Source organism: Lepidochelys olivacea (genome assembly GCF_965140295.1).
Source record: "Lepidochelys olivacea isolate rLepOli2 genome assembly, chromosome: 6".
Classification (NCBI taxonomy): domain Eukaryota; kingdom Metazoa; phylum Chordata; order Testudines; family Cheloniidae; genus Lepidochelys; species Lepidochelys olivacea.
Window position 1 is genome coordinate 12266366 of NC_140416.1, and position 60948 is coordinate 12327313.

At 46.0% G+C, this 60948-nt stretch overlaps 1 protein-coding gene and 1 long non-coding RNA gene across 3 annotated transcripts; one reads left to right on the forward strand and one right to left on the reverse strand.

Moving 5' to 3' along the window:
• Nucleotides 1-25341: 25341 nt before the first annotated feature.
• On the reverse strand, nt 25342-47414 carry LOC311521628 (acyl-CoA (8-3)-desaturase-like). The gene is made up of 12 exons (XM_084630012.1): nt 47138-47414; nt 38507-38617; nt 37723-37920; nt 36530-36631; nt 36189-36317; nt 32669-32729; nt 31890-31966; nt 30363-30460; nt 29913-30009; nt 29263-29342; nt 28499-28624; nt 25342-27774 (listed from the first exon to the last, which is right to left on the reverse strand). Exons 1-12 carry the CDS (start codon nt 47333-47335, stop codon nt 27723-27725), a joined length of 1329 nt encoding a protein of 442 aa, XP_084486138.1. The 5' UTR covers nt 47336-47414; the 3' UTR covers nt 25342-27722.
• On the forward strand, nt 38502-45103 carry LOC311521631. Of its 2 annotated transcripts, XR_014711936.1 has the most exons (3): nt 38502-38641; nt 43975-44040; nt 44964-45103. It is a non-coding gene; the product is annotated as an uncharacterized lncRNA (long non-coding RNA). The 2 variants fall into 2 exon arrangements; XR_014711937.1 differs by lacking the exon at nt 38502-38641 and having other exon boundaries at nt 41833-44040.
• Nucleotides 47415-60948: the final 13534 nt, after the last annotated feature.

The following is a 60948-nucleotide window of genomic DNA, read 5'->3' on the forward strand; positions in this document are numbered from 1 at the left end:
AGAAGAAAGAGGTGGTAGGATACTTTTTTAGGTTCTCGTGTGGTTCCAGGACTTTCTGACTTTCTTAATTTCCTTTGGTTGTTTAGGAGAGAGACTCTCCTCCATGGCAGGGGTTTGGTTCCATTTCTTAATCCCAGGGACTTTGTTCCTCATCAGCATATGTAATTGAAGGGGTAGGGGTATATCCCTGTACAGGCTCAGTTCCTTCTCTTGGGAAGAAGGGGAATCAGATGGAAGGCGATTTAAGCACATGAGACAGGACCCTCTAGCTTTTCCTCATAGAAACGAATTGGCCCTCCCGGAGTTAAAGGAAAACTTTGGACTTAATCCAGAGAATGTCTGGACGAATATGACACTCTGGCTTGTTGAGCCCTGGTATTAGAGAGGATTTACAGAGGTGTTTTCAGAGGCGTCTTGGCTGGTGTAGAGATATGCAGATCCCCTATATGACATCCAGACTCTGAACCCTGATAGCCTGAGGGGCCACAGTTTAGAGTAACTAATAGCAAAGGTTCCCTTCTGTGGATTCTGAGATGGTCTCCTCACAGATGGAGCATCTTCTGGCCACAGGTATACTCTATATAGTCTGCTCTGCTGTGCTGGGGAGAGGGAAACAAAGAGAAAAACCTCTAGAGCACAGCCCCATTAAAACTTGTACAGTGAAAGAGGGAAACATGAGTTTTGTTCACTGCTACCTTAAAATTAGCTTGGAAAGCAAGGATGGAAATACATAAAGTGAGAGTACAGAACTGCTGCTTTGTTCGCACATGCAAAAAGATAATCAGGCCTGTGGGCAGAAGGAATATGGCCAAGCCCTAGAGCCTCAGAACAAGTCTGAACTGCCTCGAGAATTTGCTTGGAGACAGGTCAAATACACAATCATCCAGGTGGAGGGAAGAGATCAGGATCCAGAAGGGGAGAAGCTATCAGAGCCCAGACTCATTAGGTTCAAAGTGCATTTATTCATAGGCCCCCCTCTGGGTGTCATTACTCCACACTTTGCTGTAACTGAAACAACTGGAATAAGAAGCCATGCTCTGTCTTAAAGCCCTAAACCTTTTATATACTGCTGTCCTATCCTCTGATTACATAACTACTGTATAAGGGTTCATAAGTATAGGTGTCTGGTGTTTTCCCATTAAGCAATAACATGCAACAGGCAGGGTGTTGTGCTAGGATATTGCTGAGCTTTGGGTAAGTTATTTAGGAATGACGTTAAAGGATGAATGTGAAAACCACCTGAAATGTGTCAATATCTCAACATTACACACATGCCCAGAAGATCTCAAACTGCCATTATATTGACATTGAGCCAATTTATTATTGATTTTGATGAAAATTGGGAAAACTGGAAAAGTGTGATTTCCACTAAAATCCAACTACATAATCCAAAGTTAATTGCATCGCAACCCAATTTAAGTCTCAGGAAATTTCCCATGAGAATAAATGTTAGTCCTTTGCCATATATTTTCCTAAGAAAAAAAATCTCAGGTTAATTTAAGTACTACTAATGGAAAGGCGTTGGCATTTATTTCATATATATATTGCGCTACACCTACCCTTCATAGAAACCAAGTATTCTCTGTGGTGCCAGCCTCATTTATTCATGGTTCCCATAGACTCTTACCCTCTAGGGACGTGTTGGGGAATTTTACCTCAATTCATGTTTGGTTATGCTTACTGTAAGGTTCTGTAAGGTTTCATATGATTTATTGAATGTTTTTCTATGTTTGTAGTTGATGTAAGGTTATGGGGATTCAAATCAAAGATGGAATCTGAACATTCAAATTGGCATTTGCCATGAAGGACAGCAGTGACTCCATATTGATACACCATCTTCATGGACAGTTTTGCATGAAAAGTAACTGACTGTGAGGTGACCACTTCTAACTGGCTCTACCACAGAACTGTCATGCCACCAAGGTTATAAATAGACTGCGCAAAACGGACTGTCTTGCTGTCCGTTCAGGAGACAGCCAAGTGCCATATTGTTTGCGTGGGCAACGGACCAAGATTCATCGGATCCAGAGGGCAACAACATCATCTTAACTGCACCTTACCTGTGGTATCCTGGTTCTTGATCCACCCTCCATCTGTGGGTCTGGGTTCCAGAACCGTAGATCCAGGAACTTCCTTGGACTGAGCCTGGCCTTGGACAATTGAAGGTCCTGGGTCCAACGATCTCAAGCTTCAATCAAGGCACTCACCATCATCAACCTGTCCAGAAGTCATAAGACTGCAGTACAGTATTTGGGGGATTTATGTTTTACGTTAGGCTGTTACCAAGGGAGGGGTTGTTTGGGGTCATGAGCTTCAGGCTCAATCAGGGAAGCAATCACATCTGCATGTTTATGTTTTTCCCCTGTTATCTCATTCTTTGTTCCCTAATAAACCTGTAGTTTGTTTTCGAAGAATATCTTTCTCTCTTGCTTTTCTGTTTCACTGCACCACACTGGTGCGAGATGGGACTGACATTACTGCTCCACAGGTGATAGACCCTGAGTCTCAGACAAGAACCTGGGCCCTGTAAACCAGGAGTAGATTCTTCTGTTTACAGACGGGGGAGTGAAAAGAAGCAGGAACACAGCTACATTATATTCTTTACATCAGGGGTTCCCACGCTTTATTTGTTGTGCCTCTCTTGGAGATTCATATGCCCCCACCACCATGGGAGATAGGGGAGGGATAGGCCAGCCAGCTAAACTGGCAATGCTGAGGAGAGCAGGAGGCAGGTGGAGGCAGGTTTCTGGAAGGGTGCAGAGGTGGTTGGAGCCTGAGGCAGGTGGGGAGGCAGGGGTGCCTCCCATTCACCGTAACCACCTTTCTCCCCCACACACACCCCTGTCAGTAGCAGGTTACCAGGAGCCCAGCTTGTTATTTGCTGCCGAGCCCAGCAAGCCCCTTTGCAGCTGCCTAGGAGGCTCAGCCTGCTCTGTGCTGCTTGTTTCCCACAGCATGAGGCTATGGTGACCCCTCCAGGTCCTGCCAAATCCAGTGCCTTGGCAGTGCAAATGTGCAGGCTCCTCAGGGCTGCCTACCTGACCTGGACTGGAGTGAAGCCCCCTTCCTGAGCTCAGGCCAAATTTCCAGTTGGGTATGGCAGCAGTCTCCTAATGGCACCATCAGGTAGGGCCTGCAGCAGCCTGCAAGATGTGGCTGACTTGGAAGCACTTCTGCTCTGTGCTGCTCACTGACCCCCTGATAAGTTGGTTGTGCCCCCCCTCCCAGGGGTGCGCACCCCACATTTTGAAAACCGCTGTTTTCAATAGTCATCCACAATACATTGCTTTCTTACTTGTAATGTATTTCTCTGAACTTTTTTTCTTTTGTAGCTTGTGTGAGCAGGCCAAAGAAGAAGCCTATTAATCTGTCAGAGTGGATTAGGGACATTCCTGAACATTTCTATTCCATTCTCACACCCCCACACTGCTTGCGGTTCCATTTGAGTAACTCCGTTTACAGCATAAGTTCATGCATTGAGCAAACCATGTTCAGTAATAATTCCCAATCCCGGTGCATGTCCCAGTACTGACACTTCAGGATTTTGTGACTATTTCTATACTCCCCTTCCTCACTTTGCTGATCAGCCAACTGTGGTCAGCCCTTGTATTTGGCTGACACATTTAAGAGTTTCTGTTCGGGCAAACTGCAACATCACATCATGATGTTTCAGTTGTTAGCACATCTTGACACGATATGATGACATTGCAGCTGGCTGCCAGCTTGTCATGGTGCAAATTCATGATATAGGTCACACTTGTAAGACAGAGGACTGTATCATAGAAAGCTGTGACTCTGAAAAGGACTTTGAGGTCACAGTAGATAACCAGTTGAATGTAAGCTTCCAGGGTGATGTGTGAATCGTCACACATGCTACTGCAGGCTTTCTTGGTAATCACATAGCAAAAAAACAAGTTGAATCCGCCCTGGAGTCTGGCTGTGGGTGCTTTGTCCAAAGCCATATTCTGACTGGTCAGTTGGGCCTCTTGGGTGAAGTGTCTTGGTGCCACATAGGTGTGATGCTCTGTACCTTGGGGGAACACCCAGCACCCTCATGTTTATCCTTGTAAAATGATGGTGTGGTATCCAGTGCAAACCTTCGGAAGGCTCATGATGCACTGAGCATTGTTGTTGTAGTGATGTCATAATAATTGTTGTTACAGTAATCTATGTCAAGAAATTAAAATAGAAAATGTCATGCAGATTGGATTTGATTTGAGGAATTTAGAGGAGGTATCTAAATCAGGATTATAATGGAGAGCTCATTACAGCCTTAACTATGGAAAGACTATTGTCTCTGCATAAAAGGTAGATTAAAAATTGAATTTAATTAAATTAAAAATAACTCACCTGTGTGGTTAGGTTGTTGATATCTGTGAGCAAACTGTTGTGAACTGGACATAGGCTGCCAAGATCTATCTGGTTTCTCAGCCTGAGAACATACAGTTTCCTGGAAACCATATTCTATATTTCCTGTCTGCAATTAATGGATTTTAGGATAATCAACATATTAAACTTTCTACCATCAAATAATTGCTACAGCTGGTCAAAAATCAAAAAGAAAAGTGTGTGAAAATTTAAACCATTTTCATTCCATTCATTTTAGAAACAGGCCAATTTTTAAAAAATATTTTGCAGAATTTTTATCAAAACATTTGTTTATTTTAGAAATAGGTAACTTTCAAAAATGATATGTTATGATTTTTTAAATAGAGGGTTTTTTTTAAATTGCTTTTGTAAAATAGGGCACTATGTTACTAACCTATCTAAATCAGAAATGCAAAAAACAAAACAAGACAAATGAACACTTGGAAAAAAAAGCAAAACCTGGGCCACCATCAGCCCCTCACTCCTCAATCACGCCAATCCTCCTGGACCATTCATTACTCCCAGTCCACTTCGGCTATCTCATTTACATGGGCCATGATGATGACCTATCAAAAAAAGACGGATGACAACCAGTTATGAAGATCAATGATGACTGAATATGGAGAACACCAATGACAACGATGACCAAATATAAAGATGACTTAACATGAAGTCTGGGGTAAAATTTTCAAAAGCATCTGAGGCTACATCTTTACTACATACCAGTTTTGGCAGCGTGTTGTGTAGGTGTAGTGTACCTACATGCTGCAGTGAAAAGCACGTCGTGCCTACACTGTGGCGTGTAGCTAAACGTCAATGAAAGGATCTGGCAGAGGTGAGGCAGCAGGAAAGGCATCAGCAACTGGCAAGCAGAGAGCTGCATATGGTAAGTACATATACACACCCTTCAGTCATGTCTTTATTCTGTTAAGTCAAGTCTTGCCATCTACACATTTCACTAGGAGGGCAGTGAAGCACTGGAATGGGTTACCTAGGGAGGTGGTGGAATCCATCCTTAGAGATTTTTAAGGCTCGGCTTGACAAAACCTTGGCTGGGATGATTTAGTGTGTGTTGGTCCTGCTTTGAGCAGGGGATTGGACTAATGACCTCCTGAGGTCTCTTCCAACCCTAATATTCTATGATTCTATGATTCTACACTGCTATTTATACCCGTGCTAGGAGGGTTACACGGGTATGTGCAATACATGCCACTGAAAGAAGCAATGCAGATTCACCTTAAGTAATTTAGGAGCCTGCATTCCAGATTTTGAAAGACATTTAGGTGCCTAAAGATGGAGATAGGCACCCTCTGAAATTTCCAAAAGTACCCATTGTGATGTCCCCCTCTGGTGTTATCCAGACCAGTGATCTGCTAGGTTGCTCCAATCCTTGACTCTGGAAACCAGCCTTACCCTGCTCTGCTGTGAGAACGTCCACTCCTGGGCTGTTCATGCAAAGCCTCTGATATGTAAGCTACTCCTTGGATTGTGAAACTGAATGACACTAGCCAATATCTCTGGTCCCAGGCACAACCCTAGTAACCTCCGTCTTGCAGTGTCCAGTTATGCCCGCTGGACGCTGCAAGCTTATATGAGTTCAGCAATTTAACGAAGAAATTGATATGTACCAGGCTTGGTATCCCAAGGGGAGTCTCTGACACACTTAAAACTAAACACACTGCTTCAGGTAGAATGAACAAACAAATTTATTAACTACAAAAGATAGATTTTAAGTGATTATAAATCAAAGCACAAGAAGTCAGATTTGGTCAAATGAAATAAAAGCAAAACACATTCTAAACTGATATTTATACTTTCAGTGCCCTTACAAACTTAGATGTTTCTCACCACAGTCTGGCTGGTTGCCCTTCAGCCAGGCTCTCCCCTTTGATCAGCGCTTCAGTCGCTTGGTGGTGATGTCTGTAGATGGAGGTGGAAGAGAGAGAGCGTGGCAAATGTCTCTCCCTTTTATCATGTTCTTTCTTCACTCTTGGCTTTGCCCCCCCCCCCACTTCAGAGTCATGTGAACATTACCTCAACGTAGTCCCAAACTGACCAAGGGAAGGGGGGTGACTCACTTGAGAGTCCAACTGATCCTTTGTTGTTGCCTAGGCCAGCACCCTTTGTTGCTGTGAGGCTGGTCTGGGTTTCTCTCATACATGCCTTGATGAGGTGTGAACTGCTCCTCTGCTCTTGGAGAGTTTTGCCTGGGCGTGTTTTAAGACATGAGGACACATTTTCAGCCTTATAACTATATACATGAAATTACAACCTATAACATTACTATAGCAACAATGTTCAGTGCGTCATGAGCCTTCCGAAGACACCCAACATGACAAACTTTGCATTGGATACCACACAATCATATTATAAGGATGAACATGGGGGTACACGGTGTTCCCCTGAGGTACAGAGCGTCACAATGGTATGCAGAGAGTAATTTGGGTATATCTTTTCTCTTATGAGAAGAGACCAGGGTAACATTTAATTAAATTGAAAGGTGAGGAATTTAAAGTTGATAAAAGGAAAACTTTCCACCCCCACCCCCAACATAATAAATGTGTGGAACTCATAGCCACTACACACCACTAAGGCTAAGAGCTTAGTAGACTTTGAAAGAAGAGTTGACATTTATATGGTTAACTAAAAGGTCACAGTTACATTAGGCAATATGACAGGTTTCAGAGTAACAGCCGTGTTAGTCTGTATTCGCAAAAAGAAAAGGAGGACTTGTGGCACCTTAGAGACTAACCAATTTATTAGAGCATAAGCTTTCGTGAGCTACAGCTCACTTCCTCAGATGCATATCGTGGAAACTGCAGCAGGCTTTATATATACACAGAGAATATGAAACAATACCTATTCCCACCCCACTGTCCTGCTGGTAATAGCTTATCTAAAGTGATTTCCAGCACAAATCCAGGTTTTCTCACCCTCCACCCCCCCACACAAATTCACTCTCCTGCTGGTGATAGCCCATCCAAAGTGACAACTCTTTACACAATGTGCATGACAATCAAGCTGGGCTATTTCCTGCATGAATCCAGGTTCTCACATTCCCCCCACCCCCATACACACACAAACTCACTCTCCTGCTGGTAATAGCTCATCCAAACTGACCACTCTTCAAGTTAAAATCCAAGTTAAACCAGAACATCTGGGGGGGGGGGTAGGAAAAAACAAGAGGAAACAGGCTACCTTGCATAATGACTTAGCCACTCCAAGTCTCTCTTTAAGCCTAAATTAATAGTATCCAATTTGCAAATGAATTCCAATTCAGCAGTTTCTCGCTGGAGTCTGGATTTGAAGTTTTTTTGTTTTAAGATAGCGACCTTCATGTCTGTGATCGCGTGACCAGAGAGATTGAAGTGTTCTCCGACTGGTTTATGAATGTTATAATTCTTGACATCTGATTTGTGTCCATTTATTCTTTTACGTAGAGACTGTCCAGTTTGACCAATGTACATGGCAGAGGGGCATTGCTGGCACATGATGGCATATATCACATTGGTGGATGTGCAGGTGAACGAGCCTCTGATAGTGTGGCTGATGTTATTAGGCCCTGTGATGGTGTCCCCTGAATAGATATGTGGGCACAGTTGGCAACGGGCTTTGTTGCAAGGATAAGTTCCTGGGTTAGTGGTTCTGTTGTGTGGTATGTGGTTGTTGGTGAGTATTTGCTTCAGGTTGCGGGGCTGTCTGTAGGCAAGGACTGGCCTGTCTCCCAAGATTTGTGAGAGTGTTGGGTCATCCTTTAGGATAGGTTGTAGATCCTTAATAATGCGTTGGAGGGGTTTTAGTTGGGGGCTGAAGGTGACGGCTAGTGGCGTTCTGTTATTTTCTTTGTTAGGCCTGTCCTGTAGTAGGTAACTTCTGGGAACTCTTCTGGCTCTATCAATCTGTTTCTTTACTTCTGCAGGTGGGTATTGTAGTTGTAAGAAAGCTTGACAGAGATCTTGTAGGTGTTTGTCTCTGTCTGAGGGGTTGGAGCAAATGCGGTTGTATCGCAGAGCTTGGCTATAGACGATGGATCGTGTGGTGTGGTCAGGGTGAAAGCTGGAGGCATGCAGGTAGGAATAGCGGTCAGTAGGTTTCCGGTATAGGGTGGTGTTTATGTGACCATTGTTTATTAGCACTGTAGTGTCCAGGAAGTGGATCTCTTGTGTGGACTGGACCAGGCTGAGGTTGGTGGTGGGATGGAAATTGTTGAAATCATGGTGGAATTCCTCAAGGGCTTCTTTTCCATGGGTCCAGATGATGAAGATGTCATCAATATAGCGCAAGTAGAGTAGGGGCTTTAGGGGACGAGAGCTGAGGAAGCGTTGTTCTAAATCAGCCATAAAAATGTTGGCATACTGTGGGGCCATGCGGGTACCCATAGCAGTGCCGCTGATCTGAAGGTATACATTGTCCCCAAATGTGAAGTAGTTATGGGTAAGAACAAAGTCACAAAGTTCAGCCACCAGGTTAGCCGTGACATTATCGGGGATAGTGTTCTTGACGGCTTGTAGTCCATCTTTGTGTGGAATGTTGGTGTAGAGGGCTTCTACATCCATAGTGGCCAGGATGGTGTTATCAGGAAGATCACCGATGGATTGTAGTTTCCTCAGGAAGTCAGTGGTGTCTCGCCTACAAGATCTCTGTCAAGCTTTCTTACAACTACAATACCCACCTGCAGAAGTAAAGAAACAGATTGATAGAGCCAGAAGAGTTCCCAGAAGTTACCTACTACAGGACAGGCCTAACAAAGAAAATAACAGAACGCCACTAGCCGTCACCTTCAGCCCCCAACTAAAACCCCTCCAACGCATTATTAAGGATCTACAACCTATCCTAAAGGATGACCCAACACTCTCACAAATCTTGGGAGACAGGCCAGTCCTTGCCTACAGACAGCCCCGCAACCTGAAGCAAATACTCACCAACAACCACATACCACACAACAGAACCACTAACCCAGGAACTTATCCTTGCAACAAAGCCCGTTGCCAACTGTGCCCACATATCTATTCAGGGGACACCATCACAGGGCCTAATAACATCAGCCACACTATCAGAGGCTCGTTCACCTGCACATCCACCAATGTGATATATGCCATCATGTGCCAGCAATGCCCCTCTGCCATGTACATTGGTCAAACTGGACAGTCTCTACGTAAAAGAATAAATGGACACAAATCAGATGTCAAGAATTATAACATTCATAAACCAGTCGGAGAACACTTCAGTCTCTCTGGTCACGCGATCACAGACATGAAGGTCGCTATCTTAAAACAAAAAAACTTCAAATCCAGACTCCAGCGAGAAACTGCTGAATTGGAATTCATTTGCAAATTGGATACTATTAATTTAGGCTTAAAGAGAGACTTGGAGTGGCTAAGTCATTATGCAAGGTAGCCTGTTTCCTCTTGTTTTTTCCTACCCCCCCCCCAGATGTTCTGGTTTAACTTGGATTTTAACTTGAAGAGTGGTCAGTTTGGATGAGCTATTACCAGCTGGAGAGTGAGTTTGTGTGTGTATGGGGGTGGGGGGGATGTGAGAACCTGGATTTATGCAGGAAATAGCCCAGCTTGATTGTCATGCACATTGTGTAAAGAGTTGTCACTTTGGATGGGCTATCACCAGCAGGAGAGTGAATTTGTGTGGGGGGGTGGAGGGTGAGAAAACCTGGATTTGTGCTGGAAATCACTTTAGATAAGCTATTACCAGCAGGACAGTGGGGTGGGAATAGGTATTGTTTCATATTCTCTGTGTATATATAAAGCCTGCTGCAGTTTCCACGATATGCATCTGAGGAAGTGAGCTGTAGCTCACGAAAGCTTATGCTCTAATAAATTGGTTAGTCTCTAAGGTGCCACAAGTCCTCCTTTTCATTAGGCAATATAATAACCAAATACATTAGGAACATGAACCCTCAAGCATCAGAGCATAAGTCAACCTAACTTATGGTGGTTGGGGGTTGCTTTCATAGAATCATAGAACATTAGGGTTGGCAGAGACCTCAGGAGGTCATCTAGTCCAACCCCCCTGCTCGAAGCAGGACCAACACCAACTAAATCATCCCAGGCAGGGCTTTGTCAAGCTGGGACTTAAAAACCTCTATGGATGGAGATTCCACCACCTCCCTAGGTAAACCTAGCACCTCCCCACCACTCTAGTGCTTCACCACCCTCCTAGTGAAATAGCTTTTCCTAATATCCAACCTAGACCTTCCCCACTGCAACTTGAGACAATTGGTCCTTGTTCTGTCATCTGCCACCACTGAGAACAGCTGAGCTCCATCCTCTTTAGAACCTCCCCTTCAGGTAGTTGAAGGCTGCTATCAAATCCCCCCCACTCTTCTCTTCTGCAGGCTAAATAAGCCCAGTTCCCTCAGCCTCTCCTCATAAGTCATGTGCCCCAGCCCCCTAATCATTTTAATTGCCCTCAGCTGGACTCTCTCCAATTTGTCCACATCCTTTCTGTAGTGAGGGGCACAAAACTGGACACAATACTCCAGATGTGGCCTCACTAGTGCCAAATAGAGGGGAATAATCATTTCCTTTGATCTGCTGGCAATGCTTCTCCTAATGCAGCGCAATATGCCATTAGCCTTCTTGGCAAAAAGCGCAAACTGTTGACTCATATCCAGCTTCTAGTCCACTGTAATCCCCAGGTCCTTTTCTGCAGAACTACTGCTTAGCCAGTTGGTCCCCAGCCTGTAGCAGGGAATGGGATTCTTCCATCCTATGTGCAGAGCTCTGCATTTGACCTTGTTGAACCTCATCAGATTTCTTTTGGCCCAATCCTCCAATTTGTCTAGGTCACTCTGAACCCTATCCCTACCCTCCAGCGTATCTACCTCTCCTCCAGCTTAGTGTCATCCGTGAACTTGCTGAGGGTGCAGTCCATCTCATCATAGAATCATAGAATCATAGAATATCAGGGTTGGAAGGGACCCCAGAAGGTCATCTAGTCCAACCCCCTGCTCAAAGCAGGACCAATTCCCAGTTAAATCATCCCAGCCAGGGCTTTGTCAAGCCTGACCTTAAAAACCTCTAAGGAAGGAGATTCTACCACCTCCCTAGGTAACGCATTCCAGTGTTTCACCACCCTCTTAGTGAAAAAGTTTTTCCTAATATCCAACCGAAACCTCCCCCACTGCAACTTGAGACCATTACTCCTCGTTCTGTCATCTGCTACCATTGAGAACAGTCTAGAGCCATCCTCTTTGGAACCCCCTTTCAGGTAGTTGAAAGCAGCTATCAAATCCTCCCTCATTCTTCTCTTCTGCAGGCTAAACAATCCCAGCTCCCTCAGCCTCTCCTCTTAACTCATGTGTTCCAGTCCCCTAATCATTTTTGTTGCCCTTCGCTGGACTCTCTCCAATTTATCCACATCCTTCTTGAAGTGTGGGGCCCAAAACTGGACACAGTACTCCAGATGAGGCCTCACCAATGTCGAATAGAGGGGAACGATCACGTCCCTCGATCTGCTCGCTATGCCCCTACTTATACATCCCAAAATGCCATTGGCCTTCTTGGCAACAAGGGCACACTGCTGACTCATATCCAGCTTCTCGTCCACTGTCACCCCTAGGTCCTTTTCCGCAGAACTGCTGCCTAGCCATTCGGTCCCTAGTCTGTAGCTGTGCATTGGGTTCTTCCGTCCTAAGTGCAGGACCCTGCACTTATCCTTATTGAACCTCATCAGATTCCTTTTGGCCCAATCTTCCAATTGGTCTAGGTCCTTCTGTATCCTATCCCTCCCCTCCAGCGTATCTACCACTCCTCCCAGTTTAGTATCATCCGCAAATTTGCTGAGAGTGCAATCCACACCATCCTCCAGATCATTTATGAAGATATTGAATAAAACCGGCCCCAGGACCGACCCTTGGGGCACTCCACTTGATACCGGCTGCCAACTAGACATGGAGCCATTGATCACTACCCGTTGAGCCCGACAATTTAGCCAGCTTTCTACCCACCTTATAGTGCATTCATCCAGCCCATACTTCCTTAACTTGGTGACAAGAATACTATGGGAGACCGTGTCAAAAGCTTTGCTAAAGTCAAGAAACAATACATCCACTGCTTTCCCTTCATCCACAGAACCAGTAATCTCATCATAAAAGGCGATTAGATTAGTCAGGCATGACCTTCCCTTGGTGAATCCATGGTGGCTGTTCCTGATCACTTTCCTCTCATGCAAGTGCTTCAGGATTGATTCTTTGAGGACCTGCTCCATGATTTTTCCAGGGACTGAGGTGAGGCTGACTGGCCTGTAGTTCCCAGGATCTTCCTTCTTCCCTTTTTTAAAGATTGGCACTACATTAGCCTTTTTCCAGTCATCCGGGACTTCCCCGGTTCGCCACGAGTTTTCAAAGATAATGGCCAGTGGCTCTGCAATCACAGCCGCCAATTCCTTCAGCGCTCTCGGATGCAACTCGTCCGGCCCCATGGACTTGTGCACGTCCAGCTTTTCTAAATAGTCCCTAACCGCCTCTATCTCCACAGAGGGCTGGCCATCTCTTCGATCATCCAGATCATTAATGAAGATGTTGAACAAACTGGCACCAGGACCAACCCTGGGGCACTCTGCTTGATACCGGCTGCCAACTAGACACTGAGCCATTGATCACCACCCGTTGAGCCCGACAATCTAGCCAGCTTTCTACCCACCTTATAGTCCATTCATCCAATCCGTACTTCTTTAACTTGCTGGCAGGAAGACCTAACTTTGGTTAGATCCTTCTGTAATTCCCTACTGTCTTATCCAATTTTGACTAACCTACATAATTTTGTGTTCGCTACCAGTTTTGTTATGGCGATTCACCCCTCTTTTATAGGTCATACTCCCCTAGCCATAGAACTGGAACTAGAGATGCTGCTGCACCCCTTGCTTGAAGTGGTTTCTGTCAGACCTGGGGTTTAGAGTTTGGTTCAATGGCACTCCGCACTCCCACTATACAAACTGTTCCAGCACCTCTGCCTTACTTAGGTAGCCAACAAGACAACAATATTGGCAAGACATTGGGCAAACTAAGTGACTGTCTCCATTGGCAGAAGAGATCACTGACTAGTAAGAGACAGTCCAAAATATCCAGTAATTAGTACTGGATGATTCCTCTCAGCTGAGGAGTCTCATGTGGGACACTGCAAATTTATTTTGTCACTGTTTATTTTGCCCAGGGAAGTGGTGGATTCTCCATCTCTTGATTTCTTCAAATCAAGACTGAATGCCTTTCTGTAAAATATGCTGTAGCCAAGCACAAATTATTGGGCTCAGTACAGGGGTATCTGGGTGAACTTTAATGGCCTGTTATACACAGAGGGTCAGACTGGATAATCTAATGGTCCCTTCTGGCCTTAAGTGCTATGAATGATGTGAAGTTGCTGAGGGAAACAACGACATAGTTTTGGCTGCAATTCCATCAGTATGCTAATAACACCCAGCTCTTTTTCTCTTTTTGATCAAATTTGGAAAGGACTATCTAGCTAGATAATGAGAAACACTCAATTCAATATTTTAAGTGAAGCAAGCACAGATTGACCAGGCTATCTATCATCTAGAATGGTTCCTTTTCACTATTGACGTCCCAATCAGTGTAAGTGACTGTTTCCTCTTTGCTGGGAATTACATTGTCATTTCTTATCAAATTGCCCAGTGTTGTTTTTAGGCTTCATTTGTAATCATAATTAGTTTCCTTTCTTTCTGTACAATAGTAATTGTATTTATTATATAGGCTACTGAAGGAACATGTTGTTCTCTTATCTAATTCAGTTTCTCTCTAGTAAAAGAGAACTTTATAGTTGTTGTTGTTTTTTGTAAATTCATACATTTATAAGACACCATTACTATTTTTTTCAAAATTACCCTGGCACAGCAGAAACTCATCTTGCACTCACAAGATTTTGCAAGCGGATTACTTCTTGCACTGTGTGAATGCCAGAAATCTGCTTTCATCTGTGTTCTGTGTGGGCAGCGTCTTAAAAGTTTGCATTGTGAGCCTTGCTTTCTTTACTGTAGCAATACCATTTGTTAATTTCTCTGATGGGCTTGCAAGAGCTCAGTGGGGATAGCAGGCTGTAACTTGCCAGAGCTGCATGTTCCTGTGAGTTAATTAATTTTTCTCTTTGCTTATTCTTGGCATCATTTATTAAATTTATGGTTTGGTATTTAGGCCACCAAGACCTATGAATTTGTTTGTATATTTCAGTAAGCATGCATCGCTTTGTTGTTAGTTACAGAACCATAGCAATGTAGGGCTCCAAGGGACCTTGAGACTTTATGTAGTCAAGACCCCTGTGCTGAGGCAGGACCAACTATACCAGGTTATACCCGCACACATATCAGATATTTCTGAAGAATGTACTGTTCTCAAAGTTTCAGAGTAACAGCCGTGTTAATCTGTATTCGCAAAAAGAAAAGGAGTACTTGTGGCACCTTAGAGACTAACCAATTTATTTGAGCATAAGCTTTCGTGAACTAGAGCTCACTTGAGCTGTAGCTCACGAAAGCTTATGCTCAAATAAATTGGTTAGTCTCTAAGGTGCCACAAGTACTCCTTTTTTTTTATTCTCAAAGTGTGGATTTGGTAAGACTCCTTTGCAGTTTCCCAACATGACAATATTGCCAGTTCAGAGAATTGAGAAGCACTTCTCTCTCACAAGCACATGCACACACCTATACATAAAATCATGAGATTTATTTACATGTTTTTTGTTTCCAGTCCCTGATTTTTGACCTCTTGTTTGAAATCTTACTGACTCCTAATTGTATGCCTGTCTCAGGATGAAAATTCAACCTCAAACAAACAGGAAATGCACATGTAAAAATGGGAGTGCGGAAGGAGTTTCCTTGTCTTCCTTCTAACAAGGAGCCTCTACTTCTTTCTCTTACCTTTGAGAGGACATCCCTTCACTCTGTGCACCCTGCCCTGAGTACTCTCCAGCTTCCCCAATCCTGCTTCTCTTCTCCCTTCTACATTTCCTCTAGCCCCTCTGCACCTACTGCCCCAACCCATCAAACTGCAACCCTCCCCATTTTGCCATAACTAGCCTCTAGCAGACCCCATCTCTAACAGGCTCTTGTTTCCCCTGCCTTGTCTTTGGCACATTCCAGCTCTCCTCAGTTTGGTTCACCCTCCTCTATGAGAAACTGCAGCAAACCCCTTACTCTCCTCATACCACCCCAGGAGACTCCAGCATCCCACCCTATTCCTGCATTTCTAGTGCTGCCTAAAAAAAGGACCCCCATAACTTGGGTCCAGCTGCTTCGTCAGTAACACCAACAAATATGCATAACACTTCCTATCTTGGCCCATAGGCGACAGTCTAACATAGCCTTACAGCTCCTATTATTAGCTAGAATGCCCCTTTTCGTCTGTTCCACTGTTAGAGACAATTAGGTATCAGCCTGCAGTTCCTACTGGCCAAGATAGAGTTCTCTGATATATTCTTTCCTTGGGACTCCCTGGCACATTGTGCTGGTATTAACATAGTGGTTCCCACACATCTCCTGCTAGCAGGCTATTCTGACTATGGGCAACAATTAGGCTGCAAGCCCTTCCTGACAGTCCCCATCCAGTACATACTACATCTGCCTTATGAGAACAACAGGTTCTCCACTGTGGACCTAATGCAGTCGTATCAAACTGACCCCTTCCCCATATCTGGGCACTTTGGCGGCCACAATTTGTGTCCAGTTATAGTTATTGCCCTTCTAAGTGCCTGCGAGGGAGTTTGGGGGTGGGTGATTGTCTCGGTGCTCCTGAGAGCCCCTTTAGGCCCTTGTTTGTTCAGCTCTGCTGTTTAGACCAGTATTACGCTGCAATATGTGCCGGGAACAGCCTACTCCCCTGCAAGGATCTGTTCTCACAGACTGTCTTCTTCTTTTGCTGGATCCCCCGCGAACAAGTCCCCTTCCTGGAATAGACCCTTTAAAGGGTTTCCACCTCGCTCATTCTGTTAGCCACAGAATGGGACTAGATCTGCTCACCAGTGCAAGGAGAAAAGTAGTACCTGTTTGGTATGCAGAGCAGCCCTGCTACCAGCAGTGGAAGTGCTGTTGAGTCTTGCTATGAGGCGTGGAGGAGGGCCTGGGTAGGTGCAACCTCCATCGTTAGAGATGAGGCAGCAGGAGCTCAGAATGGGCCACAGTAATTGAAAGACGCTGCCAGGATGACTTTGCATGGGAAGTAGGAAGAAGACAAACTGGACATGAGGGCACGTGGACAGCAAGCAGGATATTGGAGGATCACATACAGTAAGAGCCAAGTAGTAGGACATAATGGAAACTGGGGATGGAAGGGCAGAAGAGATGTTCCATAGAGAGAGCGTAGATGGGTGGATGCCACCTAATAACAGGAGAAAAAGAAATGGGACACCAGTCAAGTGGTTATAACATGGGTAGTTGTAGTGGGGGAAGCAATGGGGAGGCTAGAAGCAGAAGAAGGAAAGACAAATTAGAGATAAAATTTATATCAATGAAAAAGAATTGCAGAAGAGAGAGAACAGCAAAGAGAGAAGATAAATGAAGTTAGAGAAAAATCTGAAGGCTTGAAAAAGGAGAGGAAAGAGAAGAGAGAACCAAAATTAGGAGACATAGTCATTTTAGTTAAATTCTGCTGTTAAATTTACATGATGCGTAATCACCCTTGCCCTAGCTGCCCAAATATCTGGTTTTAGATTCGTGTCCCCACCACTCCTGTGCCCCAAGTAATTATTTATATAATAATTAAGTATATGAATATAGCTCATGATAAGAGGCCCCATTCTTAACACATGAAAACATGGCCACAAACACCTCAAACATTTGTTCTATTTGTGTCTTAAGCATTCTGTCATTGGCACTTAGAGCGGAGTGGGCAGCAGAGGAAATGCAAGTGAACAGCGGCCCCTAGAGACCACAGAGGCAAACTTAAAACAGCTTGGCAACAATTCCTTGACTGCTTGAGCCTGCTTGTTCATGAACAATATTTACAAATTGTGGCACTTGTATAATGGAAGAATAAATCCTGATACCATGGTAATGGGTGAGGTATTAAAACCTAGATTATAGAGACAGATGGTCATTATGGTTCAAATGATAGTCCCATGTCTAAAGGACCTTACGGAAATACAATGTTATTCATTAACTGCTTCTTAAACACTACACTCCATGAAAGTCAGTAGACTTGATGTCAACAGACAAATAGAAGAATCAAGTTCCAGAAGCAATCAAGAAAACCCTGTCTCCAGTTCTGCAGCATTTACATCCATGTCTCTCTGGTAGTGATTGTTCTTGCAGGATTAGAGAAACACCTCCAAAGCACCCAGACACAAACGTATTAGAAGGAAGACACCCCAAAAAATGACTGATGGCACAAATGGTAGCTCTATCTTATAGTAAATATATATCTAACTTTTCAGAATACATAACACAGCAAGGAAGGCAGTGATAGCAGCAGGGCAAAAGAATAAGTAGCACAGCAAGTACCTAGTATTATTAACAGAAAACTGTTCCCTTAATGAACTGTAAGTGATTTGCAGAACAATGCGTCTCAGTTATTATAAAGGCTCCTAGACCTTTCCTGTTCCTGACTCTTTGCTGATGTAACCCTTCTGCCAGTTGTAGTCGGCAGCAACAAGGGCCGGGTTCAATACCTAGGGGTTCCTTTTCAACAATACAACACAAAACTGGGTCAAGCCCCCACCCAATAACCTGGGACACTTACATATCACTACCTGGGTGCCTCTAAGAGACAATATTTCCCCTCTCGCAAACACAGTGTCTGAGTGTAGAAAAGAAGCTTTTAGTAAAAGGAGGGCAGTAACCTGGCATTAATTTGGTGTAAGCAGAGTCTGAATGAGCTCTCCCCTGACATCTAGTGGTGAGTTATGGAAAAGACTTCAGGAGCTGATCTCATTTGCATGAACACACCCACTCTAGGTGCTCAGCATGATGGGATTGCTTGCCTAAATGATCCCATGTGACTGGTGTTGGATCCCCAGTCTCTTTGTTATTGGGGTGGGAGTAATAAAGCATTGTTATCCTTGTTGTGTGAACTGAGGGCAGCAGAACTGTACCTGCCATACCCCAATGGAGGGACTCACCCTCAACTGAATGCTACTCGCTAGGAACCCTAGCTTTTCTTTCTGTACCTAGTACCATCTGATGTTTTGTGTTCACTCAGTGCTTGGAAGAGATTGGAGTTATTCTGTAGCTGGATCCACCAGGGTTGCTATGCATAACAAAAGCTTTGCAGCACCCCACCCTGGATCTCTGTCTGGGAAGCTCAGCCTTTAAAGGCAGTCTCCATTACCATGATCCCTTGCTGCCACCCCTGCTCCTCCCAAGGGGAGGAGAGCCACAGGGAGGCCCCAAATGAGTAAAATTCAGCCCTGGTTGAGAGTTTTGGATGTAGATTCCAATGCACCATTTAGCAATCACACTAATGAGGCAGCAGAGCAAATAGCCACAAAAGGATCTTGGATTGCTTTTACTGGACCTGAATTCCCAGAGTGAAGAATGAGTTGTGAGGAGGTAACGTTCATTCCACCTCAGTACCTCTAGAGGGCAGCCATCCAGACATGTCTAGCTCTATACCTGTGATATCACAATATTACCCACCTCCAGCCCCTGGGTACCCATGGACTGTGCAAGTATTTCTCCTTCCCAGGGGCCCCTTCATGGAAGCAGGGTGCAGATCACAGGGTGTTGGAGCTCATATTTCCTCAGGCGGCCAGCCCAAGTGTTACTAGGGAGAGGGCTGTCATCCAAGTGTCCTCAGACCACAGGCACCAAGAAGAAAGCGATACCACCCTGCCCAAACCACCCCCTCAGTTCCATCACATTCCTGATGTTTATCTATTGAAAATGGCCCGGAAGCCTGTGGCTGAGCCAATGAATCCCACATACCAGATGTGCCAGCATGCGGGAGCTCGAGAGCTACTGACCATGATTTAGGGAGAGTGGGGCAAGGAAAGAAACCAGCGACAAGACAATATTTAACTGCAGATGCTATTTCCCTGAATTGCTTCAGATTCATCTCCAGTTCTTGGGCTTCTGTCCACAACATACAGCAAGCAGACAGGAACACCAGTGAAACTGCAGGTGTTTTTGAATTACTCTAGGCACGGCCTGCCACTCCATAGCAGCTGCTGCTATAGCACTTAGCGTGAAATTCAGTGTTAATTTAAAGACTGGGAGAGAGGGAGGAGGCACCTGCATTAACCTTCTGAAAGGAGAAAGTGAATAAAAAATCATTTGCTTCACATCCACCTTTGCAGTATCTCCCACCCCATGCCCCTTGTGCACTCTATGTTCCATGATCCTCTCCAGTCTTCCCTCCCTCCTCTAGGCCTTCTGTCCTCATCCCATTGCTCCTTCTTTCCCTCTGCAATGTCCCTCCTTCCCAGGGCTCAAAGTATAAAATGAAATAATAATAAAGGAAAAACCCATGTGGCCATCTGCTAAAGCATCTGAGTACATCACAGCTGCAATGCAGCCTAGCAATTCCGGTGGAGGACACACGAAGGGAGGAGCTTTTTCAGATATAGATTGACAGTGCCCCAAAACCCCTGTTGAGCAGCGAGGATGAACATGAAACAATTCAGAGCAATAGTGTTTGCAAGCCAAATCTCTCTCCTCTGATTGTTTCAGCACAGTCCCACTTACAGGGCTCTAGCCAGCAGCCCCAATCAGTGGGTGGGGTCTGACAGTGGAAACAAGTCAGTGAATGACGACACACTTGAAGGAAGACTGGGGCATTTTCCAAATCCCTGTAGTGACAGCTGTTTGTTTGTCAACACTGACTTACAAAAGTCAGTGTTTGTGTGTTTCTGAGATCCCAATTTTGATGAATCATGTGACAGGTCTTTCTTTTAAAACATGAATGTTCATGTTAAAGTAGCACCGGTTTTGAAACAAAAAATCTTTTTTGATAAAATAACTCCATGGAAATTTTCAAAAAGAGAGATATCAGTTTATTTTGAAAAAGTATAGAATGGAAAGGCCTTCAAAATTTTAAAACTTCCCACAAATTTTTTCTCTTTTTTGACCAGATTTCTTGACTATGAGACCCTAAAAGAGCTAGATCTTAACAAGGTCCAGTCACAAACTGAGTGGATAGATGATGAAGGAAGAAGTCTTAAAATGGCCAACCAGCTTCCAGTTGACAGCGACCAGGCAGGATGCAGAGGTTATGTTAAACATCATGAATGCAAAGACTCAGGGTGTGTTCAAAATGTCCAGTTTACACATTACTGCCACTGAACACTGTTGTGATGCTCTGGGCAACAAACGAATAGCTGTTTGCATCATCATTAACTGAAGGCAAACTTGCTCACATAAATAATATACACAAGGGATCATACTCTGGGCAAAAAAAATCTGCTGAAGGGCATCTGATGCGGAGGTTACAAACAACTGCATCAGTCAGACAAAATACCAAAACCTTTGCAATCCCAAATGGGTTGATAGTTATCAACCATCAGCATTGCTTCTGGGGGTAATATGGTTTTAACCAGCCCTTCATAGCTACCATCTATGACCATGCCTGAGCTTAACACTCCTCTAGAGTGTAGTCTGAGGTTTGATACAAATCCAGCATACACAGTGCTTCTTATTAAGGCTTTTGAAGAGAATTATATAAGCACCTGCGTGCCTGACTTCAATGTGCTCTCTCAAGGCTGAGATGGAATCTCCAAATTTTGAGCGGCCACAAGAGATTTCAGATTTGCCAGTTGTTCCGCTTTGGCAACGTGAGGGTCACAGACTGAGAAACGAAGCAAATAGTTTTAATTTTTAATTTTATAAAAATGCACATGGGCAAAAGTTAAAGGAGAATGTAGCCCAATCAGATACAAATCACTCACTTTGTTCCATGCAAACTCAAAATACAGGCCATACTCTGGATTACACCATTGTCATTACCATGGCCTCGGAGCACCTGTACATAGATTCTGAGTGATGTTCTCACTGGCTGCCTGATTGACCAATCCAATGAGTGCACTCAGTTGATGTGACAGGGGAACATTACTTAATCTCTTGTCACTAGTGGAGCAATCTTGGAGATTACCTACACTTAAATTGCTGCACTTAAATTGTGGCGCTTAGTGAAGACACTACCTATGCCGACAGGAGAGCTTCTCCCATAGTGTAGGTCCCCTGCCTCCCCAAGACGCAGCCACTGTGTCAATGGGAGAAGCCCTCTTATCAACATAGTGCTGTCTACACCAGGAGTTAGGTCAGTATAACTGCATCATGGGGTATGGATTTTCCACCCCCAAGTGATGAAGTTATACCAACATACATTTGCAGTGTAGTCCAGGACTTAGATACCTTTAGAATGAATGGCTTTGTATGCACATCAAATACGCATTGGGTACAAAATATGTCCTTTGTAACAACTTTCATTCACTGTTGATCTGAACTGAATTGGCCATGGTAATGTAAATGTGAAAGGCCCCTAAACTATTCACTCTTCCAGTAAAGGGTTGTTTTAATACATTCATACATGTTCTGATATCTCCCACTTAATAATGGTCAGCACGTTTTAGGAAGTCTTCTCCCACATTAGCAAAAACATGCTTTGAACTGTGGATTGCTGCTTTTTTGAACAAAGTTCTGACCCTTTAAACATTCATCAGTGTTTCTTAAATATCCTGTAACGCTTGTCAGCCTTCCAAATTCCTCTCCTTTCTCTTACCACTGTGTGGTCATTTCATGTCATTCATTTAAGGCTACATTAATTATGTTAAAGTTGACCTACACAGATGAAAGGAAAATGAGTACTATATGCTTATTTAAACTACACTATCGGGGCAATCAACTGAATAAATTTTCACTCACCTTTTGAACCATCTCTAGTATGTATAAAAGAAACCTTATGGCAGTTCAGTGTGAGTGGAAATTTCAGCCTCTCCAGAAGAGCCACTGGACTTTCAAAAAAAGAACAGGAGTAGTTGTGGCACTTTAGAGACTAACAAATTTATTAGAGCATAAGCTTTTGTGGGCTACAGCTCACTTCATCCGATGCATAGAATGGAACATATAGTAAGATAGATAGATACACATACAGATAAGTTGGAAGTTACCAACTGTGAGAGGCTAATTAGTTAAGATGAGCTATTATCAGCAGGAGAAAAAAAGGTTTGTAGTGATCATCAAGATGGCCCATTTAGACAGTTGACAAGAAGGTGTGAGGATACTTAACATGGGGAAATAGATTCAATATGTGTAATGACCCAACCACTCCCAGTCTCTATTCAAACCCATTCTGAACTTTCAGTCACTAGAAAAGTCCCAGGATGCATTATTCTGGGACAGACAAGGTGAGGTAATATCTTTTATTGGACCAACTTCTGCGGGTGAAAGAGAGACGCTTTTAAGCTACCCAGAGATATGCTTGAGGCTGAGCTGACCTGAAAAAAATCTCAGTGTGTCTTGACAGTTTGCCTAAGTTGGCCCAGTAAAAGATATGACCTCACCCACCTTGTATCTTATATCCTGGGACCTACACAGCTACAACAACACTGCAATAATTCTGGGATGTCCGTGCTACCAGAAATCTCCAGGACTCTTCTGGAATGTGTGGCACTCCAGGATAACACATCCCTGGGCATCTTTAAAGAACATGAAAGAGCCAGTGGATTTTCACAGAGGAAAAATATTGTTCAAATTTTAAGTTTTAGATGAGCTCTTTAGAAACTGAGGCTCTGTCTGAACAGTGATACTGAAAGTCTCAACATTACCTACTTTTGTGGAATCTGAACAGCCCAGAATGACAAAAGCTGCTATAGAAAGGTAAGATTATTAGAATTTGTTTCTGCTCTAAGATCATCCTATAGCTGGGTGACTTGGAGCAGAGTCAGCACATGCAGCATTTCCGGCCTTGACTCAGTCTCCCCTTTGGTTTTGCACTTTAAGGCTTCCCCTCAGTTGTTTCACCTCTGTTTGCTATTTCAGTGCATGCTGTATTTCCAGGTGAGCTGGAAGACGGGGTCACTGCACTGTGGGTACTTCTTTTTCAGTGTGACAGAGGGAGAAAATGCAGAGTTCTGAGAAAAGTTCTGGACAGCACCCAGCCTGGAAGATGTTCATAGGTGTGTGATATTACACTGCATATTCTTTATGGAAATATGCTTATGATATGAATATGGCATAACTGAGATATACTTTCTGCAAGATGGCTCATGTAACTTATCATTGGAAAGGTTGTGATTTACTGAATGTGACTATCCAATTTGTATGCATGCACCATTTCTGTATCTAAAGTTAGGCATATGGACTAGGTAACAATTACAACTGGGTGTGTATTGGGAAGACACCCACAAGACAACAGGCCATCAGATTTGACGAGCCATTAGGAAAAAACAACAAGACTGTGAAGATACTAATCTCTCTCCTTTCTGGGAGGCGTCCTGGGACATAGCTCTGACGCTACCAGGTCAGGTGGTCCCGTCACCTGATACAAAGTACCACCTTGGACACTGCTGGCATTTTTCCTCTGTAGGGAGATGGGAATCAAACAAAGGATTCTTGTCTCATGTAAATCTTATTTAAGGGTGGGGAGAAAGGCAAAGGGGACACTCCTCCATGGCCTACCCAAGAAGAAGGATTGCTGAAAGTACCTGAAGGGACAGGCAGGGGACAGTCCAGACTGAGACAGGGGTCCAGTCTGTAAGAAGAAATAACTAGAACTCTGAGCTACAGAAACTCTCCATCCTGCCTAATTCAACATTTAGGGTGAGAAATTACATTCTGTAACCTGTTTCTTTAATGAATCAAGCTTAGTTTGTGTGTTTTGTTTTATTTGCTTAGTAATCTGCTTTGTTCTGTTGGCTATCCCTTTAACCACTTAAAATCTGCCTTTTAGAGTTAATAAATTTGTTTTGTTTGTAACATTATTCAGTTTGTGCAATTCATATCTGGGGGGCAGGGGAGGGGGGAGAGAGAAGCTGTGCATATCTTTCTTCACATTGAGGAAGAGGGCGAATTTTTATGAGCTTGCACTGTGCAGATTCTTCTATACAGCACAAGACAATATACCTTTGGTCTGTACTCCAAGGGAGGTGGGCAACTGAGTGCTGGGACAAGTCTCTTAAACTCAGTCTTCCCAGAACTGATCTCAGTGTCTGTGTCTTTCTGCAGCTGGGTGTGACCCTGCCTGTGTGTGTGCTAGAGGAGGCTTAAGAGCCTGGCTCAGCAAGACAGGTTATAGGGGGCCCATTCTGGCAGAACAGGCAGGCTCAGTGGTATCTCAGCACATCAGGTGGCATCTTGAAGGGGAGCAACCCATCACAAGGTGAAATGTAATTCTGTCCTGAAGTGATTTAAGGTGGGAAGAGAGCCTCCCCTGGGTATACTGCCCAATGGACGAGAGAACTCCCTTCACAGATGTGTGAGGATTCTTCCAGATCCTGAGAACCTGGACAGGGAGTAGATGATCAGGGTAGAGCAGCCACAGACACTGCTGCTGCAGCATGGACAAATAGTTGTTCCCCTAAAGATTCCTTTGACTTGATGGATTCTATTTTAGTCTTTATAGGTTCATATTCTGCCCCCACCTCCAGATTATCTCAGCACCTACCAGGCACGCATTCAGCAATGTGACTAAATTCTGTCAGGTGTGATCTATTTTCCCCCCTCATCCTCACCCCAGGGGGAGAATGGTGTATAGAGTTTTGTTCTGGTAGGGTGCGTTAGTTTGTGTAAAATGTACCTGCTGCTCTGTGTTTATGCTAGTGATGGCCAGGTTGAAGAAGTGCGCCTTGAACTTGGAGCAGAAGGTGGCAAGGTTTGTGATGGTCCTTAGCTCCTGCAGGAGGTTATTCCACAGTTGCAGACCAGCCCTCAGAAAGCCATGTTTCCTGCATAGATGAGATTTACTCTTATGATGGAAGGGATTGCGGAAGGCAGGGGGTTTCCTTACTAATCCCCCACATGGGGGAAAGTGATGGGAAAGAAAAGGGACAAAATAGGAGAAAACAACCACAGGAGCCCAGAAGATTTCATTTAAATTTACACTCTTTATTCAACACTCTGGACCTATGATTTAATGGCAATTTAACTATTTCCATTAAACAAAAATGAATTCTCATCCCAGCCGTTGTCGAGGGTGAGGTGACACCGCCCACTTCACAGGCCCTCCAATCTTTTGGATGGTGGCCAGAGAGGGGAAGTTACATTTCTTTCCCAGTCCCCTTTAGATACTATGGCCATGTCTACACTAGGAGTGCTTTGCTGGCATAATGACACACAGCAGTATACTCTCCTGGCAAAGCTTGCCATGTGTGGATACAGCTATACCAACAAAACTGTGCTTTGTAATGGCATAGCTTATTCCAGTCCCACCCTCCTCCCGCAGGCAAAACCAGCTATCTACGGAAAAGCAGTTTTGTTGGTATAGCTGTGTCTGCACTAGGGGCTTTGCCGGCACAGTTGTGCTGGTCAGAGGTCACCCCACTTCTCGCCCCTGACACAGCTGTGCCAGCAGAAGTCTGTGCTGTATTCATGGCCTGAATCAGCTATTACCATAGTTGGGAAAAGTTGTCACAATGTTGTCTGGCTGCAGGACACACGGGAGCGAGGGGAGGGCAGGGAAGATGGGGAGAGTCCTTGCGTCACACTTGTCCATTTAAGAACTCCAGAGAGAGAAGGAAAGAGGCTGGACCCAAAACTTGGAGAGGGGAGGCTCAAACACAAAGAAATGATGGGGGCAGGCAGGGTGCGAGCGATCAAACTGCAACCTTTAGAAAGGTCACGCGAGATGCTACATTTGCTTTGGCAGTTGGGCTGTTTGGCCTTGTAGGTAGCGTCGGCAAAGGCCGTAAGGCTAATTAATACTCTGGCAGAGTTACAGTGAAGCGCATACCCCTTCGGAGTATGTCTTGGAGGCACATTACCTAATAGGGTACGTCTACACTGCAATCAGAGACCCATGGCATGGGTCTTGCAGGGAGGGTCTTGGAGCCTGGGCTCTCGCCTGAGCCCGAACCCCTATACTGCTATTTTTAGCCCCACAGCCCAAGCCCCCCCGCACCCAAGTCAGCTGACTCAGTGCTGTGGGTTTTTTACTGCAGTGTAGACATACATACCCATAGAGAACCAGAGGCACAACATGCTGGCCTGTGTTTGTGCGCCCACAATGCATGTCCCCCACTGCCCTCTGCTGGCTGGAATGTTAGACATGTTCAAGTGGAGTCCTGAACCCTAATGCCTCCACAGTGGAAGAAGATTTGCCTGTAGCTCACATGGGAGCATCCTGTGCTTTTGATGCAAAAAATCCTGAGTTCTCTCCCTATTTACAAAGTCCTCAGTAGCCAAAGGGTGCAGTATAATAAGTGTACACTCCCAAGGAGCCATGGATTGGTTATACAGTCTTCTTCTTCCTCATCTAAACTGCTGGGGGCACCATGGCAGCCAATCTGGGGGGACTAGAGGTTCCACTTGCATTAACGTCTATCTTTTTAGCGTATCAGTAACTGGTCCATCAACTTTTTCACTTTTAGAGTATGGCACTGTGGAAGCTACTCAGGCCATCTCCAGCAGAAGTTGCAATATGATAATTAACCCAGAGATCCAGGGGCTCACCGTCCTACCTCTAAAAAAAAAAAAAAAAAAAACCACTCAAGGCATATATGTAGCAGCACTCTCATTGGACTCAGCATGCCAAGCCCCCCACATCTAGGAAACAGCTCTTGCATCCCACCTGTGCCTGCTCTGTGGTTTGGTCTCTCTCTTCTCACACTCATCCCTACGAAGTAGTCTAAGCTCTTGCCTGGTGGTTTGGCCTTTCTTCTCTACCCCACACCCCCAAGGTCTGGACACTTGGTTTACCATTCTTAAATGCACAAGGATGTTTAACAACGTAGCCCCTACACAGGTTCTTCTCTTTCCCACACTTACATTTCTCCTTATTTCTCCCTCTTCCCACCACCTCAACTTCTACCTTCAGTGATCTCAGCCTGTCCCAGCTTCCTTGATTCTTTCACATGGGGAAGGAGCAGAGTAGGGGTTAGATACCAAGCTGCCAGGCATCTCAGAAATATTTGTTAGATAAAAGGTTTCTCTCCTACAGACACAGCAAGTGAAATGTCACCAGACAGAAGGGCGTTAATTCCCAGACCTACAAGCTGCTCCTCCTTCCCGGCAAGTGGTCTCCTCCATTCTGATCCTCTCTATTATTCAGTACCAAAAAAGGAGGAGTAGGAGAAGCATGAGAAGGACTAAGAACAAACATCTTAGAAAAACCCCACACTCATTACTGGAATTAAGCTTGCCCAGCTCCACACCCCTGGCTCAGCCAGCTCTCTGTCCAGTGTCTTCATGGTGACCATCGTGGGAGGCAGCGAGGGTGGGGGAATACCTCTGTTTGGAGCTGCTGCTGCTTATTTATGTAGATAGGCATCGAGCCAGAGCTCCCCCGAATCCTTCAGAGAGCTGCAGGGATAGAGAGAGGGAGGCGGATTAGTTTAGAAACAAATGATGAAATGTGGCAGCACAGTGAGAGTAAAGATCAATAAAGCAAATTTGAGAAGGGGGGGCTGATGAAATCTAGTGTAATATTCAAATCCCTTGTATGGAACACATCAGGGAGATACTCAAAGACACAGTGATTCAGGCTACCGATCCTGGGAAAGACACAGGACAAGTCCCTATGGAGTCACGAGAGACGGCTGTATGATCCGAGGGTTAAAGCAAACAACCCAACAGGAGACAAAAAGGAAGGAAGCAAGCAAAGGAGAAGACATGGTTAGGTAAGGTTTCAAGGCTATAAAAAATACAAAGAAGGAATGAATGAGGCTTGGGACAGACCTGACTAGGAGACCCCACCCCGACATAATTCTACAGTGACAGCAATGGAGGCACCTGAGATGGGAGAACAGGCTGCTGGCGGAGTGTTTTCCATCAGAGTGTCCACACTAGCTATCTGCAACTGACTGAAACCAGTGGCTAGATCTAAAAGGATCCATATCCCACTTTCAGTCCCACGAACCATCCAATCCTATTTCTATTGCATCTCTTCTGTTCCAGCTGCGGCCCTCCCACCCCACGTCCCTAGTGGACCTGCCCTCCCACAACGGGCACTGTCTTCCCACAAGGCCCAGTGTCCCCATCTTGTCAACGGCTGTTGCACAACATTTTTACATTGACTGACACCTACTGCACAATGTCGCCAAAGGCAGTGAGTAGGGGCTTGCTCTGGTACTCGATGCCGTGCTTGGCACACAGGGACTTCACCAGGGGGGCCACCTTCCAGTAGTTGTGTCGAGGCATTGTGGGGAAAAGGCTGTGGAGAGAGAAGGGGGCTGATTCCATGAGATCTCATAGACTTTAAGGCCAGAAGGGACCATCAGGATCATCTAGTCTGACCTCCTGCGCAACGCAGGCCACAGAACCTCACCCCACCCCACCTCACTACTGTAATAGACCCATAACCTCTGGCTGAGTTACTGAAGTCTTCAAATCATAATTTAAAGACTTCAGATTACAGAGAATCCACCATTTACACTAGTTGAAACCTGCCAGAGAGCTGGTCTCTCATTTAGTGCTTCACAGGCTTCCTGCCTCCCCTCAAGGAGCCAACCTCACAGGTGGCTTATTCTCACTTTGAATCTGGAATCAATTAGTGCCCTATAGTGTTCCCTTCTCACTATATTCAGTGCCTGTACTCACTGATACCCCATGCGGTTCCCATTCTATCTCCCTCAATGGGTGTAGTCACTGGTGCCCCAGAGAGTTCCTGCCTTTCCATCTGGTGCCCAATAGTTTCCACTCCTCCTCCATGTCTTGTGCCCCATAGATTTCCTGCCCTTTCCTTTGTGCCTGTTTTCACTGATGCCGCACAGGCTCTCTTGCCCTCCCCTGGTGCCCATAGTGACTGGTGTTCCTTAGGATTCCTTCTCTCATCCCTGCACCCATACTCACTGGTGTTCAATCTGGAAGTTCAGGTGCCCACTAAACCAGTCATTGAACAGAGACTGATGAACATTACACGTTGCCTGGAGCTGGGGGAGGAAGGGGAGCAGTGAGTGTTGTTCCATGAATGCTCATCTCTCATTTGCCTGGACAGCAGGATACCCTGGTGCCACCCTCTCATCCTCACTCTCCTCTAGACTGAGCAGACTAATCTGAGGATGGGGATGACAGCTCTTATTCCTGAGGACAGTGAGACCAGGCCTGGGCATTCTGGGATATGGGATCAGAGTCCTAACCAATACGGAGCTGGTCTCACCAGCAGGATTAGGCCAAATCTGCCCTGACTCTCCTCTGTGGAGGCCTCCTCACCCTTACAGAAATGGGCACAGGGTCAAGATACAAGAAGAAGGAAGGACATAGGAGCGTCTTGCACTGGGAGAGCTCCATGCAAAACCCCAGATCACCTGCAGTCACCATGTCGCCCCCAATGAGTGCAGACTCCAACCCTATTACCACGAATTTCAGAGTGCTCACAATGCCTTTCCCTACCGAACCCTGTAACCCTCTACGGGCTCCCTGCTGACCCCTAGCATCTATAGCAAAGTGCCATCTGGTCTGGAATTTACACCCACAGCTCCCAGGGACAGAGACGGTCATACCTGAGTAGAGAACCAGTCCACATTCTTATCGTAATCGATGTGCATGGGGATGTGGTTCATTTGCGTCACCCAGACAAACCAGTTACTCTCTATGAGCCTGTGGAAACAAACACACACAAAGCAGTCACTCACCACATGCCCACCTAAGCCTATGAGAGCCAAGGAACAAACACTCTTCCTGGGCCAAAGCAGTTACTGCTTGATGAAACTTCTCCCATGGATTCCAACCAACCGGACAGCAAAAGGCCCACACAGGTGATGACACCACAGGGAAAATAATCTCCCCTGTCAGGTCATAGAAAGTCACAACGGGCAGAAGATTAGGGGGCAGTTAGGAAAAGAAGAGATGGGCAGGTTGGCTAGAGGACTAGAGAAGGGCAGAGCAGAGGGATTGATAAGAAACAGTTATGAGCTGAAGCAACCATAGGGGGGTAGTAGGGTGAGTGATACCTGACCAGAAGAAAGAGCCCCAGGAGCCCTTTCACCCCCAGTAATGGCAAGTAGGTGAGGAAGAATCGGATGTAGAAGGTCAGCATCCAGGCCAGGTCCTGTCAGAGAGGAGACAGAGAGAAACCTGCATCGAGGCTGTAGATTACAGCCCTTGCCCACTGCCCTGCACTGGCAGCCCCCGAAATCACCACTATAATTCACAGTCTTTATCTCCCACCCCTCCCCTAGCATGCGCCATCTGAAATGCAGCCCTGAAGACATCCACCCCTCCTTACTGCCCATATGCTTTAGCTCCACTTCGCTCCCTGGCACGTAATCAGCCTGACCTGGGCCATGTGCCAAAAGAAGGCGCACCCTGAAGGGCCATCTCTCGCTCACCTCCGATGCTAGGATGGGCAGCGAGGGCAGAAAGGAGAGACTCGGGAAGTGGAAGGGGAAAGCAGCAGCAGCTATAGACAGCTTTGTTCTGCCTCATTTCCCTCCCACCATTCCTTGTTCCTCTGCACTTTTCTGCGGGCTTTTCTCTGGTACTTATTCTCTTTCCTGCAATAATCCTCTCTCAGTTGCTTCTCTCCCCAGTCAAGACCCCCTTGCACCTAAATCTCAGGTGAGAGCTCTTCCTTTTCTGCATTTGCCTCCCAACCCCCATTATCCCTCCTTGTCCCAGCATACCCCCCTACCATGCTCCTGAAACACACACCCACCCATATTCTCCTTTGCCCGGTCCACTCTGTGCTGCTGGAGGACTGGGTTATAGGCCATTTGGGAAGCCCGAACAGTGTAAAGGGGGGATAAAAAGAGAGCTTCTGGGGGCAGGGAGAAGTGGCTGATGAGGCCGGATCTCTGCTACAGGAACCTGGCGCTGCTCTGGGTGCTCTCTCATGCTGGGCTGTAGAGCAGGAGCCTGGGGGCCCCACCACTGAAACTGGGTGGGGGAATTAGGAGAAAGGGGCCTTCCCCCCAAAAGAGAAAAATCTATTTTTTTTTTAAATGTATTTGTCCCAGGCAGATGAGGCACTGAATTTCATTCTCAGCCCCTCTCATTTCTATTGCTTTCCTTCCCGCTCCCCTCAGCTTTCAATGGTTTTCCCCCTCAGGCAGCCACAGAAGGGTAAGCACTGTCTCCCTTCCCGCCCCAAACCAGCCACTGGTTTGATGTGACATTTGATGGTCAGGCTCCATAGAGCTGCACCAACCCCACAACATGAGGGGAAGGCCCCAGAAACCCTTGCTGACTGACCACCATCGGTGCACAGCAGCAGAGCCCATATAACTCCCTTTGTTACCACAGTTCTCACAGACTGAGAAGCACATGCATTAGGGGGAAGACACCCGCTCTCCTCTTCTGTCAAAGGATTAGGCACCAGTCATACACCCATCCACTGTGTCACAGTGAGACATGGTGACCAGCCACTCCACACTCAGGACTCCTCCCTCTGACTTTTCAGTCCCAGCTCCTCACACTGAACCTTACTCAGAAAACTAGGGGGAGGCACCGCAGGATCTGGCAAAATTGGACATACTCACCACCCACTGTCTGCGCTGCACTGCAAAGTAGAATATGTACCACTGGAAGTAGAGGGGCACCAGGGCTGGGGGTCCAACTAGAGAAGAGAAAAGAAGAATGCAGAGACATGAAGCAGGTAATCATATTCCAAAGGAATTAATTCGGAGGGTTCTGGTGATTCATAGAATATTAGGGTTGGAAGGGATCTCAGGAGGTCATCTAGTCCAACCCCCTGCTCAAAGCAGGACAAACACCAACTAAATCATCCCAGCCAGGGCTTTGTCAAGCTGGGCCTTAATAACCTCTAAGGATGGAGATTCCACCACCTCCCTAAGTAACCCATTTCAGGGCTTCACCACTCTCCTAGTGAAAAAGTTTTTCCCAATATCCAACCTAGACCTCCCCCACTGCAACTGGAGACAATTGCTCCTTGTTCCGTCATCTTCCACCACTGAGAACTGTCAAGCTCCATCCTCTTTGGAACCCCCCTTCAGGTAGTTGAAGGCTGCTATCAAATCCCCCCTCACTCTTCTCTTCTGCAGACTAAATAAGCCCAGTTCCCTCAGCCTCTTCTCGTAAGTCATGTGCCCCAGCCTCCTAATCATTTTCGTTGCCCTCCGCTGGACTCTCTCCAATTTGTCCACATCCTTTCTGTAGTGGGGGGGGTCCCAAAACTGGATGCAATACTCCAGATGTGGCCTCACCAGTGCCGAATAGAGGGGAATAATCACTTCCCTCGATCTGCTGGCAATGCTCCTACTAATGATTGCTGGTACTGCATGGGAGTAGAGATACTCACTTATGAAGAAGTACTTATGCTGATGGTTGTAAGGCATGAACTTCTTCTTCTTCATCCCGAGCTGTGAAAGGAAAAGGGATCACGGCAGGTTACCTGGGCTACAGAGACACTTATACAAGTACTTCGATCACTCTCCCTCAGAGGGAGGCTCAAAAATCCCCTACCAACTCCATCAGGAGAAATGTCTGCATAAATACCTTCCAGAGACAGGCATTAACAGGAACCCGCCAGCCGTCTCTTCATACCTGGGTCCCCCACAGCACTACTTCACCCTATTTTATATCTTCTAAAGGGACCCCTCCCCACTGCCTCTGATGCACAACTGCCTAGGCTAGGCCCTTGAAATGTGAATTCTGACCTGCACAACAAGCTGTTCCCCAGTAGGGGGAGCTGGAACCACTTCACAAATGTGACTCCATTTATTACTATGACCACGACCAAGGTTTTGTCTTATCACAAGTCCTCTCAAGAGACCATTGAGCTGATAAGAGCCACACAGACAAATAGTGGTACTCTACTGAATAATACACCCAACAGCAGGCCATATGCTCAGGTTTCTCTGTGCTCTCAGGGTTAACTCACACCAGCCTGTTAACCAAGAGGAGAAGAAAGCGAAGTTGGGAAACAACCCACACCCAAACCTCTCCAAGATCCTGACCATCACCCAATCCATATCCTTCAATTCAGAGACAGTGGGGCTCAGAAAACAGGAATGCTCTGATGGGTACGCTAAGTTGTTAATGTGTGCAGTGTTGTTGCAGCCATGTGGGTCCCAGGATACTAGAGAGACAAGATGGGCGAGATAATATCTTTTAGTGGACCAGCTTCTGTTGATGAAAGAGATACGCTTTTGAGCTACAAAGGGACCTGAAGAAGAGCTCTGGTGTAGCTCAAAAGCTTCTCTCTTTCAACAACAGAAGTTGGTCCAATAAAAGATATTACCTTACCCACCTTGTCTCTCTCAGTTAGTAAGACAGATCTGTAGCAGGCCCTGATTAGAGCTGTCACCTTTGTAGAGAAGGGATGGACGGTCCTACTCTGCTCTACCCTGCCTCCACTGAAAGAATGAAAATCAGCAAAATGGCTCCATGTGGATGATACTAATCCAGAAAGCTCCCTTCACTCTGGCATGCACAAAAGGTCTCATCACATGGTCACAAGAGAGTGCTTATCACCTGGATAATACAGATAAACCAACAGACTGAACAGTAACTGAATTTTGCCTTCAGTAATGCTCTGGAATGAACAAGAGAGCAGCGGGGTCCTGGATCTGGGATAGATTCATCTTCACCTCCAACAATACTCACGTGAGTAGTCCTGTTGAAGCCAATGGGACTACTCATGTGCATAAAATTAAGCACATGCCGGACTGCGGCCTTACTCCCCACTGTAACTTGCTATTGGTTGCAGAAGCTGGCAATATCTAGGCAGGCTGCCTTCTAGAACAGTTGCTTAATACAGTTCCGAGAACTGGAAAAATGCATGTGGTACAAAGCATAATTCACATGCTATGCAAAAATACAGAAACCAAAATAAAACACAATGCTATTAATATACGTGGCAGTGTTTAGAACACCCACCCATATCAGCCTCCAAAGCAGAGACAGATAACCACCTAGACTGTAGCTCATCTCCATGGAAACAAGGATGAATAGATTTTCCTATCTGGAGACACTTGATTTTCAGTGCCCTATGTACAGATAAGTGAGACCATATCACCGCCATCGTCAAACAACTCCACTAGCTCCCCATAAGCCAGGGGTGGGCAAACTTTTTGGCCTGAGGGCCACAACTGGGTATGGAAATTGTATGGCAGGCCGTGAATGCTCACAAAATTGGGGGTTGGGGTGCGGGAGGAAATGAGGGCTCCAGCTGGGGGTGCAAGTTCTGGGGTGGGGCTGAGTGGTTGGGAATGCAGGAGGGTGCTCCGGGCTGGGACCGAGGGGTTCGGAGGGCGGGAGGGGAATTAGGGCTTGAGCAGGAGGTTGGGGTGTGTGAGGGGGTCAGGGCTGCAGGCTCCAGGGGGCATTTACCTCAAGCAGCTCCCAGAAGCAGCAGCATATCCCCCCTCCGGCTCCTACACGGAGGCGCGACCAGGCAGCTCTGCATGCTGCCCTGTCCGCAGGCGCTGCCTCAGCAGCTCCCATCAGCCGTGGTTCCCGGGCAATGGGAGCTGCGGGGGCCACACTTAGGGTGGGGGCAGCATGCAGATCCCCCTGGCTGCCCCTACGCGTAGGAGCCAGAGGGAGGACATGCCGCTGTTTCCAGGAGCCAGGCGGAGTGGGGCAAACCCCAATCCCGCTCCCTGGCGGGAGCTCGAGGGCCAGATTAAAACATCTGCAGGGCCGGAGTTTGCCCACCCCTGTCATAAGCACAATCACAGAATCATAGAAACGTAAGGCTGGAAGTAACTTGGACAGGTCATCTAGTCCAGCCCCTCACACTAATGCAGGACCAAGTGTACCTAGACCATCCCCAACAGGTGTTTGCCTAACCTGTTCTTAAAAACCTCCAATGATGGAGATTCCACAACCTTCTTGGGTAATCTGTTCCAGTGCTTAACTATAAAGTTTTTCCTAATATCTAACTTGCTGCAAACTAAGCTGATTACTTCTTGTCCTAGCCTTGGAGGACATGGCGAACAATTAATCGCTGTCCTCTTTATAACAGCCCTTAAAACATTTGAAGACTTATGTTCCCCCTTAGCCTTCTCTTCTTTAGACTCCACATGCCCAGGGTTTTTTTTAATCTTTTGTCAGATTTTTCTAAACCTCATATAATTTTTGTTGCTCTGCTCTGGACTCTCTCCAATTTGTCTACATCTTTCTCAAAGTGTGGTGCCTAGATCAGGACACAATACTCCACTTGAGGCCTCACCGGTGCCGAGCAGAGTGAAAGACTTACTTCACAAGTCTTCCATATGACACTCCTGGTAATACATCCCAAAAATGAATCACTAATCACGAATCAATCTTTAACACATTCTAAAACATAGCCAAAAAAGCAACTTTTAATGAAGTTTAACTGTATGGAAAGTTTAAAGAAGTTGTAACAAGCTGTTTGGAGCTGGGGAAGACAAAGTAATGTTAAATATAAGACAACATTTCAAATCTGGGTAATTTTTATACTGATTCAAAAGCAGTTTAATGAACTTTCTCTTTGTTACTCTGAAACCTGACTAAAGCTGGACATTTTCAGGCTAAACCAATTTTCCAAGTCAAAGTTATACCAGGACAAAAAAATAATGGAAACTGGTTGCAACCACAGCTACAGGGAGGTTACTGCCACTCCATGATCTCTCACTTCCTCGTCCTCTCTCTCAGGAAACTGGATTTTAAGCAAGAGGTCCATCCCTCCCAACTCCTTCCCAGAATGCCTGAAATACAGAGGCAGCCCAGCTGTTCTGCAGCTCTGTATCATAGTGTTCTCCCCAACTTTATGCTGCTTCCTGACTTTGGATCTTTTTAATGTTGCTTCGTTCCAGTGACCCAACCTGCCCCCAGACATCCCTCAGACTCACCTCCACAGACAGTGTCTTTCCCAAAGCAAAAAATAAGGGGTGCATGTTAACATCAGGGTCCTTGCGGAAACAGTTGGGTTTGGCATGGTGCTGGAAGTGCAGATGATTCCACCAGCTGGCCGGTGCACCCTGCAGGAACAAATGTGACCAGAGGATTCAAACATCAATGCTGCCAAAAATAAGTCAACTCCTCCACCACTTATTCACCCATTCCCCAGAGCTGCACCACATTCCCCTCCCTGTCAAGATTAGGGAACAAGATCCTTCTTGAACCCATGGGGCTCCCTTGCTCATGAGTCCTGTTGAAACTCTGGCGATTGATCTCAGCACTGAACACTTACTTTCAGATGGCCAATCACAAACTTGTGAACCAAGTGATTCCATTTGGATTTGCTGAACACCGAGAGATGCCCGAAATCATGCTGGAGCCACCCAGCCTGGGCCTGGAAGACAAAAGGAATCACTTAGAAAAAAGCCAGAGTTTAGTGAGCTTCTGCAACAGTGTTCATTCTCCACACATACAGTCATAGGAACAACACTCCTGCTCTCCTGACTGTTGACCTCAAGCAGGGGAGAGCCCCCTGTACTGGTCACAAGGAGATATTTCCATTCTCTACACACAGTCCCAAACATCACTCCCTCACTATACTGCCACTAGACTCCAGCCCAGACCGGGTGAGGTTACAGAGCGCTGGAGAGTTGTTTATGTGGAGAAGGAGGGGCCAGGAAGAAAAGGCTATGGAACTAAGAATCAGGGCATTTATTCTCTTCAAACTGGTCGGAGCACCGTAACAAAGTAGCCTTTGATGAGAAGCCTGCCTCCTCCCAGTGTTTGCAATTCCAGAGGGACCACCTGGGCAGAGGAGGAACAGCTGGGGCTTTCAGAGCTGCTATGTCCTCAGCTCCAGAGCACTATGTGTTCCCATGGGAGCACAAGGAGGGCATGGCTACTGCCTAGTGTCTCTCAAAGTTCATACAAAACAGAGCAGAGTACAGCCTTGTTTCCACTATAGCAAGAAGTCCGGGACCAATGACGCGCTCTAGCAGACTATGGGGAGGAGATACGTAGGATACCAGTTCTAACTCCGCTCACTCAAAAAGCACGCGTCAAGGGGCTGCGTTCCCCCCTCCCGCCCCCCAGACCCTGGGAAGGAGGGGGCTGGAATTCTCATGAGCCTGCCACATCCAGAGCTTCTGCTGTATTTCCAACAGCTCCTCCTCCTAAGAGAGGCTGAGTCTAAAATAGCTGGGAGCTTCCCACAACCATTGCTCCTCCCTTCCAGCTCCTTCTGTTAAGACACGCAAGGAATGGAGAAGCTGTGAGCTCTCCACGTCCGGAACTCTCTCCTGCTGGGAGAGACCAGAAATGGAGTCGCATTCAGCTCCCCACCCCCAGCATTCCTGAAGCATTTTCAAGTTTATCTTTCCTTGGCTCACCAAGTAAAAGAGCATCAGAGGTACTGACAGAAGCACCCGGGGATATGTCATTGGTCCCGAGTTTGTGGAAGTACAGGATGATCCCTAAGCAGTATACCTGGACGGTGCCTAGCAGCAATGCAGAGAAAAGGAAAGGCAGCAAGGATGACCCAAAGTACCAGATGGTGAGCCAGGCGGCAGCATCCAGCAGCAGAATGTGCAGGAGAAGCAGGAAGAAGAAGAGGTGGTTGGGGTTGAGGAGTCCCATCCTCTCAACGGTAGTGCGCAGCTCCCGGAAGTCCTCTACCAGCAATTTCTGCAGGGAGACCCAACATTCAGCACTCTCCCATGGGTGTGCAGGACAGCAGCCTCGGGAGCCCTGGGAACTCCAGAGGGGTCACTGCAGCAGGAGTGGAAAGCTGGAGTTCCCTCCGAGGCAGTAGCTGTGACATCAGGGAAAGTATGCAGCTCACATGCTATGATGCTTGGGCAGGTGAAGGGTCTCTGTGACACCGGGGAGAGCCTATGGCTGACTGGATCTGCCCTTCTCATTCCCACCCTCAGGTGAGGGTCACTAGGACACCAAAGGGATCCCCTGGTCCGTAAGAGCTGCCCTCTCCCATCTGCGTCCCTGTATCACTGAGGGGAGCCTGCAGCTAACATGTTCTGCTCCCCGCCTGATGAGTGTTGCAGTAACACAGGAGGGAACCTGTGACCAACAGGCCCTGTTTTTCTAGCTGGTATTGCCGGACACCAAGCGGAAGCCTCAAACAGGCATGATTCTAAGATGGCCATGTGATTTACCATTTACTGGAAGTCCTGGTTGCCAGTAAATGAGCGATATCAGCACATCCCCACTGCTGCCGCAATCCATCCCAACATCCGTCTTTTACGACACTCACGTTTTTGCTGGGCTCAAAGCTGGGTTGCTCCGGTGCCAGTTCCCCAATCAACAGCGAGTTCATGTACTTTCTCACCAGAGCCTTGTCAAGGTGGAATGCCCTGAAGGGATCCTGAAATACAGACAAGAGGATCGGGTGAGATAAATCACACACTGGGGCAGGGGAGCAGACAAGATGCTTCGTGAACATCCCCAGTCTAGCAGAATGTCATCCAGTGGTGGAGCTACTGGACCCTTCTTCTTTCCCTGCCCAACAGCGATCTCTTCAAAGCCAGAACAGACAGCTTGCAGGAGGAGCTCTCTGCCACTTTCTAGCTAGATATTTCTAATGCATGTCACCATGGTATCTGGGCCCTCTTCCTCCCTACCTCTGAATCAGAAGTCTTTCCTTTCCTGTCCAACCCATAACATGCCTCCTTGACCCCATTCTCTTCTACCTCCTGTTTCCTCTCATTTCTCTCCTTTTGTGCAACGCCAGCCATTCCCTCTCCTGGCTCCAACCCCTCCACTTTCAAAATATAAACTTATATGCCCTCTTCTGCACTCCACCTGGTTCTCTAACACCCCATTTCCCTCTCTCCTTTGCCTCTAACCATTCCAAGCAATGGTTTATTCCCATTCCCTCCATTTCCCACACTTCCAGCTGGGCTAAGGGCAGGCAGCAAAGCTTATGCTGCAGTCGCTCCCCCTGATCACAGGAACTGCTGCGACATCTCCAACGGGCATTGCTAGTTTCGATGCTCTGCACTCTCCCTACTGGGCTAACCAGCATGGTCCATCCACCGCAAAGGGCTGGAGGCAGAGTACTGCCTCGTTGACCTGCAGAATGGGTGCACAAGAGCTAGAGGAGAAACAGGCTGGGGATTGGGGCAACTGGAGGGTAGGGACAGGACTGGGCTGGCTGAATTGAAAAGGTTAATCAGTTAAAGGAGGAGGGTTGGGGAGGTTCCCCCAATTTTACCCCAGGTTCTGCCACTCACTGCAAACAAAACCCCCAGGCTCTTCCCCACTGACAATCTCCCACGGGAACATCTCACAGCTTCCCTGTTTACTACTGCTCCCACTCCAGCTGCCTTTGGTTTCCTCAGATGCCTCCCCCACCATTACTGAGCAGTCTGTGTAATAAGCTCCTGACTCCTCCAACACCTGTGCACTGCTGCTTGGGAGAGCCCTGCAAGGGAAATCAGTGACTTCCTGTCACTTGGGAAAATCATCAATCACTTAACAGATCTATGTTCCCTCTGCCCTCTCCGGGAAAGCGTGGCCCCAACCAAGCAAGTCAGGGTTTATATACCCGTATCACTATAGTCACAGTCCAACTTGCTTTAGATTCCAAACCCACTGGAGGGGGCGCACATGTTAGTTTGGTGCCTCACCCCCATTAAAAGTCTCCCGCTTTGTTTGATGTTACATTTCCTCTCCCCGTGTCTGTCCAAGCACTGAAGTTACAGTCTTCCCAGGACTAAGTTTGCTTTCTCTTTTCAAGGGAATCCCTGCCCCCACTCCTGGTTTTCTTTGTTTCCAGTACATTGCTCAGCACTGCACGTGCCCACATGGCATTGTGTTCTTTTGCAAAGTGCTGGCCCTTTAAATGGCACCTAGCCAGGAACAAACCGTTTTCAAATGTGGCTGATGCAGCCATTTCCAGCTTAGCCTTGTTGTATTTAATCAGGAAGGGGAGAGGGCATCCGCTCAGCCCAGGCTTACCTCAACAGGGGAGAGGGAGAGAGGTATTTCCGTCTCTGTTCTCCTATTGGAAGGGGGAGAATAAGGGGGTGGTACACGGGCAGACCAGGAGCCCGTGGTACCACAAGTTCAGACCAATCACTACAATGGTGGTTGTACAACCTGGCAGTCAAGTCTCAAGGGAGAGGGGGTAGGGGATTGTGATGGGGCTTTAATGCACCTTCTGAGAATCATGGTAATGAGGCAGCAAGCCACACATTTAAAGGGGAAGTGCTTTTCCTTTTTCTAGGAGTCTGATTTTGGATTTCCAGTATAGAAATATCCAAAAAAGCTGGAATTCACTCCAGCTCAGAAAAAAGAACAGGAGGACTTGTGGCACCTTAGAAACTAACCAATTTATTAGAGCATGAGCTTTCGTGGGCTACAGCTCACTTCATCGGATGCATAGAATGGAACATAGAGTAAGATAGATAGATACACATACAGATAAGTTGGAAGTTAAGTTACCATAAAAAACTGTGAGAGGCTAATTAGTTAAGATGAGCTATTATCAGCAGGAGAAAAAAAAAGCTTCTGTAGTGATCATCAAGATGGCCCATTTAGACAGTTGACAAGAAGGTGTGAGGATACTTAACTTAAGGAAATAGATTCAATATGTGTAATGACCCAGCCACTCCCAGTCTTTATTTAAACCCAAGTTAATGGTAACTAGTTTGCATATTAATTCAAGCTCAGCAGTTTCTCCTTGGAGTCTGTTTTTGAAGCTTTTCTGTTGCAAAATTGAAAAGGAGGACTTGTGGCACCTTAGAGACTAACCAATTTATTAGAGCATGAGCTTTCGTGAGCTACAGCTCACTTCATCGGATGCATACCGTGGAAACTGCAGCAGACTTTATATATACACAGAGAATATGAAACAATACCTCCTCCCACCCCACTGTCCTGCTGGTAATAGCTTATTTAAAGTGATCATCAGGTGGGCCATTTCCAGCACAAATCCAGGTTTTCTCACCCTCCACCCCCCCCCCACACACAAATTCACTCTCCTGCTGGTGATAGCCCATCCAAAGTGACAACTCTTTACACAATGTGCATGATAATCAAGTTGGGCCATTTCCTGCACAAATCCAGGTTGTGATCCCAGGGGGGGATGTGAGAAAACCTGGATTTGTGCAGGAAATTACACAATGTGCATGATAATCAAGTTGGGCTATTTCCTGCACAAATCCAGGTTTTCTCACATCCCCCCCTGGGATCACAACCTGGATTTGTGCAGGAAATGGCCCAACTTGATTATCATGCACATTGTGTAAAGAGTTGTCACTTTGGATGGGCTATCACCAGCAGGAGAGTGAATTTGTGTGTGTGTGGGGGAGTGGAGGGTGAGAAAACCTGGATTTGTGCTGGAAATGGCCCACCTGATGATCACTTTAGATAAGCTATTACCAGCAGGACAGTGGGGTGGGAGGAGGTATTGTTTCATATTCTCTGTGTATATATAAAGTCTGCTGCAGTTTCCACGGTATGCATCCGATGAAGTGAGCTGTAGCTCACGAAAGCTCATGCTCAAATAAATTGGTTAGTCTGTAAGGTGCCACAAGTACTCCTTTTCTTTTTGCGAATACAAACTAACACGGCTGTTACTCTGAAACCTGTTGCAAAATTGCCACCCTTAAATCTTTTACTGAGTGGCCAGAGAGATTGAAGTGTTCTCCTACTGGTTTTTGAATGTTATGATTCCTGATGTCAGATTTGTGTCCATTTATTCTTTTGCATAGAGACTGTCCGGTTTGGCCAATGTACATGGCAGAGGGGCATTGCTGGCACATGATGGCATATATCACATTGGTAGATGTGCAGGTGAACGAGCCCCTGATGGTGTGGCTGATGTGATTAGGTCCTATGATGGTGTCACTTGAATAAATATGTGGACAGGGTTCGCACCGGGCTTTGTTGCAAGGATAGGTTCCTGGGTTAGTGTTTTTGTTTTGTGGTGTGTAGTTGCTGGTGAGTATTTGCTTCAGGTTGGGGGGCTGTCTCTAAGCCAGGACTGGTCTGTCTCCCAAGATCTGTGAGAGTGGGGGATCATTTTTCAAGATAGGTTGTAAATCTTTGATGATGCGCTAGAGAGGTTTTATTTGGGGGCTGAAGGTGACAGCTAGTGGCGTTCTGTTATTTTCTTTGTTAGGCCTGTCCTGTAGTAGGTGACTTCTGTTTTTTCACTTCAGCAGGTGGGTATTGTAGTTTTCAGAATGCTTGATAGAGATCTTGTAGGTTAGTCTCTAAGGTGCCACAAGTACTCCTGTTCTTTTTGCAGATACAGTCTAATACAGCTGCTACTCTGAAACTCCAGCTCAGCTACTTCAGAGGTGAGCAATTCTGTTTCACCCCGTTGTAGATACTCTCTGAAGATCAGAAAGTGTAACACTTGTTGTGTGTCACAGTTCGGGGCAACTGCTCCCATATTCCCTCCATATGGTTCAGCAAGGGCATCCCACTCTAGGCTTCTGGCTCCTCAGCCTTGCCTCTCTTGAGTGGAAACCTGCTTCTCTCTCCCTTCTGAACAGGTATTTCCAGGCTGAACAGTTCCCTACCTACACTGTGTTATTCCCCAGCAAGGCGGACTGCCTCAACAGGCCAGGGTCTGTGCTTTGTTTTCTCTTCAGAGACTAATAAGAGGGCAATTGCCAACAGTTATGAGTTACCACACAGCTCTTTCTAAGCAAGCACTTTAATTCTTAAGGGCAAAGCATTACAGAGAGAACATATTTTAAAACAATAGAAGAACCTACAAGCAGGATAATATGCTTGCCAGAGATCACCCCAATTCCAACATGGGCTCTGGGAGCTTAACAGTCCTTCAGATCCCTCCCAGCAGTTGGCCAATGGTTTCAGGTTTATAACACCCTTTCCTCAGAACAAGAACCCAAGTTTTAGGGCCTCAGTGGACCAAAGACCTCCCAACCCTCTCCTAAGGATTGGGAACCCCCTTGGATAAGAGGGCCTGGCCATTTGCTGGATCAGAAAGAAGCTCCAAGTCAGTTTTAACTCAGGCTATTTAACCATAAGTCCTTTCTTTGTTTGTTGAGCTCTGGAGAATCCAGTTTATGCGAACCTCATCAGGGAGGGGTGCTTCTCTGGAGATGTTATAACCTGAACACCTTTGACTAATCATCCCTCCCTGCTTTTCTCAGTTCCTGGAGGAGCTGTATTTACTCTTCCTGGGAAAATACATATAATACACAATGATATATATACCACTCATTTAATATCTTTGGAGTCCAAAGATATTAAACACAATTCAATAACATAAGATTTAACTCAGTTCAATAAGGTTTGTGAAGGCTATTGCAGGATATTATCATATCTGTCACAGTTTGTTCCCCGGGTCTGTTAATACCAGATAGCACATAAATCCAACACTAGGTGCCTATGACCCTTATGACTGACCCATTTCTCAGACACTCCTTCACTGGAACAGTGCTTAAAATGGATGGAATTGTCATGATCTTGTGGAGGTTGTGAAGGTCTGCACAACCTTAGGCTGCTGGTTATGCCCATATTGTGCAGCCCTAGAAGACACTGGGTCCCAAATTCTATTCCTACCCCGGTCAGTGTCTGGGATTAAAAGGGACGTAATGAAATTGAAATGTCGTCAATCACAATAAGTTAAGAGTAGTTTCAGGTACTATGTCTGCCCCTGAGTCCATGTGCCAAACTTTGTGGTTTACAACCAGAACATCCTAATTTTTTAAAAAGTTTTTCTCTCCCCATGTGTAAAAGACTCAGGCAGCCAACAGAGAGAAACTGACTACACAGGGAAAGAGTAAACGTGATCTGACTACCCAGGTAGGTGCTACCAAATAAGTACATTTTTCCAGTCCTAGTAATCTTAGTTATTGTTTCTTGTAAAAGTAGCAAAGAAAACATTTTCGGACAGCAGAGTGATTTTTAGGTTGACAGTATCCTTTAATAATATTCTGCAATTATATAGCTCTTTGCAAACACTGGGCTAGATTTTCAAAGGTAGAGGAATATAATGGTGCACACACATTTGCACGTTTAATTTACTCAGGTAAATACTTGATGTGTACCTTATATGCACAAGTCAAGTATTTGTATATGCAGTATATGCAGATGTGGCCTGACTGTCCGTGTATGAATGCACATGTGCAATAGTGCACACCTAACCTTGAAAATTGGGCACATTATGGAGATTGCATTTGAAAATCTTCCAGTGTTGCCTTAGATAGTTTTACCTCCTGTGAACAGCTGTTTATACCCACCACAATATCTTGTGCTTAGTACAGACAATACAGTAGAACCTCAGAGTTACGAACAGCTCAGCAATGGAGGTTGTTCGTAACTCTGAAATGTTCATAACTCTCAATAAAATGTTATGGTTGTTCTTCCAAAAGTTTACAACTGAACATTGATTTAACACAGCTTTGAAACTTTACTATGCAGAAGAAAAATGCTGCTTTCCCCTTGTTTTTTCAGTAGTTTACATTTAACACAGTACTTTAATGTGTTGGTGTTTGTTTGTTTGTTTTTTGTCTCCGCTGCTGCCTTATTGTGTACTTCTGGTTCCAAATAAGGCGTGTGGTCGACTGGTCAGTTCGTAACTCTGGTGTTCATAACTCTGAGCTTCTACTGTACCTAATAACACTGAAAATACTGATCTTACCTAAAACAATTGACAAGTGATGTGCTCTTACACTATGTCTGTAGTTATGAAGTACTAGGTATTTTTCATTATCTCCTTTTTATAGATGAGGAAACTGCAGCTGAGAAAGGTTAAGACCCAAGGACCTGACCCAAGGCCCTTAGAGAGGTTAAGACCCAAGGCCCTGACCATGCAAGCACTTACCTCAATGGGACTACTCAGCTGAATAAAATTAAATGCGCAGAAGTGTTTACAGGTTCAGAGTCATCATTTTCAAAAGTGTTCACTAATTTTGTATGCCTAATTTGAAGACAACTTAAACAGATGGATACCAGTAGGCACCCTCAGTCAAAAATGTTGGCCTTAACCTTTCTAAGCCTGAGTTTCCAAACATGTAAAATGTAATATCCACATGTGGCTGTGCAGATTTTAAATTCAGTATTTTTTTGGGTTCTTCTCTCTGGCAGAAGTTCTCATTGCCACTTCTCAGGTCCAGAGAGTTAAATTGCATTATTTGGGCTGGGCATGTTGTAGTCTACTGGATCAGGAATGGAGCAGGCAATTAAAATTGCTTTGAGTTTTCTCATATCTCACAGCAAAAAAAGGGTCTTCTGAAATCTTTACAAACTTCACAGTTTGTGGGTCTACAAAAACCACACAAAGTGAACTAGTGAAAAATCTTACGCGTGAAAATCTTTTTACCACTTTCACCCAGCCCAAGTCCCTACCCTCTGCTGTCAGCTGCCCCGATTGAGATGTCTTGGGACAGCTGACAGTTGGGGTGCACACAGCCAGAGCGTACATGCAAAAATACGTACCATGCTTTAACAAAGTAGCCATTTATGTGCTGGCCAGTAAACCCCAGAAACCATATGTGGAGTGGACAGACAAGTGATCTCATGAAGCATAATGGGCATAAGTCAGCTTGTGCATGTTTAAAGTGAAAGCTCAGCAGCGCAGGGATTTTGGTCTCTGTCTAGCATAAGTTACCTAAATACCAAGTACATCTACACTGCTATATAAAAAAATAAATCAGAATTAAAATCCAGGAAAGCAGATGCACTTTAGAGACCCAGTACACCAAACCGGTTAAGCAAGTGCTTAAATTTTAAGTGTGTGAGCAAACCCGTTGATTTCATGCTTAAAGATAAGCATATGCTTAAGTGCTTTACTAGATTGGGGCCTAAGTGAGGGAGCTGAGGCTAATACTGACAGCAATACCCTGGTAAGGCTAAACAAGAAAACCCCATCTCTCCAAATTATTTCTTGCCTGCTGAATCTACATGTTCAGCAACATGCTACCAGGACTCTTGACCAGGACTTTTCTGGTGGGGCCTTCCCTTCACCTTTCATATCAACCTCCAGCTAGATGATATATGGTAAATTTACAAGTCCAATGCTAAACATGCTGTGATCTGCTTTTTACCTCAGACCGCAGCTTCAAAATCTCTGATTCATAATCAGAATTACACAATAAGTCAAGCTACCACTTCAACAGAGGTAAGCAGATCCCACTACTTATCTCCCTCTCCCCATTAGGGCATCCCCTTGCCACCAGTGGGGCACATGTTCTACACAACCTGCTCTTTCTTCTTCGTCTTACTACAGACTTTCCGGATCCCCATCGCCATACAGCTGCTCCAGAGAGCCCCTTCCCCAGACTCTCAGTCAGGTACATAGGAGAACTTGGACCACATAGTCATCCTGCTGGCCTTTACCGGGATCTCTGTGTGGGGACTAGTGCTGCTCACAGAACGGTGGAGGTATCACATCCCCTGCACAGGGCTTCAGAGGGCAGGTGGCCCTTTGGACCTGGCCTAACTCAGGTGCTCCGGCATCTGTGCCCCATACACACGCCACGCTGCGCCTTCCTCCCCTGGGTTGCTCCCTCCGTTCCTCTCATTTCCTGGCACTGCCTCTGGATACAGCCCTTTGATTTTTCCAACATACAGCCCTCCACCCCCACTACAGGGAATAAAATCCCTGCAGTTGAATCCTTTCTTGCCCTCTCCCCCTCACATAACATTTAGCGGGTGCCTAGTACCACCCCTCCCGTTAGCTCGCCCCGCCAGGCTCTGCCACCTCCCATGCCCGCTGCCCCTGCTGCTCTCCCCAACCCTTGCCACACACACCTCCCCAGGGCGTGCAGACACCGCAAAGTAGGGCACAGCCTCAGTGCCACCCCCAATCCGCGTCCGCGATGACCCGCCTGCCCCAGCCTCAGGGCGGGGCTCAGCGCGGCCCGGGGAAGAAAGGGGACCCGCCAGCCCCGGCCCTCACCGTGGCGTCTTGCCCGGCGTAGTGACTGATGACTCGGGCGCCCCCCGGGTGCCGCCGGTAGAACTGGCTGATGTCATAGACCTTCCTGTCGATCACCAGCCACCGCTCCTGCTGCGGGTGCCCCCGGCCCGTGCGGAGCCCGATCTCCTCCCAGGTGAAGCGCCGCGGGGGGGAGCCCGCCGGCTCCGGCTCCTCCATCCCCGCCTGCTGCTGCCGCCGAGCTCAGCCCGGCTCTGCCACTTCAGCCCGCCCCCGTTCTCCGCCGGAGCGCGAGCGGCGCAGCCCAGCCCCCGGGACACGCCCCCTCAGAGCTCATTGGCTAGCTCGCTCCTCCAGCCGCGCCCATTAGAGAGCGCATTGGGTCATCTCTTCCCTAACCCCGCCCCCACCACCGCCCCGCCGAGAGCTCATTGGCTGCATTCCGGCACATTGGAGCCGATCGTGCAAAGGGCGGCAATGTCATTGGTTCTTGAGTCGCTCCGGCCCACACTTGGCTGATCTTTGCCATTTTATTGGCTAATTTTCTTGTCAATCATCCCAGACACCCACTCCCATGCTCTCCACGTCTCTGCTGTGAAGGGAGCCCCCTGGGTTTTAATGTTACTCTTCCCCTGAGGCTGCCAGCGGGGGCGGGGGCGGGGGCGGGGGCGGGGGGGGAGAAAGGGGGCGTGTCCTGCCCCAGGGATAGCTCAGGGGTTTGAGCATTGGCCTGCTAAACCCAGGGTTGTGAGTTCAGCCCTTGAGGGGGCCATTGGGGATCTGGGGCAAAAATTGGGGATTGGTCCTGCTTTGAGCAGGGGGTTGGACTAGATGACCTCCTGAGGTCCCTTCCAACCCTGAGATTCTATGATTCTTCACGGGACGCAGTTCTTAAGCAATCCAGCCCCAATAGCTCTGGATTCCTCTTTTTAATTCTTCCCACTCCTCCTTCCTGTCCCCTCTTAAAAACCAGGGGATTTAGCAACATCAGCCCGGCATTGGTCCCATCGTAAGGTTTGGATTTCGAGCTCACTAGAGTCAGGGTACAACTGACCTTCCCTCGCCCACTGCCACAGAAGCTTCTGACACCCAACATCCTGACCAGCCGAGTCCTTTGGATGGGCATCAATCCAGTGTTCTGCGCCTGTTTGAGCATCGAAGCCAGAGAAAGAGGATAGCTCTCACCCAGGTGCCACCCTGTCATCCTCTCCCTCCCCCCTGGGGGGGGGGCTGAGAATGGGAACTGGAGTGTCACTTCTGCTTGCCTCTAAAGGCCGCCAAATGGCAGAAGAAATGGATGATTCCCCAACTCCCCTGCTCCTTGTCTACATCCTTCTTTGGGCTTCATTCAGCCAGTTGCTTCCCATGCTGCATTTCAGGACAAAAGCACATAGCTACTTCTGCAGGGTTTACAGAGATGTGACGGAAGATCCAGCTGGGTTTGGTAACAGTCAGGCGATGTGGGGAAAGCAGAGGAGATCAAGTGAGTGAACATGATACCCAGGTTGTGAGCACAGGGTATGGGGAGGAGGACAGCAGGGGATAGTGAACAATGTTAAAGAAGATAAAATGGTGAACAGAGATGGGACATCAGCTACTAGCGATCGGAGATGAACAGTGTGTGGCATGATGAGGTGGAGAGAGGCACCGAGGAAGATGACCCTAGATCACTGGTCAACCAACTGGGAAAGGGAGAAGAAGTGAAGGGCCACGCCATCAGATGAGGCAGCAGCCTGGAAACTGAAGACACCCAGGATAAGTATGGGAGGAGGAAGGAAAGCTGGGGAGCCAGGCTGTCAACAGGGGAGCAACAAGGGAGGAAGACCCAGGCCCACTTTGGCACTTGACCAGAGCTGTCATAACTGTGGAGTTCTTCCCTACTAGAATGACAGAGCGGTGGCTGGGCCAAATTTGAGTGGTGTTGCGACCCCATGCACCAGGTTGCAACACCACTCAAATTTGAGGTGGCTAGGCAGGTAACACCCTCCTCAGCCGCCCCCCGCTCCCTCCCACACACACACACATCCTCTCTCTCTCTCTCTCCCTCTCTCTCTCTCAGTTTTCTGTTGCTGGCTTCTCTTTTTCTATTCATGGGGCTGCAAAGTAACTAAGACCACCTGAGCTGTTGCCACTGCCTCTTATCTAAATTAATACTGTACTTAAATAGCAAACCTACATCCCTCTTCTGCTTTGGGAGGGGACTGTGGCAGTTGTGAGCAGGGTGACCAGATGTCCCGATTTTATAGGGACAGTACCGATATTTGGGGCTTTGTCTGATATTGGCACCTATTACCCCCCACCCCTGTCCCGATTTGTCACACTTTCTGTCTGGTCACCTTAGTTGTGAGGGATGTTAACTTCTTCAGCACCAGCAGAGACTAGTCCTCTGTATGAGCCCTCATTGCTGATTTCCAAATTCCCCTTCCTTCATATTTTCAGCTCTGAGCTCTGCTCAGAACATGGACCCAGGTTCTCTCCTCAGAGATATTTAGATGCCTAACTCCCACTGAAATCAATTGGAATTAGGTTTCTAAATATATGTGAGGATCTGGGCCTTAGTGTTTAATTAACCATAGGAAGCTGGGGTCACTGGAGTAGATCGTTTGGTCCTTTTAGTACTGTATCTTAGACTCCTACCAACTGAGGTCAGGGACGGATTAAGGCAGGGGCTTTAGGGGCTGCAACCCGGGGCCCCAGCTCAAGGGGGGCCCGCAAAAATAAATAACAGGCAGTGATCTCCAGGGTGCTCAGGCTGCCTTCCCTGGCCCCATGCAGCTCCCAGATGTAGCTGACTGCTGGTACATCTTTGCAGCCCCTGGTGTGTGTGTGGGGGGGAGGCGGTGCCCAGTCCCTGCAGCTGTTGGGGCAGTGCTGACAGGCACGGGCAGCGCATGGAGACATGCTGTCCCCCTCCCCGCAGGGCTGCGCAGAGATGTGCCAGCAGCCCACCGCTTCCGGGAGCAGCATGGGTCTATGGCAGGTAGGCAGCCTGCCTGAGCCCTGCTGCGCGACCAGCTGGGAGTCACCTGTGGCAAGTACCTCCCAACCGGAGCCTGCACCCCGTACCCCCTCCTGCATGCCAATCCCCTGCCCCAGGTCAGAACCCCCTCCTGCACCAAACTCCCTCCCAGACCCCGCACCCCATACTGCACCCCAATCCCCTGCCCCAGCCCCCTCCTATCACAAACTCCCTCCCAGGAAAAAGACTTGCATACAGTGGCCCCACAAAATCTAAAAGTCTTGGGTCCACAGGAGAGTTAATCCGGCCCTGACTCAAATCTATCTATCCTGGAATTCTACACCCTTTGGGCTTCTGTATTCTGCCTCTGGCAGTAACCATATCTAGTGATTCGGACCAAAAGACAACTCCATCATAATGTACATGCAGTGCCATGCATGAAGGAAAAGCTTCTTTCCTGACCTCTGTGCCAATCAAATGTCGCCTCATAGCTTTTGATTTGACCACCTCTGTTAACAAATAGTTGTTAATAAAATTTACCAGCTCCTTTCTAAATCCAGCCACAGTATTTAAACTGGTGATCTCCTGCAACAGTGAAATTCCATAGGCTGATCACCCACAGTGTGAAGGAGCATTTATTGTAAATTTAGGTGACATTACATTTCATGGAGTGGCCCTATCACATTATGGGCTAAACATTATGGGGGAATGACCAGTTTTCATGGTCTTAAATCCGTGTTTCAACAAAAACCCCTCTATCTCTTCTCTTTAGTAGACTAAACCTTTGAAAAGCTGAATCATGGGAATTTATGGATGCTCAAGAAATGAACCCCACTGGATATGAATCTCTCCACTTTTCTGTGGTCCCACATGTGGGTCTGTGAAGGCTGAGGCCCAGTGAAATACAGACACTCCCAATGCCCTCCCCCCCGAGGACTGGAGGGAGCGTTGTGTAGGTTTCTATGTTGTTAAAAACCCCTTTCACAAAGTATAAAATGCTTGTCATCTACAGCTACTTTGGATTACAAGAGCCGCTCAAAAAGAGAGGCATTTCATGGAGACTACACAATTCATCCAGCTCTGAGCAGGGAAAGGTTTGGTGGCCAGCTACAGATTGCAGACTTCATAACAAACTACAGTATGTCAAGAGCGGTAGATCTTCCTGCACTTGCCATACGCAGCGTCTCAAAGGGCCTCACACAGGCAAGAATGAGACCTTTGTGATGGAGGCTGCATGAGAAAAACCAGTTGCCAGTGCCATTACACACTCACTAGCATCCTACATCCAACTGTGACCATCTGCATTAGCAGAGTTCATCTCCGGTGAAAGGCAGTTAGCAGGGAAATACGATAGGAGAGCAGGTCGCTCAACAGCCTCTACTTTTCCAGCAACATTTTTAACTCTCCCTGTCTCTGTCCAGTTGTCCTTCCCCCTCTTCTCTCAAATGTCCATTTTTATGACTTTCTTGGCCTAACAAAGTATATAAAATGTAGCCAGCATTAGTATGTGTTCATAGGCAAGTTTTCCCAGTGAGAACTGGATGACAGATATTATACACAATATCCATTTGGCATTACCGTTTTTTTTCTGATTCAGTGGCAGGAGTTCACATACTGTAAAGCAGTTGCTGCCGTCTCTTTCCTTTGTCCCAAAATTGTACAGTTTCCCTTCCTACCCTTTAATGGGAAGTTGTTTACTATTCCTGGGAGGCTGAGGAATTTCTAGTTCTGTCTTTATATTTTGGGCTGTAGATGTGAAAATGTCTCTCAGATTCCATTTTTCTTCAGTTATGCTGGTTACCAAGTCCAGCCTTCTTGGGCTTCCAATAGGCTTTGTACCCCTCAGTTCCTAGTTGCACATTGTGATTCCTGGCTCTGTGTTTGGTGAGAAGCTGTCGAGGTCTGACCCTCAAGCATCAAAAAATTGTGCTAGCCCATACTATATATGTTATCAGGATGGTATTAATTGTTTCCTGAAAGCCTTTTCGCAAAATCACTAGATAATTAAATCATTTCAGTATGACTCCCTTACACTTTTTATTGAAATTCCTGTTTAAGTTGTATTTTCCACCCCCAACATGCAAATCAATACAAAAATAACTCTGTTTCCTCCATGGCTAAAGTAAAGTTAATAATGTACCCCCAAATGGGTCCCTCCCTTCACTGTAGTACACTATATACTGCTAGTTTCTGGTCTAGGATGGAATCAGAATGGCTCAAGAGTTTCACAGGGCCTGTACTGCTAATAGCTATCTAATGGAGAGCCTCCTTCAACTCGAGCATTAGGGACTTACGATTTTGGAGCAGAAGAATTGCAGTTTTACTCCCACTACCTCAATTAAGTTCTAAATGGTCATGGTGTGCAGCAAGTGACATGTGTGTAGACCTCAAAGACTCCAGATTTCATACAATATGTTAAAGGTACAATCCTGCTCCCATTGAAATCAGTGGCAGTTTTGCTGTTGACTTTACTGAAAGCAGGACCAAACCAAAAGTGCCATTTCATTTCCCATGGTCCAGCCCTTTTTCATCACTCTGGCAGTGCAAAGGAGTTGGAAAGCCACTTGATCTGCCAAACTGTGGATTTCTGAAGCTCAATGATCACATGAATGACACAATCATCAATGTGTGCTTTGGACCTGATATCTGCCAGTGTGAGTCTTCTGTGCAGGAATGTATAACCACCTACACTGGCTTGTTATGCTTTTTCCTATCTTCTTTCCAGATGATGACAGTGTTTTTTAAAGGTATGAAGTCTTATTCTCCTGTGGTAGTAATTTCAGGGAGGGGAGACATTCTTATACAGAGATGGGCAAATTGAGCCCCAGATGTCTAGATCATTGTTAATTATTGAACAAGAAGGAACTGTAACTTTATGCTGCTTGGACATTGCGGGGAAGGATTGCTAGGCATAAGCAAAAGATCCTCAGTGCTTAACCTGGGTTAGTCCTAAAGGACATATAGAGTTTGCTTATTATAGAAGCTTCTATTACTTTTTGAAACTTAAAATTCAAACTCATTTGTGTGTATATGTATTTACCGGCTTTAATCTTGTAAATAACTTTCTTGTTTCCTTTTCCTCTGTATCTTTAGATAGTTTATTGTACGATTGACTGGAAGGATTGTCTTTGGTGTGAGATCTAAAGTGCACTTGACCTGTGGGACTGGAAGTAACCTGAATATTGCTGTGATCCTTGGTGTAAGGGACCATCTTTCACAAAGGTAGGCTTACCTGGGTGGCAAGACAGATTGGCCTACCCAAGGGACTGTATGTGACTCACAGTAAGGCTGTAATAGTGCCTGAGAGTTTACACTTGATAATTGGTTGGTGAACATCTAAGTTTAGAACTCACAACCAATCTGGGGCTTGTACCCTGATTCTTGACAGTCAGCCTTGAAGCTGGTACTCATGCCTATGAGCCCCTGTAGGGCAGCTTGACATAATCTACCTGTCTCATGGCAGTTCCTGGCCTCATTCACGAACATGTCAGCAAGGCTTTATAAGGCAATCATCTGAGCTGACATCAGGTGGACAGCTGAAAGGGAGAGAGAAGGAATCGCTTAGAGAGTGGGGTATTGTGAGAAAGTTAATGAGTTTGGAGGGAGTCAGGTCTTTTGAGGAGAAGAAGAGGAGTGGATCATCCGCCAGGAGGCAGCCACACTACATGTCTGGGGGGAGACCGAGTTCTGAGGATGGGTATCATACTTCACTGTGGTTCATGTCCTCTGGGTTCTGAGGGTTAACTTGAAGTGCAGCATTAACACTTTGCCAAGGTGAGCAGCCACGAGTCAATTTGCTAAATTTTTCAGATATCAAAGCAAAGTTTGAAGGGTGGGAGGGGAACCTGTTCCAGCTCTTGGTGCTCACAGAACATAAGGAAGATGAAGTTCTTATTAATAAGTTAGTTAATATTTACATCAGTATTGACCTTTATCTGATGCAATTGCCAGTAACTGGGGCTTTTCTTCACAGAAATCATCATGACATAGTCCATAATTCCATAGTTAAGGAAAATAATCCAAGTAGTCTAAATGTCAGAATTTTTTTAACAGGAAGAGTACATTCTCCAGGCCTCACAGAGAGTGGACATTCCCCTGACTAGTGATACAACCACATAGAAAAAGTTGGAGAGACCAGGAGTGAGAATGTATTAGTCATGCAGCTAAACTGAGGGAGAAGTCCCCAGGATAGTAAAGTGTTTGGGGGACAATGTCCTCCTTTAGTGAGTGCACCGGTGTCCATGGTTCCTCAAATAGTAAGTATTACTTCCCTGGCATCTGAAAAATTAATATCAGAGTTTTACCATTTTGTAGCACTTGTCTTATACCATGCAAAAATTTCCCAGCACTTTTCAGTACTTAGCATTCATCTGAGACAAATCAGGGAGCAGGAGTTCATATTAGAGACCCGTACATGAGGGGATTTTATAGATGTTCTTACCCCATCCACCTTTTAAGATTCCTGAGCTGTTGCTGTGTTGACTATTTCCAGTCAAAGGTCTCCAGTCTTTATAGGAATTTAGAATGTTTCAGTATCAAGGTTATAACAAAGGTTGATCTTGCCTACACAAGACTAAACTGGGTTACATGGTGTCCCAGCTTGATAAAATATCTGTGTTTTGGGTTTGTAAGACAAACATTTTCTCTCATTTTCAGTAACAGTTCTACAGTGAAATATTTTTGATGCATCCATTAGTTCCAGTCTTCTAGATATTCAATTAAGAATCCATGAAAAGAAAAGAAAACAAAATTAATCCATTCCCAGCATCTCATCTAAGGGTCAAAGAAGGGAAGGATACTTCACAAAGAAACATAAAGTAGATGTGTGGAGAATAGGGGACTAAACTGTAGTCTGTTGGCATTCAAGCCAGCCTGCACTTTGACTCTGTAATCCACATGGCTCATCCAGTGCCCACTCTGGAATGTAAAACTCAGTCCAGCAGTGGAAACACAATGGGAATTTCTGTTTTCTGTTTGTTGGGCTTGTATAGCTAGTCAGTTCCAGCCCAATGTCCCATGCCAACTCAACAGCTATAAATTTCTTCAAAGGGCTGGAACACGTCACTAGGTGGCATCACACATAAATTGGATTTAGTTTTGTCCTCAGATCAAACAACAAAAAATATAAAAATACTTCAGCCCAGAGACCAATAATGAGCCAGACCTGGTACCTGGGTAAGCGCTAGGTATCCAGTCAGAGCTGGTATCCAGGCTGAAGGCTGTGAATGTGATCAGTCAGTATCATTTACAAGCACTACCACTGCCCAGTCTGAGCCTCTAGCTGGGGTGAACATTCGACAGAAAACCTTCATGTGTCTAGCCATTAAATCCCATCCATTAAATCCCTGCGGCTAGGAAGAATCTTCCTCCTTGAAATGTTATTGCATAATTGCCTAGTACGAAGGGATTAAAGTTTCTTATGAAGAATCTGAAACTTGCAACTGTCAGAGACAGGGTACTGGACTGGATGGACCATTGGTCTGATCTGATAGAAGTTGCCCTGTCATGCCAGAGATACTATTCAGAGTGTGTGCTAAGTATCCAGACTAGACTCAGTTCCTGGGCACTGGAAAGAGAGGCTGTAATGATATGTTGGAATGAGGAGATGGAGGGCAACTGAGGCATTTGCTCCTGTGACATGTAAGTCCTTGTTACAAATTGGTATGTTTAAATAAGATACTTCTGCTGCTTTTCACTGAAATGGACTATAAGGTGGATAGAAAGCTGGTTAGATCATCGGGCTCAATGGGTAGTGATCAATGGCTCCATGTCTAGTTGGCAGCCAGTATCAAGCAGAGTGCCCCAAGAGTCAGTCCTGGGGCCAGTTTTGTTCAATATCTTCATTAATGATCTGGAGGATGGTGTGGATTGCACCCTCAGCAAGTTTGCAGATGACACTACACTGGGAGTAGAGGTAGATACTCTGGAGGGTAGGGATAGGATACAGAAGGACCTAGACAAATTGGAGGATTGGGCCATAAGAAATCTGATGAGGTTCAACAAGGACAAATGCAGAGTCCTGCACTTCGGAAGGAAGAATCCCATGCACTGCTACAGATTAGGGACTGAGTGGCTAGGCAGCAGTTCCGCAGAAAAGGACCTACGGTTTACAGTGGCCGAGAAGCTGGATATGAGTCAACAGCGTGCCCTTATTGCCAAGAAGGCTAACGACATTTTGGGCTGTATAAGTAGGAGCATTGCCAGCAGATCGAGGGACGTGATCATTCCCCTCTATTCAGCATTGGTGAGGCCTCATCTGGAATACTGTGTCTGGTTTTGGGCCCCACACTACAAGAAGGATGTGGAAAAATTGGAAAGTGTCCAGCGGAGGGCAACAAAAATTATTAGCGGCCTGGAGTACACTACTAATGAGGTGAGGCTGAGGGAACTGGGATTATTTAATCTGCAGAAGAGAAGAATGAGGGGGGATTTGATAGCTGCTTTCAACTACCTGAAAGGAGGTTCCAAAAAGGATGGATCCAGACTATTCTCAGTGGTAGCGGATGACAGAACGAGGAGTAATGGTCTCAAGTTGCAGTGGGGGAGATTTAGGTTGGATATTAGGAAAAACTTTTTCACTTGGAGGGTGGTGAAACACTGGAATGCGTTACCTAGGGAAGTGGTGGAATCTCCTTCCTTCGAGGTTTTTAATGTCAGGCTCGACAAAGCCCTGGCTGGGATGATTTAGTTGGGGATTGGTCCTTCTTTGAGCAGAGGGTTGGACTAGATGACCTCGTGAGGTCCCTTCCAACCCTGATATTCTATGATTCTATGGCATTCCTTAACTGAGTTAAACAGAACACACAATTAAGTGGAAAAATAGCTCTTCATCTCTGTTCTCTCTTCCATGTCCATTTGCTCTGTCTAGGTCTCAGTCCCACAATCTCTTGCTCTCTAATGTTTTTAGACCCAATCCTTTTTAAAAGTTCAGTCTATTTACCTAGTAACTTCAAAGATATCTACATGCTTCAAACCTTTCCCTCCAAATATGGACTAATCTATACCTTCAATGTCTTTAATTTCTCACTCATATATTTCAAACTCCCCGTAAACACATGACACAGCAAGTACATTTCGTCTCAGCAACATGAATCTCTGTGACCTACCTCCCATAGACAAGTCATCTCTGCCAAATTTATGAATGTGTGGTTTCACCCGTGAAGGAAGAAGCTTCCCTTCACAAATCAAAAATAGCATCTTGATCTCTCTCTCTCTCACTGGCTGCCTTTTCCTTTCTGGTCTCTGTCAGTCTTTTCCTTTAGTTCTCTTGTTCTCGCCTCATTTCTTCTGTATTTATCTTTCTTTTAGTTCCACTCTTTTTTCTCCTTCTCTGTCTGATCTAAGTTTTTTGGAGAAAGCAAAAGACAAATAGATGCACACCGAAACAGTCATCTGGCCTGATGTAAGTAATGCTGGGAATTCAAGACTCAAGTCATGTCACTGTGACATGCTGATAAGTCCAAACAGTCCAAATCATGTACCCAGAGTTACTGACCTGGCATAGGAAATCCTAACATAAGTTTATAAACTAAGGGTTGAGGTTCCTGTGTTTCCACATTACTTCTACATGCCCCATTTGGAGTGTATGTTTTTAGTAGGGCTGTCAATTAATCGAAGTTAACTCACGCGATTAACTCAAAAAAATTAATTGTGATTAATTGCAGTTTAAATCGCACTGTTAAACAATAGAATACCAATTGAAATTCATTAAATATTTTGGATGGCTTCATACATTTTAAAATGTATCAATTCCAATTATAACACAGAATACAAAGTGTACACTACTCACTTTATATTATTATTTTTATTACAAATATTTGCACTGTAAAAATGATAAACAAAATAAATAGTATTTTTCAGTTCACTTCATACAAGTACCATAGTGCAATCTCTTTATTGTGAAAGTGCAACTTACAAATGTACATTTTTTGTTATATAACTGCACTCAAAAACAAAACAATGTACAACTTTAGAGCCTACAAGTTCACTCAGTCCTACTTCTCGTTCAGCCAATCGCTAAGAGAAACAAGTTTGTTTACATTTACAGGAGATAATGCTGCCCAGTTCTTATTTACAGTGTCACCTGAAAGTGAGAACAGATGTTCGCATGACACTTTTGTAGCCAGCATTACAAGGTATTTACATGCCCGATCTGCTAAACATTCATATTCCCCTTCATGCTTTGGCCACCATTCCAGAGGACATGCTTCCATGCTGATGACGCTCATTAAAAAAATAATGTGTTAATTATATTTGTGACTGATCTCCTTGTGGGAGAATTGTATGTCTCCTGCTCTGTGTTTTACCCACATTCTGCCATATATTTCATGTTATAGCAGTCTCAGATGATGACCCAGCAAGTTGTTCATTTTAAGGACACTTTCACTGCAGATTTGACAAAACACAAAGAAGATACCAATGTGAGATTTCTAAAGAGAACTACAGCACTTGACCCAAGATTAAAAAATCTGCGGTGCCTTCTGAAATCTGATTGGGACAAGGTGTGGAGCATGCGTTCAGAAGTCTTAAAAGAGCAACATTCTGATGCAGAAACTACAGAACCCAAACCACCAAAAAATAAAATCAGCCTTCTACTGGTGGCATCTGACTGAGATCATGAAAATGAACATGCGTTGATCTGCACTGCTTTGGATCATTAGCGAGCAGAACTCCTCATCAACATGGACACATGTCCTCTGGAATGGTGGTTGAAGCATGAAGGGACATATGAATCTTTAGTGCATCTGTCATGTAAATATCTCCAACGCAAGCTACAACAGTGCCATACGAATGCCGGTTCTCATTTTCAGGTGACACTGTGAACAAGAAGTGGGCAGCTTTAACTCCTGCAAATGTAAACAAACTTGTTTGTCTGTACAATTGGCTGAACAAGAAGTAGGACTGAGTTGACTTGTAGGCTCTAAAGTTTGGCGTGGTTTTATTTTTGAATGCAGTTATTTTTTTGTACATAATTCTACATTTGGAAGTTCAACTTTTATGATAAAGAGATTGCACTACAGTACTTGTATTAAGTGAATTGAAGAATACTGTTTCTTTTATTTTTACAGTGCAAATATATATAATAAAAAATAAATATAAAGTGAGCACTGTACACTTTGTATTCTGTGTTGTAATTGAAATCAATGTATTTGAAAATGTGGAAAATATTCACAAATATTTATATAAATAGTATTCTATTATTATTTAACAGCACGATTAATCATGATTAATTTTTTTAATCTCATGATTAATTTTTTTAATCGCTTGACAGCCCTAATTTTTAGCAATGCTTTAACTGTCTTTTCAGTTTGTCACTTAAATGTTTCTTGGCATTTTGACTCTTAGAAAGATTTTGCAGCGAGCCCATAGTACTCCAGTTCCAGCCAAACTTTTCCCAATGGAGAGAGGCCTCCAGCTAGAAAACTTGGTAGTGACCAAAAATCCTCACCACCTGACAGCTGTGTTGTTGCATGTGTGAAATGAATTGTGAATCTCAGTCCAACTCCCCATGGACATTCATGTCCGCATCACAAAAACAACCACCACGGATGTCATTAATTGGGCCTATTGTTTGCAGTCTCAGAAGAGTCTGAACTCCTTTAACCTCAGTGAAACAAAGATAATAGCAACTAGAATCTGCTCTATTTTATGCAAATTAAATATGCACCTCTGGACTCTGACAGGTTGCAAATGTGGCCCTGAGTCAGGTAAGATTTGAGCAACACCCTTGCCTTAAAGGTACAAGAAAATACTAGTGTAGCTGATGAGCTGAAAGATTGGGAGGGTGGAGACTGGAAGACACCTCCCATTTTTCAGATCAAATCCTCAGACTGCCAAAGGGCATGGAAAGTCAATTCTTAGTTTCTTCCTTTGGACCCTGGATTCTCCAAAGCCTGGACATGTTTACAAATCCAGGCAACTACATCAAAATCACCACCACACCTAGCCCGAGAAAGGATGAACAACTCGAGCCTGTAAGCTTCCCAGACAGTCTGAGACGCATATGGAGCGCATGATCCTATTCATCCCTCCTATTCAGGAACAGAAGATTCTGCTCCCCTCAGGAGTTGCTCGGAGATGAAGGGAATATCATGGCACTTAATGATGACCCTCTTAGTCCCAGGGCCATCAGCCCTTCAAAGCCCCTCCCCTCCAATGCAGGGAGAGAGGCAATAATCCAGCATCACTTCTTTCTCAGGTAGGTTTCTCAGGGCTAGATTTTTAAAGGTGTTTGGGTACCTGAAGATGCCAGTAGGTGCCTCAGCACTTTTGAAAATCCCACTAGGTGCCTCTCTGCATCTGTAGGCTCCTAAACACCTTTAAAAATCTAGCCCTCAATCTGTTTTTCTTCCTGGGACTGGTGGGTTCTCTCCAGGGGTGAAAGTAACTTAAAGGACTTACCGGCACGCTGGAGTCCTGAGCAGGGGGCGTGGCCTCAACCGGAAGAGGCAGGGCCTTTAATACCCGGGCCCTTTAAATCAAGATTTAAAGTCCCTAGGGTGCCACAGCTGGGAGCCCCGGGCCCTTTAAATCACCCCCAGAGCTACCAGCTGCAGAGGTGGCTGGGAGCCCCAGGGCTCAGGGGTGATTTAAAGGGCTCGGGGCTCCGGCCGTCACTACCGCATTGGAGCTCCGGGCCCTTTAAATCGCCAACAGAGTCCCAGGGGCTCCCGGCTGCCGCCACTACCCCAAGGCTCCAGCCGAGATTTAAAGGACCTGGGGCTCCACTGCAGTAGCAGCGGCTGGAAGCCCCTAGCCCTTTAAATCACCACCAGAGCCCTGCCACCGCTACCCCGAGGCTCTGGCAGTGGGGCTTGGGCGGCGCTTTAAAGGGCCCGGGGCTCCAGCCGCTGCGGGAGCCCCGAGCTCTTTA

What these genes read in the sequence shown, in the direction of transcription:
- LOC311521628 (XM_084630012.1), bottom strand. Translation starts at nt 47,335, where the DNA reads ATGGAGGAGCCGGAGCCGGCGGGCTCCCCCCCGCGGCGCTTCACCTGG. An exon ending in TGCAGCGCAGACAGTGGGTG is followed by an intron (nt 30,461 to 31,889) that starts GTGAGTATGTCC and finishes CCTCTCTGACAG; the next exon opens with GACCTGGCCTGGATGCTGAC. An exon ending in AACTTCCAGATTGAACACCA is followed by an intron (nt 28,625 to 29,262) that starts GTGAGTATGGGT and finishes CTCTCTCCACAG; the next exon opens with CCTTTTCCCCACAATGCCTC.